A 72089-nucleotide genomic window follows, 5' to 3' on the forward strand; every position below is an offset into this window, starting at 1 on the left:
GCCTATGAGCCCCATACTTCTAGCTGGATAGTAATCTGCCATCCCCGTGGCCCTGGGCTCATGTGCGCGAGGGGACATGGGGGTGGCAGAATCCAGGGACTGGGAGAGATGAAGGCCTCTGGTACTAGGGCTCCTGAGGTTATGCTCAGGAGTTTCTCTTTCCCAGCGAACCTCATCTCTATCCGCCCCTGCTTCCTGTTGCAATGCAAGAGCCTGAGCTTTCAGTTCCTCAGTTAAGGCTGTACTAGACTCTATCAGTCTCTCCTGCATGGCTACCTTTTGCTGGAGCCTATCATTGTGCTGACAGAGAGCCTCATTTTCTCTCTGTGCCTCCTGATTGGTCCTGGAGTACTGAGCCAGTCTTTGCTGCAGGAGGGTTACCTCCTCAGTCCCATCCCTATTGGCCTGCTCCTTTCTTGCCAGAGCCTCCTCTCTAACAAGTTCTGGTGTTCTTTTTGGAGGTCACCCAGTCCCTGGAGGGCTAGCTGATTTTCTTCCATTTTCCTTTTTAAGTGGCAGACTTCCTGGCCTAATGTATCCCTTTCCTGACTAAGAGCCTGCATCTGTGCCGCCAGGTCGTCCCTTTGCCTTTGGAAGACACCAGCTTTCTGGCGCTCCTGATCAAACTCTGCCTGGGTATCCAGTCCTTCAGAATCAATTTATTGCTTTGCTCTTTTTCCCTATCTAGGTGGCTTTGCAGGGTGACTACCTGCTCAGCACATTCCCTATTGAAATCTAATTGTTGCTCCGGCTTTTTCTGGCTCTGCAGTAGGGAGTGCAAACCTTCTTGGTACTCCTTCTGCAAGGCCAGAAATCTGGTATCCTGGTCAGCCTTTTCCTGTTGCAGCATATCCATATCCTCCTTTATTTTAGTGATGTACTGTCTGGTATCATTTTCGGACTCCTGGCTCTTCTGCAGCCTCTGCTCAGATGAGACCAGGTCAGATTGGGCCTTTTCTAACACCATATGTTGCCTATTTGCCAGATCTTGGCCTTCAGCACATTTGTCCTGCATGGCTCCCATACATAGATACAAATATGCCGCTATCCTGGCAATCTTATTGTGTTCCTCTTTTGCCTTAGGGGCCATATATAGTTCACTCAGGGCCACATGTAGGGGACCCTGATCTCTCCAGATATCTGACCCTGTTTCAGTGACCTGTTGCGCGATTGCCTGCAACCAGACTGCCTGGTCCTGATGAGTCCACTCACCTCTCACAAATAGCTTATAAAAGAGGTGCTCTCTCGCTATTTTCATGTCTACCACGGTCGTCATTCTGGAATTTGAGTTCCTTCCTGACTTACAGAAGTTTGTATTTTATTTTGCAAAACAGACCGTTTCCTTTGAGGAGTGCTTTACAGCATAACACAGCATGGTGATCCGACCGGATGTATGTCTCCCGTCAGTTAGCACACTGTATTAATCTGCACAAGTGATGGATCTAACCCAGAATATCCCGGCTCCGAGCCCCCACTTTTGTAAGCGATATTCAATCAACACTACAGCTAAGTCAATGCCTAGTCTGGGATGCTGAGGAAAATCCTTATTGATGTATTTTTATATTCAGTTCAGTACTCTGGATGACCACGCTTGTATAACACCCCCCTCTTAGAATCCCCCTGACCCCACTGAGCCAAGAAGTAGGTTTGTTTTGCAAATTAAAAGGTTTATTTGAAATTTTAAACAATATATATATATATCACACTTCTATAAATTAATATCTGATAGTACACTTAGACATATGATGTTGATCAACAATGGGTAATCTGGCACTAGCACACTTCTTTACAATCAATGAGGAGTTAGTATAGGATGGATAAAGTAGCAAAAACACTTTTATGATTTCAAGGGAAAAGCAATGAGGAATAAATGCAGTACAGAAATACTTGATATGATTTTAGCAAAAGATAAGATAATCACTTTTTCTCTGGAAATTCACCCCCCTCCCCCATGCAATGTAAGAAATGGAAGGAGATGGAAAGGGGAGCACACAGTTCTCAGGAATGCAATCAAATACAATACGAAATTCAGTTCCCCCCCAGCAAGCTTAGAGGAAACAGGTAGGAGTTTGAAACACAGGCCCAAAATGCTTTTTAAATGTTTTTTAAATGTAATGGCAATGGATGGGAAAATGTGCCAACTGATTTTAATTCCCTCTAGATATTCAGGGTGAGTGGGAGATGCGTGTTGGTATTAGTTCAGGCTCACTTTAGCAATGCTCTATGAGTTATTACCAAGTTGCAAACGGATTTTAACAAAAGAAAGAATGGGGCTGCTATTTTGACAAGTGGAGAAATTGAGCCAAAATCGCAAATTGCGGTAAATTTCGCAAGTGCGTGCATCGTGATTCCGGAAAAAGTATAAGGAGTAGGAAGTCGGTTCTAGGCTTGTTGGAAAGCTTTCAGAGGAAAGTTAAATCTCGTTCCTAGCCCAAACAGTTCCAGAGATACGGACGATTAAATAAAGGTAGTTTTTCGGATTTAAAGTAAAACTCAAAATGACAGGTGACAGCTTGCAGCTTCAGAATTGACAGGTGACAGTTGTGCAGCTTTACAAATGACAGATGACACGATTTCTAGGAGGCTGTTCTGCTTAGGTTAAAATAGTTTGGATTAGATTATTTTAACAAAGAGATTGGTCCTGCACAGTTTTATTGTAGGGCTTGGATGCATGGGTAAAAACATCCCACAGGTAATACCGTTTGCATGCACTTTCACCAGTCTGGCAAAGTATGAGTCCTCCGGAACACAGTTGGTAGCGCAATATCCATCCAAGGGCAGCTCGGCTTTGAGCAGCACTAGGAAGAGAGCAACCAAAAAGACCAAGCAAAATAAAAGTGTGCTGAAAGTCATTGGTGGTGTCGGTGCCGGGTGTTGCTGGTCTGCACCTTTAATTGATTTTCCCGGAATCACGCTGTCCCTCACTTGGAGCCCATAAGACTGCTGGTTGAAGCAGACGTGAGCGGAAGTGTGCTGAAAGTGTTTGGCAGTGTTGGCGGCGGGTGTTGCTGCTCTGCACCTTTAATTGATTTTCCCAGAACCATGTTGTCCCTCACTTGGCGCCCATAAGACTGCCTTCTACAGCGGAAACGAGCAGAAGTGTGCTGAAAGGTTTTGGCGCTGTTTGCTAGAGGGCAGCGGCAATTTAAGTGAGTCATCTAGGGATTTTGTGAGTGCGCGGCTGAGTAATCCTTTTGGAACCAGCTGCTGTGGCTAACTGTGGCTGACTGTGGCTGACGGTGGCTGACGCTCTGTTCTCTCTGACAAGCTAATGACTCACTATCCACCACAAACATACTCTACTCTGCTGTGCCCAGTTCCAGTAGTAGTGACAGCTGAGACTCAGTTCTGCTTTGCTGTGCAGGAGACACCCACAGTGAGCTAGATATACATTTATTTGACAGTCTTAGGATATTTCTTTCCTCCGCTGTTTTTATAGTGTGGAACTGAAATGGACTTGGTACTGACCCCATCACAGTGATCCCATTATAGCGGTAAGGCAATATAGCCTGGATTGTTTCGGGAACCCACTGTGGGCATGGACGCTGACGGTTTTGTCCATGCCTAATTGTGGTGGTAATCACAGTCTGTTCTTCTTGACCTGAACTTGGATCAGTTGCATCTCCCTTTTAGTGGGACAATACTGCTTAATCAAGAGTGCATCTACTAACCATATTTTCGAGAATGGCAGAGGGGGACAGACAGACTAATGCAACTACTCAATCTGGCCTCCGTTTCCTGCCTACTGAGACAATTTGAATTTATACTCTTGGTCAAATTGTGTTCCAACGAGGTTGCAAAGTGGCATACTGCATTTGGTGGGTCCACTCTCTGTGTTATCTTGTAGTTTCATACTGCCAAACGACCATCAATAGGTTTATTTCGCCTGGGGGTCTCTTGAGGGCTGCGAGTGTGCTCTACCTCACGCGTGTCTAGTAGCGAACAAAAGGGTATTTTTTTTAATTAGGCTGCTCAGTGTCCATCCCTGTGGTCTAGAGATCTGGGAATCCGGATCTATTGGAACACTTGAAATATCTGCATGTATGCTTCTACTAAGGAATGCAATCTCTGGTCGTGTGAAGGGTTGTCCCAGTTTATTTTATTTCAGTCAAGGGGACAATGTACCTGGCCTGTCTTTTGAATTCTGCACTGGGCGTTTCTCTGGTGTTATCCTTGGTTCAAACATATTAATCTGGATTTTACGATTCATGAATTCATTAATTTTATCCATCATTATCATCTTTTGAGTTTCTGATTCGCGATCAGTTTTAATTCTGATTTTTATATTGAATTTGTGCTTGATTGTTCCCTGTAATCCACCGTCCATATCAGTTTGGCAAACTAAGGCCACTATAGGGTGGCAAGGGAACATAATTGTAAATTTAAGGGGCAATAATCATGGTGAAGCTCAAGGCAAGTACTAGCCTCTTTGCTACCCAGGGATCGAAGAAAGTCAGAAGGGCTGAATATAATTACCTTCTGATGGAGAAAATTGTGGTATTGGAGGTTGCTCCTGCAGTCCCGCTGGGTTCGAAAGGGGGAGGACTTTAAACTCCTACCTACAGAAAGTAATCCGCATAGATGAGGAGATCAGGGTGGCTGAGATGGCAATTATCTCTGCAGGCATACAGGCTACCCTCCGTAAATCCACCCTAGTATGCACACAAGGGACACCAAGTACAGCTCAGTGGCAAGGATTAATTTAAGCCCTATGACGGCCCCACGTTTGCAGCCTGGCCTGGATAGAGTACCCATGGTTCAAACCAGGTCCGGGTTGAACAGCATAATGCTTCCCAGGAGGGTTCAAGTAATACCCCCCTCAAGGCCAATGGAATTATTAGGGAGGGATATCGATGGCCCAAGTAACGATTTACAGTTACCGGCCATTAATTTCTTGATGACATTCAAAATAGATATCATGAATACCTTGTCGATTTTGGACGACCAGGTGAGGTCATTAAGAAATCAGGTTGACACATTGGGCAATAAGGTCAAGCTAAGCACAACCTCTAACCAACCCAGGAAGAGAGCTGACCAGGCAGAAGCCCTGAAAAGAAATGCTGAAATAAATGGGGAACAGGTCAGGGGTAATGGACCCGTGGTTCCCGTCGAGATAACTCTTCTTGTAGGCCATCCTCCACCTAAGCACATGTTCTCCCAGATGTCAGAGCACTACCCAGCCATTTCTCCTGTCCTCGAAACCTTTAAATATCCTACGTGGAGAACAAGTCACAATCAGAAGAACTGTTGTTCAAGAACAGGATACGGTAGATCCAAAGTGATACCCTTTGCAGTTGCCCCCGGAAGCATTACAGTTAGTGGGCGTAATACTAAATGTACCCACTTTAGGAATAGGGTGCATTGAAGATTGTGGGGCTCTGATCAATAAATCAGACCAGTGGGTTAACTCACACATTGAGGGAAATCTTATAGACCCTACATTACTATAATGGCCTGTAGAACATAATGGGTGGGCAGCAAGGATAAGTCAATAGCTGGTGACTGTATGTTGTTGACTTTTAAAAATATACAGGTGATCAAGTATTTGGCTGAGTCCAATCTGGGCACTTCCAGCTATAATCGCAGAGCTTGGTTGGTGCTGTTAGATGTTATCGACCCCCAAGATAGGGAGAAGCGAGGGATTGCATCAAGGGCAATGAGCCGTGTCCATTTAAACAGGCCCATAGCCCCTTCCCAGACCTCGAACCAGGCATCCTAGTCTTCATCTTCATATGGTGTGATTCACAGTAGGAAGGGGAGACTGGACTGGTTGGTAGAGTACCTGAAATCCAGCATTGTCTGGGAACCAATTTGCCTGTCTCTCTGACATGGATGATATCTAAAGATGCCAGTCCATGGGGGTTGCCCATGGGCGTCCACAAGAGGTGGCACTTAACACTTCCCAGGGCACCCCCTGTGTGGAGTCTATGAAAAATATCCTACTAATTTTGTCATGGAATGTGACTGGAATAAAAGCCACATTGTGTATACAGAGTCACAGAGGGTACTCAGCGAGATAGACATTGTGTTACTCCAAGAAACATGGTCCTGGGATGAAATCAGCGTGGATGGTTTTGTCTCATATCAGTGGGTGGCGTAGAAAAATAAGAGAGGTAGAAGCTATGGGGGCTGTGTATCTTGGATAAAACACACTTGGATAGTGTGCAGGTGGTCCTGGTCAACCCTGTGCCAATCATTTTGGTGGTCAAAATGCATAGATCAGGCCAAGTGGACCTTTTAGTAATTAATTTCCACAATAGTACACATAAACAACACGAGAGCAATGGTTTGGCAGACCTATTTGTTGTGGAGCAGATCTCTCAGCACCAGTGCTCACACAGGGGTTCAATGCTATATGTGCAGTAGGTGGCGATCCTACCCTCATGGTCCATGGCGGTTATCCAGCTCATTTACAAGAAGAGATCCTGTGCTTCACCTGGTTCAAACAGACCCATCTCACTCCTCGAATCAATTTTCAAAAATTGTGTAGGGCTATATTGGCCCAACTGGAGGACTGGGTTGCGAGTTTTGGAGTTCTCTCCCATGTCCAGTTAGGATGTAGGCCAGTGCTAGGTACAGCAGAGCAGGCACACAATCTTTACTTAGTACTGGCACATTCACTCTATTTTAGGGAGGAGCCCATATATCTGGCCTTCATGGACCTGAACCTGGCATTTCACTAAGTCAATTGTGCCAAGCTGCTTAGGTCCATGAATTTCCTGGGGGCTTTGGTGGACCTCATGGCGAGGCTACATGGTAATACTTAATCCTCTGTGAGGAGTGTTGTTAATGGGCACTCTACGAGCTCCTATAATGTTGAATTGGGGGTGCGCCAGGGATGTGTGCTGGCGCTCCTCTATTTTCTTATATATAAATGGTCTTTACAAGCACCTACTAAATTCCTCCCCAGATGTTCCAAAGTTGGGTGGCCGGATCCCACCAGTCTTGGTGTATGCAGACGATTCTGTTCTGATGGCCGGTACGCCAAGGGCCCTGCAGGCCCTCATTTTGGAATATGCCGCCTGTATGGAGGGCCTGGACTTGGTGGTAAACGCAGCCAGGTCGGTGGTGATGTCGTGTTGGAGGGAGAGATGAAGGATCAATTTTAGGGCCATGAATTGTAGGACCATTGTTAGCCCCACGGTGGACCACTTCGATTATTTGGGTGTTGTTTTCCATCAACATGGGCGCTAGGGCCCATGTTAATAAACAAGTGCTACAGTTTAAGCAGGCTCTGGGTAGGGTCTCTAAGGCAATGTCTTTGTTTAAATCAAAGCCGATAGATCCTGTGCCACAGTTTCACAAGGGAAAAGCAGCTTTGGTTGCTAAATTCAGGATGGAGTTGTGGGGTTATTCTAATGTTATTGCAATCAAAATCCTGGAGAACCAATTTATGAAAAACCTGTTGCTGCTCCCAACTTCTGCTCCTAATTTTGGAGTCTTGACGGAATTGGGTTGCACATTAATTAGTGACCTGATCTCCCTGGAGCCAGTACTACACTGGCTTAGGCTATGCTGTAATAGCAGGGTGACACTTACCCATGAATTGATTACCTTCCTGATAGTCAAGGACCCGGGTGCTAAGATCATCTGCCTGCATCCCCTGGCATGTGTGTGAGATTAGGCCATTTGCTGTGACTGACACTTTTTAGACCTGTTACCTTGCCCATTTGGCGTTTATCTGCCTGCATGTGTTTGGACTCAATATTTGCATTTAAATGGGGTTTGTTGTACTTACCACCATTGCGTTGGGTCTCAGCTCCGGACTCTGCTGCCCTGACTACCTCGATGACCTCCATGTTCAAGGTGGAGCTGCACATCTCCTCCGAAGGCATGAGGGTCAGGGGTGCTACTCTTATTCCTTCCGTGGCAGCAGATTCCCTCCTATGGGAGGCCAGAATTTTTCAGGCCCCCAGCTGCAAGTTGTTCCATTGCTTGCGCTGTCCTGTGGTGTACGTGGAACAGTTCCCAAGGCTGTGAACTTGTCGGCCACCTCCTGCCAGACGACTGTCTTCCTTCTCTGGCTGGTCCTGCGATTTCCAGCCCCAAAGAGGGCCTAAGAATGCAAGAGCACAATGCCTGAAGGGACAGCCAGCTCTGCAAACCTTTGCTTGCAAAGCCGGACCTCTGGGACTCATGATTTCACACTTCCTTGCATGTCTGCACTCCGAAATGGGCTGGATGGCAACAGGAAGTCGGGGATTTTAAGTGGATTGAGTTTTTAAAGTGGCCACCGGTGAGCTTCCTATTCCTGCAAAGATGCTATTTCCAGCACCAGTAATTCTGGCACTGGTAATTCCAGCGCTGGTGATTTCGGCACTGGTGATTCTAGAAGTTTGGGTGCCGATGTCAGTTTTTTTGTTATATTTCTGCCAGAAATGTCATGCACACCGTATCACCGTTTCCGGCAGGGAGTGTGCGTGCGCCCGATGACCTATAAAGTGGCAGTAGTTGGGCAGTCAGCCTGCGGTAATGGTAAGACCGGCATGCCGGAATTACAAGCACTTTTGCAGGAAACTTGTAATGAGGGGCAATGGCAATGGGCCTCATTCTAACTAAGCCAGTCCGGTAAAAACTGTGCCAGTCAGCCTTCCGGCAGCATTGTTACCGGACTGGCACAGTACAACTCTGTGGGCGAGTCTGCCTACAGAGTTTCATGGAAGCACCGGCACCATTAGTAATGGTGCCGGTGCTTCGGTGGTCGCCATTCCCAAATGGGATTGGGGATTTACAATTACCAGCACCTGACTTCCCAGAACGCCATGGTTTTTCTGGCACGGTTTACGCCAGACTTGTGATAAGGTCGAATGTCTCAGCATTCCTGAGTAAGGTCAGATGGATTATTGTTGAATCCACCTCTCTGAGCATTATGGACTAAATTTACTAGAATATTGACCAGATTACCTGATCAATGGTAATACACACTAGCACCAATATCCAGATCCATGTAGGCCAAACATCAAAATATGGATCACCCAAAGAAAACAAAAGAGCAAAATGAACTTCTGTCAGTACAAGACATAGCAGTCTGGAATTACAGCCTAAGGATCTCAAGAATTAGCTGAATCATAAGACATTCAGGAACCTTCTGGAAGGAGAATATTCTTGATTACAAAACATAATTCCACCATGGTCTTTACTAGTGGAACTCTGCTGAAGACATTGACCCATGAAAACATTTAGACCTTTTTATAAGAATTTGATGAATGTAGTGTGAGGAATTGGATTCTATGCATCTTTCCTCACTTAAATAAGTGTACTATCCCATATGATTGTTCTGCTCTTCCTATCCATTCCCTTATACTCCACCATCTCACACTGAACCTGTTTTGTTTTTCTGCATGCTTGCTTGTCCAAATAAAACCAATACAAAATAGATGCACTCTAGTTGTGCAAGAAGGCATTTATTTCTTATTATGATCAGTATGGTGGTTCAGCTCATGGATTTCACACGATCATAACAGGATGTACAACAACTTTACTTTAATGACCTTGTTGCTTCTCTTTCTTCTCATCCAGACCATTCATTTCTGATTCTCAATCATATAATTTCCCCTTCTTCTCCGGTCCCTGCTTTTCTCTCTCTCCTCGTTCTGCCACCGACTTTGCCAACAATTTCTTTTCTTCAAAATCTCTCTTCTCTGCTCTGCCATCTCTGCATCGTGTCTGGTATCTTTAACTGTCTCTCCTTCTCCTTCTTTGACCATTATGTTCTCATTCCGGCCTCTCTAGGCAACTGATATTTCCCTCTTTCTTTCTGAAGGCCTATCCCACTGCTGCTCCCAGCAATCCCTTTGCCTCCTTTTTAATTCCATTACTTTAACCTACTCTCCTTCCTCCCTTGTTGCTCTATGCAACTCCAGTCTGCATCCCTTTACCTTCCCTTCCTCATTCAAACACACTTCTACGCTCACTAGTCTTAAAAAAGCCTATGCTTGATCCTTCACTCCCCTTTAATTTCCACCCTATCTCACTTCTTCCCTTTCCTTCTAAACTACCTCAGAGGATTGTCTCTTCACAGTTTTCTAGCTTTGTTAACCATTATTCACTCCTTCCTCCGTTGCCAGTCTGGCTTTTAGCCACATCACTCTTCTTGCTGTCTCTGATTCCCTTGTTATCCTCTAACTGTTCTTAATTATCCTCCTGCTTGGTTATTCTCAACTTTTCAGCTGCATTTAATATGGTTGACCACTCAATTCTTCTTTCAGCCCATGGTCTACTTGGTTTTGTGACTGGTTCCATTCCTATCTTTCCAGTCACACTTATTCTGTCTCCGGGGCTGGTCACCTTTCTCCTGCTTTTCCTCTCTCTCATGGAGAGCCCCAAGGTTCTGTCCTACTGTTCTCTTTTTACTACCCCCCTTGCTTCTATTCTGTTCTACTTTTTTATATCATCTTTATGTGGACAATTCACATATTCTCCTCCCTAGTTCCTCCTTTTCTGACTCCATTCACTCGGCACTGCCGGCTTGTCTGCTTGCTATCCAAACTGGGATGCCTTCCCACTATTTACACCGCAATCCCTCTAAAACTGAGGTTCTCCTTTCCCACTTCCATTGTACCTCCGTCCCTCAAACCTCTACTAATACTTTTCCTCCTGTGTTTCTTCCTAGCTCTACTTATGCCGTAGTGTGGCTGCCATTTTTTACACCTCTCTTTTCTTCTTTTCTCATAGTTCTATCATTACAATCTCTTGATCTTGCCACTTTCAGCTCTACAATATCCACGTTGTCTGTTGTTTTCTCACTGTTGATGCCTCTAAGCTCCTTTTCTCATCATTAGTCCTTTCATGCTTGTTTTACTGCTCTAGTATTCTCCTTGGTCTCTCTATCTATCAACCCGCCCCTTTCAATTTGATCTACAATGCATCTGTCTGTGTACCCTTTTCCCACTGGCTCTTTGTTCATGCATTGCGTTAAATGATTTAGCTCCTCCTTACTTTTCCTCTTTAATCTCATTCTATTCTCCTCCAAGTGCCTTTCGTTTTCAGTCTCTTTTTCTTTTAGTGGTTCTGTGACCCCATTGTTCCTCATCTTGTTTTCGCTCCTTTTCTCTACTAGCACCAAAAGACTGGAATTTTCACCTTTTGTCCCTACAATCGCTATTCTCTCTTCCTCTCTTCAAATGGCGGCTTATGGACCATCTTCTCTCTTTTTAATCTGTTCACTGGCATTTTAAATGTACAACCTTTGCTCTTATGTTTATGGAAATGGATGTTGTTGCACTTCTTGTGGTTAATAACTAAATAATTGCTTTTTGCATAAGCACTCAGTGCCATTAGTAGCCGCTAGAGACTGGTAGGTGTGCCATCTAGGACGGGAAAGCCATCAGCATATGCTAACCAATTAATTCCTAGCCCTCCTATTTTAGAACTAATCAGTGCTACATCATGCAGGGCTTCTTCTAGATCAGCTAAATACAAACTGAAAATACAGGGAGCTAAAATGCAACCCTGCTTAATCCTCTTGTTGTAGTGAATGTATCAGTCAAGCTACCAGAGGTATCTAATCTAACTTTTACCATTGTGTTGCCATGAATGTATTCCAAGATGGATAGCAATGAAGGAGGAATATTCAATGTCTTCAGTTTTTGCAAAACAATTGATGATTAACCATGCCAAAGGCTTTAGAGAAATCTACCATCACCACATATAGAGACGAGATAGGGGATTTCTTACAAAACCAAACCTTATCTTTCAGTACTGATAAGATCAAACCATTTATGGGGCCTCATTCCAAGTTGGGCGGTCAGGGATACTGGGCACCGGTAAGGAGACTGGTGCCGGTAATCCCTTACCGCCCAATTCCGAGGTCCTTTAGCGGGAACCGTAAGGAATGTGTGGTCTGACCACACGTCCCTTACGGGTCCCGCTAAGGGACCAGGGCACAAATAACAGGCTTGCTAGTCGCAGGCCTGTTCTTAGCGCCCTCCCCATTCACATTAAGCCCTATGGGGGCTCAAACGGGAATGGGGAATGGTTTGTTCAATGGGGACCTACCAGTCCCTCCAGGGTCGGAATGCGCCGGTATGTCCCCATTGAACAAGACCGGGCTCAGACACATTGTGGGAGGCAGCCATGGTACTAATAGCACCATGGCTACCACCCATCTCGTAATGACCCCCATAGTCTTTGCCGTCCCATTCCTAAACCCAGTCTGGAGGTTTGAGATTATTCCTTTCTCTAGAGCCCAGTCTTCCAATTTGTCTAGAATCAAGTACGCTAAGATGTTAGTATCTGAATCCAATAAAGCAATATATGTATATATTTGTGAACGTGTGTTTGTATGTTTGGGGTTGGCTCTAGCCCCGTAACAGTTGGTGGCCTGAAATGTTGCCACACTTTCTGCATACCAGTCTGTGGTGTATTGGCGATAATGACATTTCACCAAACCCACCCATTCACCCTGCAAAGGGTGAGGCTGGCCCTCTGCTATCAGTATAGGCGGTTCCATGTGATATTTTCGCCGCAAAAATATCGCCATACAAAAATGTTGCCATATTTTTGCTGCGAAAATAACACATGGACCCTGCGGGGGACACCCCCGTAACCCCTGCATCATTTTTTTATGTGCAGGGGACACCACCGCACCTAATATTTTCGACACCAAAAATATCGCCTATGGCCATTCCCAACGACCATATGTATGGCGATATTTTTGGTGGCAAAAATATTACCTGGTACCGTATAGGCGGTTATGGGAGATTGATGATTTTGCAATTGTTGGCTCCGGCCCCACAACAGTTGGTGGGCTGAAATGTTCTCCCGAGGTTGGCATACCAGTCTGAGGTGTACTGGCAATAGTGAAATCTGACCAACCCCAGCCATTCGCCCTGCACAGTGCGGGGTCTGGGTCTGTGCTATCATTATAGGCGATTTCATGAGTTTGCAAATTTTGCGACTTTTCCAAAAATAGGAAGTTAGGACACAAGGTCGGCATACAAGTCTGGGGTGTACTGTCCACAGTACAATTTGACCAACCCCACCCATTCACCCTCCACAGGGGTGGAGCAGGGTCTGGCCCTGTGCTATAAGTATAGGCGATTCTGGTAGATTGCCAAATTTTTTGATTTTTTCAATAATAGAAGGTTATGACAAAATAAAACATACACATGGCTATAGCAGATCCCCACGTGCATGTCAGCTACAGACCCAGGCAATGCCGGGTGGTACCGCTAGTAGGTCTATAAGTGCTTGGATCCTTGCAATTGCTGTTATTATAGATAGGTATTATAATAGATTATTTCCAAGTTTCTGCCATTGTCTCAAGATATCCTTGAAAAGGAGTGTTAGCTGTCTCTGCCAGACATTAGTCCTGGTTACCTGGTCTTTATCTCACTATATTTCACAGAGAAGAAATATCCAAAACATATCAGTCTTTGTCCTGCTCTAGGGCAGTCCAGTACTGAAATGCTAGGCAATTCTCCCCTGAACAATTATTTGCATATTTAAAGTAACTTTGGGTCTCACACTAAATTACTAGGGGAATCCAGATGTGGACCCCTTGCTCACTATTGTTAGATAGGCACAGCTCCACCCTACTGATGAGGTCCTACCAGACCAAAACACGTGTCTGGGTTTGCTGTTGGTACTCTTGTTCAGAGGAGAATTCCCTAGCATTTCGGTGGACATGCCAAAATATCAGAGAAACACCCTCCTGTTGGCATGCTCCTCTGCAGAAGCCACTGACTAATACACCTGGATTATTATCTCTCTGTGTATAGCAAAACACAGTATAATTATTTGTGTTTCTATTATTAAGCAAGAAAACAACATGCGTGCCCATCTGTATGCCCATTTGACTATGGTAAATGCAGTTGAAAAAAGCGATATGAAGGTGCTGGGTATGCCATTCTGGCATTGGCTCTCTTTCCTCCCTCACATCTTGGACCTTGCCAAGAAAGCCCATTTTCAACTCCACCTCCTCAGAGGTATCCTTCCTTTCCTCACTTTTGCCTAGAAGCTCAACATTTCTAGAGCTCTGGTATTCTCTAGGCTTGACTACTGCAACAGCCTCTTCCTTAATCTACTCTCTTCCTCTCTCCGCCCCCTCCAGCTTATTCAGTATAGGGCTGCAAGATTTGTTCTTGGCCTGAAGCCCACGTACCGTATCTCTCCAGCCCTAAAATCCCTCCACTGGCTATCGGTTCCTGCAAGGATCAAATTTAAATCCCTCTGCATCATCCATAAGGCCATCTGGGGCCCATGACCAATCTATCTACAACTTGCTCTCACCAAAAACTTTCCTTCCAGATCCTTACGCTCCTCCGGCTCCAACTCTCTGCGTATCAGGCACTTATATAAGCAGCAAGCCTGTGGCAGATCTCTCACCTCGGCTGGCTCCCTCATATGGAACAGCCTACCCTCCTTTCTGTCTTGAGCCAGATCTTCTTAAATTCTGGAAGCTCCTCAAGACTTTCAACTTCACCTCCTCCTTCCCCCTCTCACTCCCGTGCTAATACCCTACATTCTTTGAGATTGGTGGCCTGGGAATTTATGTGCCCTTCTGGCCCCTGCCTTCCCCCCAATCGCCTTCAGCCTTCCAGATCAGCCCAGCACTTGCTGTCAGGCACCCACGGGCTTGTGTTTTCACAGGCCTGCACTTATGATTGGCAAGTGATCACTCGGTACCAAGCGATCTCTACCAGGCACTTCCTGTTGTGCAGAACTGACTCCTTGGTGCTTCCCTGTGTGGAACTCCCAGCACTTACCCCGCCCCCCTGTCCCTTTGTCTCTCCCTGGCCTTGCACGTTCTGAATGCTGACAAGGCCTAGTAGGACCTCCCCTTCCCTGATCATCTGTGTATTCTTTTGCCTTTGTTCCCATGTCCCCACTCCTTTGCCCTGTGGGCGCTTTGAAACACAATGTATTGATGTATAAGCGCCATCCAAAAGCAAAACAAATAAATAAATGCATACATAAATAAAATCACATTGCTTGAACCCCAACTGATATTTTTTTCGGCTCTAATTATTTTCCCACCAAAATGTAGATGGTGGGCTAGGCTCAGGCAATATTGGAGGTGGGATAGAGGTAAATTAGAGACAGTGTGGGGAGAGGTACAGGAGTCTACCCCACATTCTGTAGTGACAAATGTGTTACAAAAATGTGAGCAAGGAAAATTAAGCAATTAAATTATGCATTAGACATACATCAGCTGGCATACACACACCAAACCATGAATTCCTTAAAAAAGGGTCTGTTTTAAACTTCATCTACCATGTTTCAAGCTGCAGAATTCAAAAAAATCCTTTGACTGGAATCTGCCCTTTGCACGCCATTTCCAGGACCTCTGTGATTTGGACCCAGGATGCCTAGCATACATACTATTCAATCCCCCCGACTGCATTCACAATGCAGGACTGTATTGCTGGAAGAGGACGGGTCATGGACATTGTTGCACCATGGGGGTCTCGAGACACTGAGCAAGTTCCAAATTTAATTTTTAAAGTGAATAAAATTCGGTTTATATTCAGAAGTGACATCGGGGCATCTTGTCAGACATTTGGAACAAGGATTCAGAATTAATAGTGTTTGCCCAACATCACACACATCCACTGCTTTGAACCCCTTACCAGCAACTGTGATTGATTTCTTTCCCATGGAACACAAGACCACAATAAAAGATACATTTTATTAACTTCTGATAAAAACCAGGCTAGAAATAATTGCGCCAAGACATTCTGCTAAAGACAGGGTAGTGCCGAACGGAAGCAAGGTCCCCGTTCCCCTTGCTATCGCATCCCTTGGCGAAACATGTAAATCGCAGAAGTGAAATTGGCCCACGTAGAAAATGACTTTTATTTCTAGTCCTGATAATGCAAATAATCATTATACTTAATGTCAATAAGCTGTCAATGTTCTAAATTCACTGCTGCGCTTGCAATCAGTCTCACCTGTGAGCGATGTTCTCGACAATTGTTTCCGAGAGGTTCATCTGGATGGTACATTTCAGTATATTCCTCAATCGTGTATATAATTCTACTCGCATCTGGTTAGAGCAGGAATTAGGCTTTTAGAGAAATCTGCGGTGGGAAACATATGGCGATCAATAATGTTGTATACACATTACGTACTTACGTTTAAGCCAAGGCCAGGTAGCTCTTCACTCTGATCGCATTTGTCTTCATTGGAGCAAACGTGAACATCTTTTTTACAGCAATGAACATTTGTATCTAACTGGTGGGAATATGCATTTGTTTAACGTTTAGACTGTAGCAATATTTTATTTTAATTTATTGTTTTCGTTTTTTAGTCATCTCCCAGTGTTGCTCTTGTTCTGCATTATGTTTTGGGGTCCCTTTTAACCTCGCCGATTTACGTAAAGAATCAATGCCTATGTCCGCTGACTGGGTGTAATGCTGCCATAAGGACAAACAACTGTGCACATAAATCAACCTGCAGGGGCCAAGATTATCAAAGATTTGCACTGGTGCAAAAAAGTGGAGCAAATTAATTTAGCAACAATTTTGCTGCTCTGATAATCGAGAATGGAGCAAACTGGTTTAGCCCCGATCTGAAAAGTGTTTTCACCAGGGGCAGCTGCTTAACATGAAAAGAAAGGTAGTAGACACCTTTCGTTGTATGCTATGCAGCAAATATAGTGCAAACAACAGCCTAATTAATTGTGTGCACTAGTGCAAACGTGTATAGATAACGTGGATTGTGACAAAAAGTGTTTGCTCCATTTTGCATTATCAAAGCATCTGCTCACTTATTTAGCACCAGTGCAAATCTTTGATAATCTGTGGCCAGATTATCAAAGATTTGCACTTGTGCAGAAAAGTGGAGAAAATGGATTTAGCACCAATTTAGATATTTTGTTAATAGAGAATGATAAAAAAAAAAGTTTAGCCTCAATCAGTATTATCTACATTGTTTTTTCCTGGGGAAAATTGGAGCAGGCTGTTTTATTTATAATGTGCGCTGTCTAGCATACACAGAAAGGTAGTGGACATCCTTTGTTGTATGTTTTTCTGCAAATGTAGTACAAAAAAACAGCCTCTTTCATTTTTGCCCGCGTGCAAACATTTGTAAATAATATGGATTGTGACGAAATCTGTTTGCTCCTTTTATATTATCATTTATTTTATTGATATTGTGCTATAGTCAATTATCTGACTTTTCACAAGATACAAATATAATATAAACATATATATGTATATACATTTTTATTACCACTACAGGAATCCCCTCAGCAGAGAGAAAAGTAGCAAATTACACAGTTCGTTCAGAGCTTTTACAAAGCCACCAATCCCCAGAGCTGTTCTTCATATAGTTTCAAGGTTTTAAGTAATTAATAGGGTTCTAAGAACAGGAAGGTTTCATGTCCCAAGGATAGGTGATACCAAAAGTGTGGGCAATCTAACCAGCTTGGTCGATCCACAAATCTGGAAAACATTTGGATTCTTCGTGCTCTAGAGCCTGTGAACTCTATCAAGATATGATAAAGATTAATTTACACAGCGAGTGCACATCTCATTGACACTTCTCATTGGTCTAATCTGTTGCCTGCTAGCCAAGATTTTGCCATAGGGCAGCACATTCAGATGTAATCTTAATATTGAGTCTCTGCCGCGACTGTCTTGCAATTGCACAAGATAGCGAGGGAGTATTCCCCGATTCTTATCCAAGATTGAAGGATTACCATGGAGTTTTAAACTTCTCATGGCATTGATTGTGAATATCCAATCCATTTCAAATAAGGCCTTTTTATAGAATTTATTATCAATGCATTTGCACACGTGTTAGCACCAGTGCAAATCTTTGATAATCTGGCCTCTGGCCCCTGAAAGGTAAAGGCTGACATGGACTTTTTCATGCATCCTTCTATTGAGTCCATTGCATTGGCAATGAAGCCAAACATGAGCAAGGCTGGTGGAGAACTCTTGAAGCACATCTCACTGTGTGGCCTATACCCAACTTACACAGTGTGACAGTAGACATGTTTGCATGGACACCACCTTGTTTCTCACATTCCACAGTAATTGTCAGACTGGAAGATTTGGAATGGAGAAAGAAAATGTGCTGTTTCGAATGTTATCGGACTATGACACTACGGGAGCTGCTTCCCAGGGGCTGTTTATTCAAATGCAAACATATCCTCTCGCTTTTATCAAGTTGTTCAGAATAATGCAATAGACAATGGAGCCTTTCTCGCATCACATCAATTATTTCTGTCATCCAAATGGTACGCTAGGTTCTGCTCTGTATGCAGCATGTAATACGTGATGTTTAGATACCTTACAACCTCACCAAGTACTGGTGGAATTTGGGAAGTGTGTCGGAGTCCAGCAATGCTAATTTCTGCTCATTGATCGCAATTATCTGGCATTGTTATCCACTCTTCCTTTATTTATAATTTGTTTTGTTAGGGTTGTGTACCGCATCAAATTACCGTAAATATTGATTTACAGTGCGAGGAGCGCAGGGGATTTCAAACAGACAGGAAAACATTAACAGCAGATTTAGATACACTGGAGAATTATCGTATATATCAAGGTTGTCCACCTATGGGCCTTGAGGGCTAGAATCCTGATGGGTTTTTAGGATATCACTCATTAATATTCACGAGGAACAATGTGCATACATTTAGAACCATTGTATGCAAATTTGTCTCATGAATATTATTGAGGGGTATCCTGAAAACCTGGCATGGATCCGGCCATTGAGTATATTGTCACAAGTCATCCGTAATTTAAGGGGGCTGAGAAGGTAAGTCTAAACTGGGACTTAGCAAACTCCTTTTGAATCTGCTCAAGTTTGTTTCCAATTTGAGAGTCTTTAGCCAATACACGTCTTTCGCATTCCACAAACAATGATGTGTACATGGAGGCTTTGATCAGATTTTTGGCACACTTCTAATGAACCCTTTATGTTCTGCATCAGAGTGCTCTGTTGTGTGCTAGGCGACCACTGGCCTAGTTAGTCGTCTCTAAGCGAAGGCAAGGGCCTCTATCGAGGGTGAATATCTTCTAGCACAGAACAGATTCTGAGGGCAAGGGCTCTAATACTGTTAGAGCTTGAGTGGGTGGGGGAAAGTGTAGACTCCCCTGTCCATTTCTCCTTGACTAGGGCGTGTGTGTACATTTCACAAAGAGAAGTTTGGCATGCAGCTGTACAGACAGTTAGTGCTTCCATTCAAAGCTTGCTGTGTGGCTGCAAACAGTGTGACGAACAAAAGAGAAACATGAAATGCAGGCCTTTACTATGATTAGAGCCGGGATTCCACACTTTTTTGATCATCAAAAAAGAAGACAACATGCTCCAGTGAAGCATTCCTACCCTGGGGAGAGGACAGGAACAGGTGCAATCTGTGAACACCTGAGTTATGGGCCAGAGGTAACGCTGCAGGCAAATAACAAAAGCAAGTGATGATAAGACCTGTTACTGCCCTCTCCCAAAGAGGCGTGATGTCAGTATAATATGGAAAAATCATTAAAAAAACAGGAGAGAGAAACAAAAGAACATTGTTGAAGAGGGTGCTCGATCCTTGCTGTGAACCTTGTACTGGTGGTATGTTGGGTAAGGGAGACACTGAGAGATGGAGTAGAATGTTGGGAGAGAAACATTAAACTTTGCAACAGTGGTTAAGGCCCTCTGCTGACCTAATTTTGCCAACATTCCAAAGTTATAAATAAGATGCATTGACCTAGGCGAAGGTTGTAACCAGTGGAGTAACCTTGCTGAAAATGTTGGTGGGGACATGACATGGATGTTGGAGTGCCAAGGCCTCATCTTTCAGGTGCGACTCGGGCAGGAGAGGAGTGTTGCCAATAGCTGCGCTCCGAGAGTGAGAAGCAACACACTGAGATCGCTGCTGACAGTGCTCATAAGCGGATCACCTGTCTCACCAGAGGACTCCACCTATTGGATATTCTCTGGGTTATATGAGATTTCGGAGCTAGTTTGTATTGGATAGCAAATGACCTATCAGGAGACACCATGCCATAGCCTTGGAATATGAATGTAAGGAGCCTGTGTTTCTCTGTTTCTTTCTCTCCCTGAGATATAGAAACACCAGGTATGCTCACTTCCCCTTCCTAATTATGTTTTTTGACAGGTTGCACACTGTCTCAAGCGTCAATCTAACTTGCTCAGATGCTGTTCTTAATTGCCCCTGCTGGGGCATTTGCAAAAACACTCACAAGTGATTTACATGCTTAATCCATGAACTGGCTTTCTAGTGTGTGTTTGACTCAGTGACATCTACTATAGCTCAGCATTAGGTGACATGTAGCTTCAAATCCAGATTTGCATATGTTGGAGCATACTCTCACGCAATTCAACAGGAACACACAGGGTCAGATCGAATTTGGCAACACTGAGTAAAATTCACCTACCTTAAAATCAAAAAGTGTGTTTTTCTTATGTGCAAATACGCAGGGCAGAAGATAATAACATGCAGCAAATCTTCAATCGGCATGTTACATAATGGACAGCTTGTATCAATTCCTTGATCGGTCCACTTAACTGTAATGGCTTTGAGTGGTAGAGCATTAGCACATGCTCTCGTTATTAGCCACCTATCATGCACCCTGTGACACCAGATTAAACAATCTTGTAAAATAGCTTGGAGCATTTATCTGTCAATTCATCCTGATGCATAACATTGCAGTACACCACAGACCAAAATCTCGCAGGGTGAGATGATGAAGATGATGGACATGTGCACCATGGACCACTAAATGTTGCCTCTGAGAATAGCAATTTTTCCCTGAGCACATTATGTGTGTCAATGTGGGGAATTAAATGCAATTCATGCCATGATGTTATTAATTGTAATCATAAGTATCTTTTATATAGCCCTTTTTACCATTACAATGGTCTCAACGGGCTTGTGATGGGAATGCCCTCGGAGACCGCAGTCCAGAGTATGGGAAATTCTCATAGAGGTTTAGAATGTGTGTGTGCATGTGGCCAAGTTTAGGAATGGATGGGCTGACTCAGTTCTGGTAAGCAACCCAAGAGATCTGGCGTGTGAGTGAGTGCTGAGGGCGTCACGAGTGTGTGCAAGAGACGCGTTATGTGTCCAGCTACAGTGAAATTTTGTCCTGGGTTGTAGCTGTATTCCGATGGCAGGTGTTGAGGTAAATCTGGAGTGAGAAGGCTTAAAAACGTTGTGTCCAGCTAGATAAGTGCAATGAACAACACCAACAATCCCCTGATGAACATCACTGTTGCGATCATTAACTACTTTAACCATCCTAACCCCAAAATGCACTCATCAATAACATCATGACACACAATCGCACCCCTTTTAAAAACCAAAAATATCCTCTTAAAATTTCTGTTTACAACATATTAACCAAACCAAATGCACTTTCAAGGTCACTCAAAATATAGTGAAAAAACAAGTGTAAAAAGAAGCAAAATCATATTTACACTGGTTTTGCACTCAGTTTTGCAATATGTGCAAATGCTGCTTTTCATTTACGGTTGACAGAATTCATGTTTATTAGATTACTATGGAATCTGCCTGCTTTTAACAGGTGCAAAAAACAGACAAATTATACTGGAATCTATTGATTTTAAGTTGACATGAATATGTCATCCTGCCTTAAAACCATGATTTGAAGGCAAAGCGGTGCTGCATGGCAGAAAGCATGTATACCTTTCAGAGCCCCCACGCCACCTCCTTCAAATCCGTGGAGCACACATTACGAGGCGTCAACTGCTTATACCTTTGTTTTTATCCCATACCTTTACATCGGGGGAAATAGAAAATGATGCCTTGGGCCTCATTGTGGGTTGTACGACAAAGGTAAAGCAGGCAATATTTTGGAATATATCCCTTTTAACTGCTCCACATCCATGGTTTTGAGTATAAATATTACACAGCCTGCAGTAGTGGCCATGTAGTTATGGTTAAGTTGCTAAACCCATAGGAAAAGCACTTCTTTCGGCAGCTTATACCTTCACTTCCCCTGGAGGAATCATCACCAAACTTTGCATTTTTTCTCCAAGTTGGGTGAGGTTTCATGCAGGGGGGAAAAGTCATAGGGGGGTCCCAACATTTTTTTTCCCTAGACTAAATGGGGAAAAACTTTGTGCACGGCGACAGGCCGAAAGGCTGGATGAATTTTCACCAAATTTGTGTCAGGAGCGGGGGCTTGGGTCAGGAAGTGTGCTTTTTTGTGTTTGGTGGAAATCGGAGCACTACTTTTGATGAAAAGAATTGAAATGTACGTCCCAAACAATTTGTGATATCTGGGTCCGCTCCGCAGACCCATTTCCCTGTTCGCTCCGTGGACTGAAGTCTCATTGGCCTGCAGTACGCCTTGCTGTCAGCGAACATTGGACTCGGCCGGAGTTTGTGGCTGGATGGAAGCATGCTGTGCGTCAAAGGTTTTGGGAAACGCCACCATGGTGTATCGGAGGATAGTGTTGTGGTGTGTGTGGCACGCTCTAAGCCATTGTGTGCATGGTTGGGCCTCTTGTATATATTAGTGTGCACAGTAAAAATGAGTCATATCTTGCTCTGCTCCGGCGTCCCATTTCCCTGTTTGCCGTGCAGTCAAAATGTTGATTGCAACACAGTGGGCCTCATTACACGTTGTGCAGTAACCATGGCGCTATTAGCGCCATGGTTGCCGCCGGTATCTTAACGTGTCCGCCTTGGTGGATGGCGGAATTACCGGCCTACTCCAAGGTGAGCGGGGCCGGTAATTCCCCATTCACCAGGGCACTTCCCCATTCCCATTTTTGCCCCCATAGGGCATAATGGGAATGGGGAAGGTGGTAATTACGGTACCACAAATTGCGGTACCGTAATTAGCACTGAGGTCCCTTTGCGGCACCCTACTTTAACGACTGGTAAAACCAGCCGTTAAGGTCGAGTCCCGCAAAGGGAACTCGTAGTAAGGCGGTAAGGGTTTACCGGTACCGGTGCCCTTACCGGTAAAGGTAAACCCTTACCGCCTAGCGTGTAATGAGGCCCAGCGTGCGGTGACGGGATGTGTGTCAAAAGTGTTCCATGATGGCGGCATGTTGTATTGGAGGACAATGCACCGGCAAAAGGGGCTGAAAAACATAGTGTACGGCATCTGGAGGTGGGAAGAAGGGATGGAAAGGGTGCAGGAGTGAGAAGTGCTTCATGTGATATATCTCATTAGAAGAAGATCATGGTGTGCCAGCGATATCTGTGCATGCTCCTCCAAACACAGTGATATGTTTCTGCATTACGGTAAGTGGAACACTTGTCCTTGCCTCTCTGCTTTATGGTGCGGCGGTTGGGTGGAAGTGCTCGTGCATATGTTGTCTTTGGGGTTTCTGGCACATGCCTACATGGTTGCCTGCATAGCTCTGTTATCTTGTGGTGAGTGTGCCCAAGGCCGATACTGTTGGGTGCATGGTTGAAGGCCGTAGGCCATAGTCCATGCACCCAACAGCCTAGGCCTTCATCATAGCCACCACAACATAATGCAGTGATGCAGTTGTCACTCTGCGTGCATTTGAAGCTGGTAAGAAGCACACAATGGTTGCGGAGGACATTGTACACTTGGTAGAACAACAGAAGTGAACTGCTATGTGTACATTAGCATAAGGTGTTCACCATTGCCCCTGTTGCACAATAGGGAGCCACATGTTACCATTTGTGTTTGCAATGGTTAGGCCCCTATAAGACCCTTGCTTGAGAAAGTGTTTGACCACATTGCCCCATGAAAGGACGTCATCAGCATCAGAAAGTTGCAATATGGACAATGTACAGAGCCACGCACATACCGTTCAGCACAGCCAACCCAACGTCATTGAGCCATGCATGCAAAGATGTGGCCAGGTTGAAAGGTGGCAGGCACAATTGCAGATGGGGAATGCATTACAAATGACATGAGGAGTACAACGTGTGGTGCACTAGGGAGTGCTGTGTGTGTGGTGAGGGCCTAGCGTCTTGGATGCATGGCTGGAAGCCTTACATGAACAGCTATGTGAGTCGCTTGCATCTACTACTCAGATTGTTGCGTTTCGTCTGTGGTTTGTGAGTTGTGCATGCATTGTTGATTGCATGGGTGTGCTCATTGTTTGCACATGGCATATTTTTCAAGTGCATGGCAGGAGCTTATTGAGTGAACAGTTCTGCAGTGTATCCACTGAGTGCTGTGGTGAGAAGGTGTGTGTTTATCAGTGCATAGGGTTCAACTGCATAGTGTATGTGCTTGAGTAGTGTGCATTGCACAGATTACTAACTACTATACTGCTGTCATGATGCCTACCCCCAGGCATCCGGATCGAGTCCATCAGCCCCGGGAGCAGTCATCCAGATACTCATTAAAACCCCAACAGCCCAGTCCTGGCACCTTAGGCGCCAGGCTCATCATAGAAATCAGTCCTGGCGCCATAGACTTTACTTACCTTATGCAGACCATGCTGCAAATGAGTCCAAGCCAACGTGAGGCCTGGATACGACTATTTTATTACAGGGACTATTTTTCACTCGGGTGTGATTCTGGGGAACTTCTTACCTGGGACTACTTTGCAGGCTATTTAAACCACGTCCGAACAGCAGCCCATGCTTTGCGTTATTCTGCATCCAGCAGCGTGACGCTCACTGTGTCTGCAAGTCAGCATCCAGTCTTCTGCCACGTCCGCCTCAAATCCAGAGCTCCTAGACAAAAGGCAAAGAAAGGAGAAGAGGTTAGATCACAGACATTATTTGATTCCTTACCTGATTCCGGACCCAGCACATCTCCGAGCCTGGAAAGGACATTTTTTCAGCATGCGGTGCTTCACCAGCAGCAGCACCGCGTTATACTCACCAGTCCACCGCATCTTTCGACTCGGCGCTGCCTCCATCATTTTATTCGTTGAAACCCAGCACCTGGGGGGAAAACAAAAGGAATAACAAGGTGAGCCGAGAAAACCAACAAGGACAATCTCTGTGCCACCATAGGCTTACCTGCTGTACCAACGGAGGTATTATTCTTTAATTCGCCGCATCTTCCTATGCCGCACCTATAAAGGGAGAGAAAACAGCAAGTTAAACTCATGCAACTTTTATCGGACAGTGTTTGGTAATACAGACTCTTACCTGAACGCCATCAGCTGCCTCCAGGCAATATTCTTTTGGACCCAGCTGCAACCTAACGAGGGAATGGAACAAGAGTGAACATCGGACATATTGAACTCTTTGAACTTTATAGACACTGGAGTCAATATTCCTCTGTAACTCCTCCAGTACCTTCAACCCAGTGAAGTAACTGGTATCTACGCGCCCTGCATGCCATGCAGGATGGAGAGCTCATCATTTAAAACACATAAGGTGAGGTTACCAAAAGGGAATATCGGAGGTGATTAGTGGGGAGAACGAGAACTGTTGGGGGGCCATCACTAAAGTCCACGGGTGGCTAAATCCCTTTCTCCACTTGCAGGAGAATACTTCTACGAGTCCAGCAGACAAGATTAGGCGGCCCAGTCCAGACTGTCATCTCTTCACTACGCATCAAGTTGGTGGAGAGCGCAGCTGTCCGGGTCCGATTGACGCCCCTGTTTGAACCAGGTGAGCGTAACAACTGCACTTTGAAGTATTTTATCATTGGAGTTGGTGGAGTGCTGGGAGGAAAAACAAATGATGGCTACCTGCAATTCATGGTGCTGGGTGCCGCTCTCGGGGAATTTGGATGCTGAAAGCGTGCATCAGTTTGCAGATTTGTTATCTGGAGGTGCTTTCACATGACACAAGACCTGTACTGTGAGCGTGTAAAGGTACGTCTGCAGTGCAGTGCAGAAATTATAGTGTTTGATGCAGAGGCCTTTGATGTGAATGCTACATGCTTGTGTGACTATTGCAGAGTGCCTAATGCAGGAGTATTGCATATATAATAGTGAAAATGGAATAAGGAGAGCATGTGCTTTACTGGGGTGTGGCCCTCACTGTAGCTGTGAAGGTGCAAGTGCTACAATCTGCCCTTTTGAGCATGGTGCCTTTGCAAATGGAACTGTGGGGATTATCCAATAAGTTGTTGAGGGTGTGGGTCACAGGAAAGGGCAGTGATATATTTCCCCAAACCTAGATGCAGTGAGGTTGACAGAGATGGACAGATGTGCTCATCGTGGGAGATACCTTTGTGCAAGATATGCACAGGTATGCCGTGGAAAGAGGCTTTGATACTAACTTTCAGTTGGAAGGAGAGGAGGCATTTTGGGGCACAGTGTATGAGTGGGGTTTCGGTGCCATGGTTCTCCTTTGTAGATGTGTGACCGTGTGGATGGTGTGGTCGTGCATTATGGAGCACTGCATTTGGGGTACATGTCATACTCATGTTTACTCTATCACCTCAAGGAGTTGATGACAGCAGTGATGCAGATTTTTCCCACTGCCAATGTGATTTTCTCCTCTATACCACGAAGAGGTGTATGGGACCATGCAGGAGTAATTTGCCAACAGCCAGAGGTCGGGAGGTGTTCAATAAACAGAAACATGTGTGGCTTTATGTGCAGTGCTGGGATGTTCTGCACCGACTATGACAGCATTACCTCCATTGTCAATGCTGTTTTGTGTGCCACTCTGCAAGCAGCATCGCAGACAAACCTGTAGAACTGTAAGAGAAGCGTTGATGTTCAATCCGTACAAATGTGAGGAGGAGAAGCAAACAGAAAGTCATCGAAAGAGGTAAACAAAACAAAAAAATGGTATGCAAGCATGTACACAACAAAAAAAAGACAAACAAAATAATACAAAAACATTTTGTTTTCTGAGACAGTACTACAGACCCAAACCCCTACCCTGTTTTACATTTATCCCCCTATACCCCACCCTCCTCCCTCCCTAGCACAAAAACTCTGTGGATTATTCTGTACTTTCACACTTCCACGTGCCACATCCAGACATTTTCTGGATGGGAGCCATGGAAAGGAAATTGTGGAGCGAAAGACACTGCTCTATAAGGTTGGTGGATCTGGTGTGTATGCAAACACTGTGCCAGATTGTCTCTTTGCACAAAGAAGTACAGAAGGCTATGGTGGAAGTAAGGGGCAGGCATCATGGGTGCATGCATGAACTGTATGTATTTATTTGCAATTAGTAACATGCAAGCATTGCTGCGTGTGTGCAATATTTTTTATTAATGTGTGCAGTAAGTGGGGCACTGCAGAAAACAAAAAACAACTTTGCAGTGTACACGGTAAGTGGCAGGCATCCTACTGTGTGCATGCATTGTGAGTTTGATATCACATGATGTGCAATTGTATGCTATGGCATTCGTAATGCGCCTACACACACGTCTACCAAAGCGCAACGAGGCAAGGGAGGGGATACAGAGGGGAGACAGAGACAACAACCCTACTAGACCAGGTGTGACTTAGATCACCGAAGTGCATTGGTGGAGGGAGGGGAAAGTACAGTACATGGGAAGAAGAACAAATGACAACAAGTAAAAATAAGGGCCAATTGTGCCAAGTGCACGCATAAGTGCACACAACAGGTGGTGGATGCACTGTTAGGCAGACAGAAAACAGTCCTCCAGTGCAGGGTTTGTTAGGAAGCTAGTGCAAGGGTTTGCCGGGTGGGGGGAGGTGACATGGGCTCGACATCACAGAGTCGCCAGGTAAGTAGTGCAGAATCAGTTTACATAAGGCAGTTAGCCGGGGAGAGGAGCAGAAAGAGCAGACACTAAGAGAAAGGCTTTGAGGTGCTTCCGGAAACCGGCGATGGTTCTCAAGTGTCAAGTAGCCAGGGAGGCTGTTGCAGAGCGAGGGCACAGGCGCAAAAGCACAACTACCACCAACTGGCTTTCGGCAGAAGCACCTGACCCTGAGGGAGTTGGAGGCAGATGAGGGAAGAGATTGTGCACACAAATATATAGGGAGTTACAGTTGAAAGTATTGCGGTCCCAGGGGCCAGAAGGCCTTCTGCATAATGCAGAGTCTTCTCACTTTATTCCTTGCAGCCACTGGGAGCTATTGGCAACATTTTAGTGCAGGAGAGATACCATCCCAAGTTGCACACTCCTCTTCTGGATGCGTTCCAGAAGGCAGAGAGTAGAAGGGGGCAGAGTTTAAAAGGGCCAGTTGCAATAGTGCAGCGTAGACAGAAGAGCGGCTGTGCAGACAGTGATTTTTGGAAAGTTGCTTTTGCTTGGTACCATACATTCAATGCTTCTATTGGTGGCATTTTTTTTATGATGTAATAGGAGGTGGGTTAGGGGGGAAAACATTTTGTAGCATTGTTGGAAGGAAAGCAGAGGTTCCTGTTTCGATATTGCACTGTATGATATGGCTAAATGAGAATGTATCACTGAAGTGCCACTTAATGGTAGGGGATGGGGGAAAAAAAAACAGTATGCTTTTAAAGAGCGTAATGGCCGCTCAGTGGCAGATACCATGCACAGAGGCACTTATAAGACAGTCATATACATAGTGCAGAAAAAGTTTACGTACCTCCGTTTTGTGATGATGGGTGAGCAAGTGGATGAATGTGGATTCATAAATCTTGCAATCTTTTACTGAACTTTCTACTAGACGTATTGTCTAGTGACAGCACACTAGCAGGCTGAATTTGTAACAGTACGTATGAAGTGTTGTGCAGAACTAACAGTGTTAGAGGGTAAGGTCTTGGATGGCATTGGTGGAATCGTGTGTGCCCATTTCCCCATATCCAATGAGGTCGTGCAGGACAAAAGGTAGTGGAAAGGGAAGAAGAACTGCTCCTGCTTTAGTGGGGTGCGGCCCTAGCGGTACTTTGGGCACTGCACGTGCCACAATCTGTGCTTCTTACCTTGCTAGCCAACGGACATGGGACTTTCGGGATTATCCAATCAGGTACTGTGGGGTTCACAGGAAGAGCCAGTCAAATTGCTGTACATTACACTCTGTGTAGTGAGGCTGGCTGACATGGCAAACCGCATTGTGTTGCCTATAGGTGATGCCTTTCTAATAGATCTGCACAAGTATCCCCTGGAAAGAAACTTTGATGACAATTTCGGGTTGGAAGGAATGGTCACATTGTGGAACAGTGTCTACGAGCGCAGTTTCACTGACATGCATGCACTTTGCAAAGACCTGCCCACTTTTGCTAGAGCTGGTGTTATCGTCATCCACTACGGCAGCATGCATATGGGTTACATGTCTTGTTTAGGCTTGTTCCATCGACTGAAGAGGTTGCTAAATCTAGTGACGAGGCGTTTTCCCACTCTCAAGGTGTTTTTCTCATCCATAACACCACAGACAATATGGGACATTGCTCCTGGAAGTTGTTCCAAGCTAGAGGCAGGAAGGTGTTTCATCAACAGAAGCATGTATACTTTTTTGTCCGCTTTTGGGATGTTCTTATGCAACAATGACCTCATTAGTTGTGGAAATGCAGAATTTTTCAAAGCAAATAGCATTTCTTTGTCGCCCATCGGTAATGCTGTTTTGTTTGCCCGTCTACAAGATGCGGTGAAGAGTTTACTGTAACAATGTCCGCACACAAAAAAACAAATTCAAATAAAAAGTGAAAAAAGTGGTCGCTCTAAAAGCATCTAAAAAAAAGAAGCTCTTTTTAGAGCTTCCCCTTACCACAAACTTCCCCTACCATGGTTGCAAGTTATTCCCCATGCCCGTACGCAGCACAAAAGCCACATCCGACAATTTTCAGGATGGTGCCCATGGAAATGGGACTGTGGAACCACAGGAATTGTGCAACAGCATTTCTGGGTGCAGTGTGTACACAGAAGACTGTTGTACAGAACTGATACTGCATATAGAGAGCTCTTCAATGTCATTGGTGGAAGCATGTGGAACTTTTTAAGAGTACACAATGATGGCATGCTGCAAAGAAGGCACTGGAACGGGAAGAAGGAATGTTTCTGCTTCATTGGGACCTGGCCCTCGCCGTCCTTGGGGAAATGCACATGCATCCTTTGCCGCTAGCTACCCATGAGTTTGGGACAATGGGGACTATCACAGCTGCGGGTGTGGGTCACAGCAAGGCCCGTTCATAATTTTCTCCATTACTGTGCATACTCAGCCAGACTGACATGGTTGCTATTAGTTTCAGACGGACAGTAGCACAGCAAATATGGTGCACCATTACATACAGGGCAAACCTATGTGGCCTGCTACTCTGTTCTGAAAAGCTGAAAACAGATTGCACAGCATCTGTGTGGTGGGCCCTTTTTTAGGGTTGCTGTGAACAACTTTCACCCGGAAAGCAAGCCTACATTGTTCCAAAACATACATACATGTGCAATAGCACATTGTGGTGTGTTTGTAAGCGTGCACTTTCCAAAAAACACTCTGTACATTGCTCAACCCTGCACTTTGCCCCTGTTCGAGGGTCCGGCTCCTGTCCCCGAAATAAGGGCCCACGCGCAGCATGAGTGCGGTTGCATGGTGACGTTGCCAATGTTCTCCTTTGGGACGGCTGTCCGCTAGATGCGTTTTGGGCAAAATGCATTGTGCGCATGTGCATGGGTGTCCTAAGCACACCGTTGCGTCTTCTCTACTGACTAAAATTGTGCCACACATGCGCCGACTATTTTGGGAGATGCTGGCTATGTATAGGGTTCAGCAGGTGGGATGTTTATGTGTATAGCTACCTGTAGGGTATGGGTGGATGCCCCAACCTAATTAACGTTCCTTCACATATGCTGCACTGTGGAGATGTTACCAGGACACAGAGGAACAGATTCACATGTGTGTACTTGCACTACACAGAAACGTCCACTGCCACACGCATTGATAGGTGGTGGGCAACATGCGAACATGCAGAACCTGCTGGCGGCGTACGGATGCCTCCATTGTCATTCTTTAAAGGCAGGACACCTGCGGTGTCCGTAGGACACCTACCTTTTTCTTACTTGCGGTCATTGCAACGAAGACTGTGTGCTGCTGAGTCAGAACCCCATTTCAGGTAAAAAAGAATACCACACAAACACTCAGCAACATTCTCATTAGTACTGTTTACTTGTACACATGCATAAACCCCATTTGGAAACGGAAGGGGTAACAGAAGAGGATACTTATTGTGGGGAAATGAGATTTGCACAACTTGGTTGCGAGGGGAGGAAGAGATTATTACTGTAATGTCTCCCATGAAACGGATTTTGAGGGAATGACGGGCTCCAACATGGGGAAGGAGTACATTTGCAGGTGTATCAGTGCCGTTTAATTTTGTCCAAAATACATCCTTGTGGCAACCTTTAATGTGGCACAATTGTTCTCCAATGTGCCCACTTTGACTTCCACGCAGTCCATTTCCCTATGCACAGAGTTTCTTTCGTTTCCTATGCTCATATGCTGCTGTGGAAGGGTTGCCGCTTTTACTGGCTTGCTTTCCTTTCCAATATGTTCTCTTACCGGAAAGAGAATGTGATTGGTGTACATGAAGCAATATATATTACGTCATTTACAGTTCACAGCACTGTGCGTACCAATGGGGTTACTATAGAAAGTCATTGCGTCATGAGGGACATTTTCATCCTGCCACTCTAAGGTGCTTGCCATTGCTGCGTTACAAAAAGACAAGTTATGCTTCTGTACTATTGCATACTGCAGCACCTGTGCAATTATTGGACAAAGTTTAGGCTACTTACTACATTGTAGTGACGTTCAGGTCTTAGTACTTTCCAGTCGTTACTCTGGCTGTTATTTCTTTGTTCCCCTTTACAGTAGCAGTGCAGTAAGATTGGTAAAGGCAGACGTCACTTCTGTTGTTGATGTATTCCGTTATGGTGCACTCCCTATGCCTTAGTCCTGTTTCCTTCATAAGTACACAATTTGCAAACCTACTCTATTTTCCATGGCAATTCTTGCACATGGTGCTGTTTGTTTATGTCTTTGCTTTTGGTGATTGGTACCACTGTGTAAGAGAGCACCTGCCTTCCACAGCAGTCTGGATGCCACACGATGTCTGCAAACAGATACATAGTCCGCGACTGCTGTCCGCATTAACTTGGTGCCAGCAGTTGCACTATGTTGCACAATTCTTGTTTACAATAAGGGTATCCTGCTAAAAACCAATGAAATTCACTGACAAAAAATGTTGTTAAAGGGACGTTATGGTTAAGTTGCGCTACTACAACCCTATCACCTTCACTGAAAAAACTTGATATAGGCATGTTTTGCTTACAGTGCCCTATTAAAAACGTATGCAATTCAGTGAGAAAAAAACATTATTCAAAGGATGGTGTGGTTACGTTGTACTATTAAAAAACAATCACCTTTCCTGAAAACACTGTGCTAAAGCAACGTTCTGGTTACAGTGCCCTACTAAAAACCTATGAAATTCACTAACAAAAACCTTGTTAAAGGGACGTTATAGTTAAGTTGTGCTACAAAAAAACCTATCACCTTTACTGAAAAACTATGCTAAAGGAACATTCTGGTTACATTGCTCTACTAAAAACCAATGCAATTCACTGACAAAAAACGTTGTTAAAGGGACGTTATAAGTTGCACTAGTAAAAACCTATGCAATTCAATGGACAAACGTTGCTACAGGGATGTTACGGTTACAGCTAAAACTGAAAAACCCCAGAAATTAGCCAGTTTTGGTAAGCTAAGAAACTATAACTCGCACCACCACTGTGCACTGCTAGCACTAACACCTATGATATGAAAGATGACATCACAAATGTCATTGATGACATCACTGATGATATCACATGTGCAGTTAGTTGTCATGAAAAGCCTCCACAAGGGATGGTCATTATAATGTTGGCATAACACTATCAGAGTTCATTGGGAGAACTATCATGACATACATAGTTCATTAAGCAATGCATTGCTATAAAGACCATTGCATTACATAGTTATTTTTATTATATTAACCTACTCATGTACAAATGTAGGCATTGTCTGCAGCATGCACCATAGAGGTGCAATATTCAACATCTTGCCATGTTGCATAATAAAATGATGAATGCTTTCGTTTCAGACCTTTGCATACTGTAAACATGTCATAAGCAGCTAACAATGCCTCACTACTTAAGTGTACTACTACACACATAACCACAATGCATACAAATATGAGCATACACAGCAAAAGTAAAGTATGCAAAAAAGCAGAACTATAACCAGAATGTGGTCATAACCTAACTGAATATCTTCCAGCACAGAAATAATTGCTGTGTTTCAGTCTTGCTTCTTCCCCTAAGTATATGTATCAAATTATGTAACTAACCTGTAAAGAAAGTAGTGTAAGACCATATGAGAGGGGTAAGCTCTACAAATATAGAACCTTTTGACTGTTTACTTGCTGACTGTCAGTGAAAAAAAAACGCCTGGCCTAGATCTGTCAGGGAACATAAAGAGGGAGCCAGACATGTTATGTCATCAGTGATGTCATCAATGACATTTGTGATGTCATCTTTCATGTCATGGGTGTTAGTGTTAGTAGTTCACAGTGGGGCGTGAGTTATGGTTGCTTAGCTTACCATAACTGGTGAATTTCTCTGGTTTTTCGGTTTTACCTGTAACCACAACGGCCCTGGAGCAATGTTTGTCCATTGAATTGCATAGGGTTTCACTAGTGCAACTTAACCATAACGTCCCTTTAACAACGTTTTTGTTAGTGAATATTACATGGCCTGCGGTAGCAGCCATGTAGTTATGGTTAAGTTGATAAACCCATAGGAAGAACACTTTTTGGGTGGCTTATAACTTTGCTCCCCCTGGACAAATCCTCACCAAACTTTGCAAAGAAAGTATACTGCCCACTCTGAATTGAAGACATTGATGACATTGTGATGTCATCTTTGATGTCCTGGGTGTTAGTCTTAGCAGTGCTAATGTCAGATTTGTTATGTCATCTTTGATGTCATGGGTGTTATTCTTAGCAGTGCACGGTGGTGGCACGAGTTATGGTTGCTTAGCTTACCATAACTGGCAAATTTCAGGGGGTTGTTGGTTTTACTTGTAACCATAACGTCCCTTTAACAAAGTTTTTTCACTGAATTTGATAGGTTTTTAGTAGCGTAACTTAAATATAGATATACATACTATGAATTTGAGAGATGTTTACTAGGATTCCCTTACTTTATATACATATAACATGCTGAACCCCCTGTCAGTGATTTTGATGTCCGCGGACTGTGCGTATGTCCGCGGACGGATAGGGACATCATCAACAGTACCCAAAAACTCAGGGGGTATCCTAGATTGTTCTATAATGCCATATAAACACTGAACAAGTTCAGAAATCAGCACATAAACACATTATATGTAACAATAAATAAGAAGTGCAACCTATATATGTAAACACAGCAACCGTCCATTTAAATACCATGTGTACTAAAATGGAATATACCAAAACAAAAAAGATATGCTTCCAGCATAATTACCTAACAGAAACTGCACAGCTAGGAGAAACAACAGACCTACACAACAGTAGGAACACAATTTACCAGACACAAGTAAGTAAACTTTGTTTGTCTTATATATTTCTAAACATTCTATATTTGGTACACTAAAAGTAATATTTTTTTTTTTACACAGAAATTTTCAGTACTTTGGTAGGCTTGAAGAAAAGTTCCCACGTGAGGAAATGTCTGAAGACAGTGATACTAATGGTAGACACTTCTCTATATAAAAAGAAATAATATTCATTACTTTATGTGTACTTAAAATATATTTTTTTAACACAACATACAAATATTGAAAATAATACAGCAAAAGAGACATTAGAAAATACTCTACAGCGCATGGAACAAAAAGTTAATATGCTTATGGACAATCTCAATCTTTTGAAACATTTTGTAGAGGACCACAGAAAAAGAAATATATATATATCATTGTCCCACATGCAACTGTTCCCCCTCTCCATATCCCAGTCAACTATCCCCAAACCCTCACCACCAAGAAACACGATATGATGAGACTTCCATCCCTTCATCCCCTCACATCGATCCTCTCCAAACCGCTAAATCCCCTGTATTTCTGTCATTTTCTGTTTCCCCTCTCTTTCATAAATGATATATTTGTATATAATAATAAAATATTATATGTGTTGTTACTTCATTCCTTTGTGTCTTATCTTTTTTTTTAAAAGGCCGTTGGGGTGTCCGCGGACAGCGCGGGTGTTCAGGATGACCACAATTAACTAAAATGGGGGGGCCCTGAGGACACTATACCTGTCTGTACTGTCTGCAAGCAAGATGGAAGTGTCCTTAGAACACACTCAGTGTCCGGAATGTCCGTAATTAACCAAAATGGAGGTGTTCTAAGGACACTATACCTGTTCGTACTGTCCGCAAGCAAGATGAAACTGTTCTTAGAACATAATTGGTTTCCGGAATGTCTGTGATTAATCAAAATGGCGGTGTCCATAGGACACAATACCTGTCTGCACTGTTCCCAAGCAAGATGAAACTATTCTTAGAGCACACTTGGTGTCTGGAATATCCGCAATTAACTATAATGAAGGTGTCCTAAGGACACCATACCTGTCCGTACTGTCTGTAGAACATCTACGCACATGCGCACCACACCCATAAGACCTACGATCATCACGGCTGTCTGTAACTGTCCGTCTCACGTCTGTCGCACTTTTAATTAGTTTTAGGACCCACACACTGTCCGTAGAACACCCGCGCACATGCGCAGGCCTGGTCCTACACATTTGGTGTCCTGTGGAAACCCGTTCCATTCGCGGACGTGTTCACAACATCATCATGTGACCGCAACCACGCTGAGCGTGTGTCCTGATTTGCGGACACTGTCCGGGTCCTCGAACATTTAAAAAGTACTTTTTTAGGCAATCCAAAGTACTTTACAGTAAAAATTCACCATTGCACATGTCCCAGACAATGGGCCTCATTATGAGTTTGGAGGTAGACATGGAGCTATTAGCTCCATGGCTTCCTCCAAACCGGGCTCCTTTTCCGGGTTAATGGAATGGGGCCTTACCGGGTCATTCCGACGTAGGAGGACCAGGTAAGTCCTCCTTGCACGAACCATTTCCCATTCCCATTTGAGCCCCAATAGGGCTCAATGGGAATGGGGATGGAGGTAGCAACGGGCACATTATAAGTGTCCTGTTGTTACCTCCTTCTTCCCCTCGCGGGACCAGGAAAGCATGCCTGGTTTTACCAGGCGTCTGATCCGGGTCCCGCGATGGGAACCCTGTAATCAGCCATGACGGAATGAAGGGGGCCGGTCCCATACCGGCCCCCTTCATTCCGTGAGCGCAAGCCTCGTAATGAGGCCAAATGACTCTGGCTTTCTAAATACTTTTTGGAACTTTTTGAGCCATTTTTGGGTGTTCAATCTGTCCGCGGACAGTGCAGTTGTCTGCGGAGCGTGCACCTGCACCCCTATGAAAGGCCACACCCCAGCGTTCATCGTCATTCTATCTTTCTACTATTGAAGATTGACCTGCTTTTGCTGTTGCTGTTGCATCATCAAACCTGATGGCTTTCATGGCTGCTGTTTTTACAGCTGGTGCTGCTTCTGCCTCAGCACCACCCCCACCCCCTTCACCATCAACACCTCCCCAGGGGCCTGAAGCGGGGAACAGGCGTGAGGATGTAGAGGAGGGGGATGAAAAGAATGAAGAGGATGAGGTAGTGAAAGTCCTTACTAGCAATATTGAGTGTGGCGGTTGTTTACCATTCATGGTGACGTCCCAAAAGCATGTGCGAACAAGGTCACTTGTAACCAGTGCAAAATGATGCTGAGTCGTGGGAGGCCTGGTTCTTACAGCTTTGGTACGACATCCATGAAGCGACACCTAAGGTCGTTCCACGGTGGGGCCGTTCGCAAGGTTGTACCTTGTGATAAATATAGTAGGTTGAGTTCCTCTACAACATCCTCCGTTACCGCTCCTGTCACCACAAGAGATACTCCTGTGGGACAGCGCATCCCTCCAGCTGCCTCACAGGCCATCCATGATGATGTTGACCCTTACCTTTCGAGGGTCACAATATTGTGTATGTAGAGCGACGCAGTACTCTGCAGGGCGGAGAGTCTTCGGAGTGCTTTTGAGGCGATGGTCACAGAGCATGAGAAGGTCTGCCTACTACCTAAATAAGGCACACCCTATATCTTCCTCTCTCGACCTGCCCTTTCTTATCCCGGTGGAGTGTGTCCCTTCCTTACCTTCCTTTCCCCTCCTTTCCTTGTGTCATGTGTAAAAAAAAAAAATATATATAAAACAACAAACCCCCCCAAAAAAAGGCTCTTTTCAGAGCCGCCTTTCACAGTTTAAAAATAGAAGTGGCAAATAAATGGAGCAGGGCTCTGTGCATTTTTTTTTTTAGAAGTCCGCAGACAGTTTGCGGACATCTAAAATGTTGGGGTGCTGCCCTATCAAAACCATTTCACTTTCCTCTGGGAGGAGATAGTGGCTCTGAAATGAGCCTTTTGGTGGTGTTTGTTTGTGATTGAAAAACTTCAAATGGTCAACACCTACTGCAAAATGGATGGCTGTAATTCCAAAAAAGGTTGCAATGCATTTTGTACATTTCTCAGATAAATATAATTGCCAGCATAAGTAAGATGAACTCCATCTCTACGGAAAATGCCTGTTCTATGAAACATAATATTTTCATTGTGAAAGGAGGACATGCCAACATCTCTTAAAAAGCACAAACAGCCTTATTGACATTGCACCTCGCTTTCTCCATTTGTGAACCAAATGAAGAGGAATGCAGCCTCATTTGTCTCTGCGCAATACGAGAAACAATTACTTGAGAATTTGGAAACATGTCCATGACCTTCCCAAATCCTTCTTTCATTGCAAATTGCAAAGAAATTCCAGACAAATGTCCTAATCTGTTCCCTCCACAATGAATTATAATTATGTCTGTTTGATGCTGTGTCTCCAAAGTAGCACAGAGAGGTACCAAGTCCAGCCACCTCATTCCAAACACTTCATGCCAATGCACTTCCACATAAGGGAATGCAAGATCTGCAACTACTCCACAGCGTTCTGCATACATCTCCAACCAATGTATCCATGAGTCTCCCCAAATCCAGATAATCTGTTTTCTGAAACACACTGCCATAGCTCATTTTCAGGCTACCCTCGGCCTCCTCTTCTCCTTCCCTCATCTCTGACTGTCTTTCTGCTATCCAGGAATGGTGTGCCGCCAACGACCTCTGCCTTAATGCCAGTAAGACTGAGATTCTACTCATCGGCACACCCACTCCCTCCTTCCCTGCAGATCTCTGGCCGGCCTCTCTTGGCCCTCTTCCTGCTCCTACCTGCAAGGCAAAAAACCTCGGGGTCATCTTCAACTCCACACTCTCCTTCTCTCCTCACATATCCGACGTCTCTAAGAAGTCACACTACCAGATCCACCTCTTCTGTGGTATCCTTCCTTTCCTCTCCTTCCCCTAGAAGCCCACTGTCTCTAGAGCCCTGGTTCTCTCAAAGCTGGACTACTGTAAAAGCCTCTATCTAAATCTGCCTGCCTCTACTCTCCGCCCTTTGCAACTCATCCAGAACAGGACTGTGAGACTTGTCCTTGGCCTCAAGCCCAGGGACCGTATCTGTCCAGGACTGAAACCACTACACTGGATTCCAGTGACTGCGAGGATCAAGTTCAAAACCCTCTGCATTGTCCACAAGGCCTTCTGGGGCCTTGGGCCAAAATACCTTCAATTCTCTCTTCCTAAATATCTTCCTTCTCGAGCTCTTCGCTCATCCGCCTCCAACTCCCTCATCGTCAGTCGCTTCTCCAAACAACGAGTTGGGGGCAGATCTCTCTCCGCTGCAGGGGCCTCCCTCTGGAACAGCCTTCCTGCCTCCCTGAAACTCGAGGAGAACCATCTCCGGTTCCGGAAGCACCTCAAAACCTTCCTCTTTGCCTCTGCCTTCTCTCCCCCTCTCCCCTGCTAAACTTACTGAAACTGCACTGAATCTGCAACTGGGCCACTCACCGCTCTCGGTTCTTGGCCCAGCCACTCTCCCCTGCACTGCCTCCCTGGCAACCCCCTGCACCGTGGGACTGTGTCTGTATCCCTACAGCCCCCCTTCCAGCACTTTTCTGCACTTATCTCGCACTTGCCACTAGCTGGCCCTTGTTATTTATCCTGTATGCTCTTAACCCTGTATTGCACTCTCCCCTCTCCACCTCCCTTTTGCACTTTCCCTTCCCCTCTACCCTTGCACTTGCACGATCTAAATGACACCTGGCCTAGTAGGATTGTTGTCTGTCTCCCCTTGTTTCCCCCCACCTCATCGCGCCTTGAAACACTTGTGTATAGGCGCGTTACAAATGCCATATCATATCATATAATATCATATCATATCTGTTCTTCTCTGAGAAAAAAGACTTTCTAACAAACTCTCTCCTTACACAACACACCCAGTAAACTTTATTGACCAATCCCTTACTCTACTCATTCTCATTTACATGTCTCTCCACCCCAAAATCTCTGTTTGTAATACGCAGAAAACCGCCATGTCCGCAGACATATCAAAAATCTGAGCATGGTGAATGTAAATTTAAATAGTGTGCCCCATTTTCCCTTTGAGGTTGGCTCTGAAAAGAGCTGTTTTTTTTTTTTGCAGATGCTTGACAGACACCTGTTATTTTGTATTATTTGTTCTTTTTTTTTCTTAGTTTACTCCTAAAATCTTCACATAACCTTCTCCAAAGCAACCCTTACATTCTAGAACAGCATGGCATTTCCCATACAAGATAAAGAAATGCCATCTTCTTTAAAATAAACAGCATTACTGGAATCAATATTCGCATTATTACAGAACAACATACCAGCTCTAAGCATGAAAGCACTCATGCCTCGGTTGATTGCACACCTAGCAATGTTTTGCTGAGGACAAAAAAACAGAAGTATTGTCCCATATTGCCCTAGATACTAATCCAGAAAAAATAAATTTTGCATTTGGAAGAATGTTCATTACTGCTTGAACCAAGTGTTCCAAATTTGGCAATAAAGTAGGGGCACTGACATAGCCCAAATGGAAAGCACCACAGTGCAAAACTACTACATGGGTACTGGTCACCCTTCCCATATCTTCACAAACTTGTACAATTCCCTGTACATTGCAATTGGGCACAGTGCTCCACACCACTTCCACTCCTTTAACATCAAAATTGTTTGCCACATGCCTGCATTGAGCATACTGCTGTAAACCATGCACAAACATATCTCCAAGCACCAACACCCTGACTTTCTCCATCTCTGCCATCTTCACTACACACAGTCTCTTTCAACACCAATCACATGTGGCACAACACCATGCCGAACAAATCCACAACCTCAACACCTGATTGGCTAATCCCTACAGTCCCCTTTCCATGCTAGATTTGCTGGAAAACCCCGAATGTGGCACGCCCTGTCCGCGGACAGCCGTGGTGTCCGTGACCCGTATAACTCTTGGACAGCCCTTCTACCCTTTCCACTTCACTCTCTGTGCCATTCCCTCATTGGATACAGCTAAGCGTTCACACAACCATCCACCAATCACATCCAAGACCTCTACATCTAAATCCATCATCACCTTCAAATGTACTGTTGATCACTCTGAGTACAAGTCTCATATCACTGGAAAGCACCTACTACAAAAACTACTGTACAAGTCTCCAGGATTTCTACTTGCAGCTGCTTGCATATCCACATGCATGAATACAAACCACAGGTATGCATATTTTATGCACAGTACATATACAACTCTTATAAATGCATATAAACAAAGTAACTGCCACTTAACCTGTATAACCTATAAAATGAACTTACTATTATTTTTCCCACCTGCTATAATCAACTGTCACTTCCAAACCTGTCTACTATCTAAATTATTTTTTTACACACACAACTATCTAAAACATTATAATATTAAAAGATGGGAGAAATAACATTATAATTGTAGAAAAACACTTAGGGGCCGATTCATGGAACAAATGTGTGCCGAAAATCTCAGCGCAAGCTGGCGCAAGGTGGCGCAAACGTGAAAAAGCAAGCGCACGTGTGTGATTCAAGGAAGGGCCTGCGCATGTTTTCCACTGGTTGTGGGCCAAATCCGTGCGTGGCGCACATGGGCGCACACATCATTGCAACAACCCAAATGTTGTGCGTGACGTGCACAGGGAAAGCACACAATGTCGGCGCACACACAATGTATAGCAATCAATGGACACATGAATCATGAAACCACCCATCTCTAATGCGGAAATGTGGTCGATAAGACCCCTACTATCCCCACTAGGGGTGGTAACACAAGTAGTACAGCAGCAGACAGGTCACAGATATGACAGTCCAAAGCCCTTGTGAAATAGACTGTAACACCAAAACATCCTTGTGAGCCCATGGATAAGGGAAGCAGGAGTGGTTTATGTGAGTCAGGACCCCAAGCTGCAAACACATACATGAGACAAGCTTGAAGGGCCCAGCTGGAACAGACAGTGGATGCTTTCAAAAGCCACAAAGCACCACACCGTCACATGAAAGCACAATAGACAAGCAATTTTAAACTATATTAACTAATTAAACTAACTATGAAAAACCTACCTTACCTATTTAAACTAATTATCAAATAGAATGTTAGCTAACTAAACTAATATAAAAATAAAAAATTGCCACATACGACCCGGGAGGGGGGCACCCAAAAGGGGGGAGGTACAGGGTGCAGCTCATCACCTACATGCGATGATGTTGAGGAAAATAAAAACCTCCATGGGCTCAACGCCTGCACAGCTAGACCTGTGTGGGAGATATCTCATTGTCTGAGTCAGCATCCTCCTGAAAGGGTAGACGTGGTACAGGAGCCTGACAACCCCTAGGCGCAGCTTGCCCCTCATCAGCAGCAAGTCTGCTGATTCTGTGCAGCGATGACACGTAGGTTAGCATGCAGAACCTCTCGTGATACGCGTGCTGCCTCTTGCTAGGTAACACATGTAACATGGAGTTCTTCCTGCGTGGCCTGGCTGGACAACTGATGCACCTCCCGGCAAGCATGTAGCTCAGCCGAGATGGTACGCTCAAGCTGTGCAAAGCTCTCCTCTGACCGCTCCCTCTGGGATATCAGGAGGACACCCAGAGTGGATTTGAGGGAAGCATACTCCTCCCTCAGGGCCTCCATTTGTGCCTGTGCATGAGCAGCAATTGCTTGCCGCAAAGACAACATTTCATCCCGGCGTGCCCTGTCGGAGGCCGCCATGCCCAGCCTGAGCAAGCGGGCCCTGGACTGTGTTGCCCGCTGCTGGAGAAGCACCTGCCTAGCAGGGGGGAGCATGGATTGGGCCACATGCTCCATGATCACAGCAATGTTTCCATTGTTGCCCCCTGCATTCTGAATTGGCAGTCATGTCTTGCTCCCACTCAGTATACCTTGGTGGCGCATGGCCACCGTGTTGCTGGGCTTGACACCTGCGGTGCCCAAGGCACTGATGACCTTGTTGGGTTGGCACCACCCGCGGCTGCAGGACTACAGCCCCTCGTCTACGTGATGCCCCAGGCACATCAGAAACTGGTGTGGAGGGTGACCCTGTGTCCCGATCCACCACAGGCAGAGGTGCCACCACCATCTGGCCCCTCAGCGCAGGTGTCGCGGACAGAGGAGCATCCACATCAGAACCACTCACCCCAGACGAATGGACCCGATGCACATCCAACTCGACATGTTCGTAAGAGTGATCGTCCGGGCTTGACTCAGTGCCAGCCACAGACAAGATGGTCTGTAACACATGTGGGTTCTCATGGCCTACCACCCCACGACCCCCACTTGTGCTGGGTTGCTGTTGTGATAGCAAACCTGTGTCTGGCATGACAACACCACCATCTGGCTCCATTGCGTCATCACCTGGAAAGTGTAGAAAAATATGTCATTAGTACACATGTCTGAAGCACATAACAAACACAGACATAGACGTCACACTGACAGCAAACAGATGAATCACACATGTCACACACAAATCTGAACCTTGCATGCATGGCTGGTCACTTTGACATAGCATCAAGGACTAGGCTTGCAGAAAGTTGTACCACGGCTGTGAAGTGGTTTGACGCAGTGCAGGACATGCGTACATTATCCACTATCCACATGAGCAAGCACATCATGATGTGTATTAATTGACTTGAAGGCAGTGCAAGGGTAAGTCCAGGCATCACGTGCAATGTGCATGCAATGTGTTGCATGGCTTCAAGAAACCCCCCCAAGTGAAAATTCAGTGATGCATTGCTTGTCAGCGAAAGGGCGACCAGAGACCTGTGCATTGGCAGACAGTGCTGTCTAACATCAATTGCATCATCTCACTCAACTGACAATACACCAGATGATGATGGGCCAGAAAGCAGGACATATGATGGCCCCTCAGTAGTACAGACATGTGTGCAGGAGCCCCTACAGCAGTTGAACAGAGTCAGTGGGCCTGAAACGTGGTGAGGCCTGTGCCCTGCACAGACTGTGACACCCAAAATGTGTGGGGTGCGGGACTGATCCATAGTGGGCATGGAATGGATGATCAAAATCAAACAAATGTACGTCATCCTGGACACATACTACAATGATCATCCAGTCAAGGACACATAGGGGGATGCATGGAATACACATGGAGCATGAACGTGAAATCATGTTCCAGCGGAGCATCTGCCAGCTGCACAGTCCAAGTGATACAAACTACATGAAGTGCAGAGGATGTACACTACTGCATGTGTCTGGCAGGTTGGCTGGTGGAAGTTTGCATTTACACAGGAGTCATGAACAGGCCATTGCAGTACACCAACGTGATGCACACCTCTGCAATGACGAAATTGGGGTACAGGATTGGTGGAGGGACAAGGAAGCATGCCTATGTGGAGTACCCGCATGCATGCAGAGGACACATGCACGCCAGTCATGCAATGACAAATTCCCAGTGCTGAGAGGAAACACACCCCAGGCTACATGCAGAAGGGCCATATAGATGAAACATGGACTGTAGGGGCAGGTGGGTGACTAGCATGTGATTAGGGTGTAAGTGTGTTGGTGAGGACAGTCCCTGTCTGCTCTACATGTCCACTATCCTGCACAGCAGGCACGTATCATACAAGCATTCCATTACTTGCACATGAGAACCATGTAAACAGGAGATGCTGTGGCAGTCAAGCAAAACACATTACACATGCAAAACACACATGTCGTCAACCAACAGGCATCAACACTCACTGGACTGGGCAGCAAAGTCTGGCATCTCTCCCACTCCTTTCGACCAAGTTTGTTGGTATGAACTCTGCAACAAGAGCCTCGTGCGGAGTAAGGTCTTCCTCCTCAGGTGGTGGCCCACCGCCAGTCACCAGAGTCATGTTGTAATTTGAGGCACACTTTGCCTTAGCGCTGCGTTTGAGGTCATTCCAACACTGTTTGCACTCTTGCGCTGTGCGCACCTCATGGCCGAATTCACTCACATCATCCGCAACTTGCTTCCAGTGGTTATTCCGATGGGCAGCCATAGTTTGACAATTCGGCCCCACTAGCATGCCATGGTTGTGTTGCCGTACGTAGTCAATGAGGAAGTCCAGTTCCTGCTTGCAGAAAGGCTTCTTCCTCGACATGCTGGAGGCCGTAGCTGTGTCTGGGGTCCCAGCCTCTACTGCTGGTGCAACCTCCTCCTCTTGGACGCTGGTCCGGACCCTGGCAGGCAAATGCCGCCCTGATCAGTATGGGCAGTGGCGCTGGTGGAATGAGCCGAGGGAGTGGCAGGTGGAACATGGAGTGAAGCCCTGACTTGCGTCAGTGGCTGCTGGGTATCCTGGAATGCACCCAGTGCAGCAACATCCGCTGTGCCAGGGTCATTGACAGGGACTGTCCTGGTTGGTAGACTTGTAACCGGGGTTGTGTTGGCTCCATCTGCCCCTGCACTTGCCAACACCCGGCTGGTCGGGGCAGCAGATGCCATAGCTGCCCCAGGGACACGTGCCTCGGTCAGGGAAGCCCTGTGTGCACCTAAGGTGTGCCTCCTGACCATCTGGAATTCTTCTGTGGACTCTTCATGCGCCAACGCAGACTGAGCTGTCAGACCCTGAGCCTGGGTGGTGGTGTCCACAGCTGCACCTGCAGCTGCCACTACCCTTGGGCCCTTGGCAGTCGTTGAAACTGACTGCCGGGTCACATGGGCGCCAGTGTCAGATGCAAGAACTGCATCTCCTGGAGCCGCAGGGGGTGGTGGCATGACTGAAACAACATGTGGCACAACATCATGCCGAGCTGGCAAACCCCTGCCTCTTCCCCATCTGCAGCCACCCTGGACACCCTGGAGACCCCCTACTCCCTAGTCACAGCAGCCATGTCCCTGACCACGCCCACCATGTGGAGTACGCCCATCTGAGGCGCCTCTCACCTTACGTGGCCTCCGAACCATGGCACAGATGGAGTAGTGCCGGCAGAGATGTAGTGGTGCCAATGGGAGGTGTACACTGCAATTGTCCTGGGCAATTGGGGGTAAGAGGGTGGGATGCAAGATGTTAACAGCACCCCTGCATCTGCAAGGCTGTATGTGACTCTGGTGATTAAGTGACGGGTCACACAATGCTCAGGCACCTCAAAATTGCGTAAAACCGTGCACGCAACCCCTGCAGCCTTTGTGCGTCGAATTAACCTCCCGCAGTAAGCGGTGGCACCCAGGAACATGAAAAGCATGTTCCTGGGTGCCACGCAGGCTACTATGACCTCGAAAACGGGTACGCGATACACAGGGGCACCCGCAGTGGGAAAAATAGCGTGCGTGACTCACCGTCAGACTAGCGTGATACTGAAAAACACGCGTAGCAGACGTGGGGAAACGCCCGTGCGCGTAATATCAAAGACGCACTTGCGTGCTAAGGGCCTTTCCTCCAATTACATGCTGACGTGCACTTTTTTCACATGCCAAATCACTCCGTTTCAAGCTGGCCACACAACAACACACGGAAGACCACGCTCCTGCCCAGAAGGCCATTTTCCTGCCCCCCAGTGCCCTGAGCACGCTCCCACCTGCCATCGGCTGCTTCCTGCCTGCCTGCCTGCTGCCCATGTGCCATGCTGTTTGGTGCCTGCACATCAGCCATCTGCAGGGGTGCGGTTGCTGTGACCACCCATGCTGGAACAGAAGACTCATGACTGCTATACCATCGCTCCACAACCCAGCCCAAGAACCCAGTCGCCCACCCACACCTGCCTCTGGGGTTGCCATGTCGGACACAACACCATCTGGCACCACTGCAACCCCCAGCCAGAGAGGCAGAGGGCTACCAGCTTCAGTGCCAGTGAAGTTGGTATCCCGGTGGAGCGAGTCCTGGGGCAGTATGATGCCCTCTTTGGAAGTTTGTGCGCCAACAATGAAGGACGGAAGAGGACCTGGATGGACATTGTGACAGCCATCAACGAGGAGGGGGTGGCAGTCCATGAATTTCAAGAGATCCGGAAGCGCTGGGAGGACTTCAGGTCCAGGACCCTCAACAAGGCCCGGCGCCTCGTGAAGGCAGCAGATGCAGAGGGGTGCCGGTTCCACCTTACTAACATCCAGATGAGGGTCCTGCAACGCATACACCCAGTGCTCCACCACCAGGTCCTTGAGAGGCAGACCCGTCTGGAGTCGCACAGTAAGTTTACATGCCTACTTATTGGAGGCTGTGCATGTTGAGGTGTAGCAGGAGTGTGCAGGTTTTACATATGCCTGTGTAGGGCCATGTATGCATGTGTATGGACAGGGAAATGAGCCTGCCGCATGTGAGTCCTCTCATGTGTGAGACACATCTATGGTGTAGGTGTTGGTAAGCATTCTTGGCAAATGCACATATTTTTGATTATCTGTGTTTGTACTGTGGCATGGTTGTGCCGTCACACATGGATGCTGCTTCCACCTGCATGTATCAGCACTATGTCCATTTGCATGTGTGTGTATTTGACAAGTGTGCAACTGTGATACACCATGGATGCATGTGTCACTGACATGTAGGAGGCTGATTGCCATGGATGGGGATGTTGTCACAGCGACAGGTGGTGGAGATGTACAGATGCATGTATGTCTGGTGGCGTGTGTGCATGTGTTCTGCACGCCCCATGTTGCATGTGACGTCAGGCTCACCTTCGGCTGCTCATGCTGTTGTTTGTGTATGGATGCTGATGCCTGGTGCAACAATCCTGTTGATGTGCCCATGTGTGTGAGTTGAAATTACATGTGTGTTGGGGAGTGTGATGCCATGTTTTAAGTTTGACACTAATCAACTTTATACAAGGCCAAAGTACCCCTTTGGAGAACTCCCTCTCTCACACGGTCAGGGAGTGACCACAACTGTTTACATATCAGTTTATCAAGGAGACAGTTATACAAAATATAAAATTTGGTAGAAGTTATGCGGACAGCGACCTACTGAAAAAGGAGTACTGAACGGGACATACAGCTATTTAGAAGCTATGACTAAAGTGTTATGGACTTGAATTTTGGAGTCTGCAACTATTTGATGGTGTATTGAGACACCAGCACTACTAATACCATACGAAGAGGAACATTTTTGGAATTTCTATGTGTGGCCCTGGATTGCAAGGTGGAGACTAAGGAAACGTAATTCTTCCCCTGAAGAAAGTTCATGCAATTAGTGCAAGAAAGAACTGAAACATGCCGGGATTGTGTTTTTGTCTGAGTTAGTGTACTCAGTTTTCGGAAAAGTGTTAAAGCCATTCATGTGTTTTTTATGTGTTTATATGTATGTGAAATTTTGTGTTATTTGTATTGCTTTTATATCATGCTGTGTTGTGTTGGGTCATACTCATACAGAACATTTTTATGAGCTTTTTATCATTGTGTAAAACTTTATTAAAACAATCTTTTGATACTGTGCATAAGTAACACGTACTTTGAAGACTAGAGGTACTGTGAGATTTTGTTGTTCATCAGACAATCTGCATAAGATCAGCAAATTTTATATTTTGTATAACTGTCTCCTTGATATGTAAACTGAAGTTTGACACTGCCACTCATGTACAACTGTCATGTGTGTATCAGACCATTGTACAGTGCACTGATGCCTGTGTTCTATCTCTCCCTGTCTGCAGTGTCAACTGATGAAGAGGGCAGAGGCGGTTCTGTGGAGCAAAGCGGCAGGGATCACACCGCCAGCCGGAGACGTAAGGCCCAGCTCCCCTCCCATGTTGTCATCTCGTTGGGGAGTTAGGAGTCTGGTGCCGCGTCCGTGGCTGCAGCTGCCGAGTGTACATCCAAGAGGCGGAGGTGGACACCTCAGCAGCAGAAGGGGCAGCTGAGACTCCACAGGGTCTGATGGAGGAAGATGGCACAGAGTCATCCAGGTTGGTGGGGAGTTTGGTTGCGGAGGAGGCCCTGGAAGGGTCTGGAGGGGGGATTCCACTGGTGCTGGTGGTGTAGTCCAGGGGCAGGGACAGGAGGAAGCACAGACCGCCACGGAGGTGCCTGTGTGTAATCCTGTCCCCGATCTTGTGACTGCATCATACCGCACCAGCGGGGATGCCTACGTCCAGACCTGTTTTCATGGAGGGGAGGAGCGCACAACAACTGGCCTTCCTCTCCCTGCGGACGTGGCAATCCAAGACCGGGTTGAGCCTGTCCTGGCTGGAATAGGGTTGCGTCAACGGGGCATGCAAGCTGACCTGCAGTGTTTTCGTGAAGAAACTGCACGTCATCTCGGATGCCTCTTTGACCACGTTGAACTACTAGGACAGGTCACCAGTGCTGGATTCCTCCATTTGCTGGACCTTCTTCCGACCCCCTCCTCACCTGAACCCCCTATGCGCCAGTCATCCTCTGTGCCATCTTCCGGCCCATGTATCACCTGGGTACCCTGTGGAGCTGCCTCTGACCCAGCAGCCAGACTGGTGGACACATCCCTGCCACAGTCGGGAGTCGGACGTCCAGCAGAGGTGGCCACCCCAACAACTGCACCCCAGCCGGAGGAGGATGTGCAGGCAGCAAGAGGCAGGGCACTGGCACAGCAGCAGCAGGCTCAAGGTGGGAGCGATGATGGCTCGGGACCATCAACATCAGAGGGGCAGGCATCGGCTGGAGGGCAGGAGGACCCCGGAATAGGAATGTCTTCCATGTGGCAGCGGTTGGGCCAGCACATAGATGCGGAGCGGCGGCAAGCGGCAGAGGCACGGCTCACTATGGTCAGGGCGGAGAACTCCATGCACAGGGCGCTGAGGCGGGCCGAGTGCCTCGAGGCAATTCGCAGGGAGTTGGAGGTGGACATGGCATCATCCCTGCGAAACCTCGGGCCATGGAACAGACCCGCCTCCCGGACATAGGCCAGGAGTTCGATGATGCCCTGGCCCGGGAAATCCAAAAGTGAGCCATAGGACTTGCCCACCACCATTGTATATAGTTCGTAGTTTTACGTTTCCTTTATGTTTTTCATTCATTTGGGGCGCTTGGACTATGCCCCTACTTTTTGTATATAGTTCTTTATTAGGTCGTTTTTTTGGTAGGTTTAATTTCATTCGTTGGGCTCATGGACTCTGGATTACTTCTTTGTACATAGTTGGACAGTGAATTTCTCTATTATTATTTTTCTCACCATGGAGCAATGGATTTTACTATTTCTGTTTCCTTTGGATTTGCTTTGGTGGCCATGAGACTTTGGACACATTTTCATTTGGATTTATTTGGATTCAGACTTCATAGTTTTTTGTGTTTTGGACATGCTGCATTTCATCTTTAAAAAAAATATATATATGTTTTCATTTGATTACATTCTTTTTGTGTTTAATACATTTTGGTTTATTACTTTGATGTGTGTTATTCTATCATTGGTTTCATGCATGTCACAATGTAGGTTTTCACAATCACCGGCACCCATTGTGTGTGTGTGACAGACATGTGTTGATGTACATACTTACCTTTTGGGTTGTATCATGTAATGGACATTTTAATGTGGAGTGGATGGGATACTTGGTTGGGTCTTTGCACAGGGGTGGCGTGCAGTGTGATTTGGGGGGCCATAAGGCCCATGATTGTGGATCATGATGACGTGTTGGGGGGACATGAGTCGGGGCCTGCTGGCAGGTGCCCGTCACAGCTGGGTGGGTTGGGGTGCAGGGGGACATGAGTCGGGGCCGGCTGGCAGGTGCCCGTCAATGCTGGGTGGGTGTGGTGCAGGGGGACATGAGTCGGAGCCTGCTGGCAGGTGCGCGTCACAGCTGGGTGGGTGGGGGTGCGGGGCAACATGAGTCGGCGCTCACTGGTGCATCGTGACATGTGGGCTGGCTGGGGGGCATGGGCTGGGTAGATGTGCTGCCTGCGGGGCATGGCCAGATGTGCAGGTAGTCCCCTGTGGTGTGGGCTGCCTGCAGGGCCTGGGGAGGGTGGAGAGGGCACACCTGGGAGGTCCCACACTGCCAAATCACATGTGAAACTTCCCGTGCACCCCCAAGATACACGTACCCCACTCACACAAGGCCTATCGCATGTGATAATCCCCACACACCCCCAGAAAAACACGTACCCCGCTCGCACAGCGAAATCGCGTGTGAAACTTCCCATGCACCCCCAAGATACACGTACCTCGCTCAAACAAGGTTTATCATGTGTGGAACTCCCCGCGCACCCCCAGAAATACACGTACCCCGCTCACCCAGCGAAATCACATGTGAAACTTCCCGCGCACCCCCAAGATACACATACCCTGCTCACACAAGGCCTATCACGTGTGGAACTCACCGCGCACCCCCAGAAATACACATACCCCGCTCGCCCAGCAAATTTGCGTGTGATACTCCCTTCACACCCCAGAAATACAAGTACCCCACTCACCCAGTGAAATCACGTGTGGAACTTCACACGCACCCCCAAGATACACTTACCCTGCTCACACAATGCCTATCGCAAGTGACACTTCCCACGCACCCCCAAGATACACGTACCCCGCTCACACAAGGCCTATCGCATGTGGAACTCCCCGTGCACCCCCAGAAATACACGTACCCCGCTCACCCAGCGAAATCACGTGTGAAACTTCCTGCTCACACCCAAGATACACGTACCCTAATCACAAAAGTCCTATCGCGTGTGGAACTCCCTGCGCACCCCCAGAAATACAAGTACCCCGCTCGGCCAGAAAAATCGCGTGTGATACTCCCTGCACACCCCCAGAAATGCACGTACCCCACTCACCCAGCGAAATCGCGTGGGGAGTTTTACACCTGATTTCGCTGGCGCAAGTGGGGCACGTGTATTCTGAGGGGTGCACAGGGAGTTTTAAATGCGTTTTCATGGTTGGGGGCTGTATGCTGGTCTACAGGCCTTTGCGCCGTGTACTGGATTTGTGCGCTGTTCATGGTACACGTAGCGGGGTTGGGGGCGTAGCTGGCACTGCTGCAGGGTCGCAGCACCACTCTGCGCCACGGCTGGTTTTGGATGTTGGAATCCATGAATACGCTGTGCGCTGAAATGGGTTTTGGCACACGCGGATGGTGCAGATTGCTGCACACGCACACTGTGCGCCAGCCACATGCGCCACTTGTGCACTGATTTCTATGAATTACCCTCTTAATAGTGTATTATAAAATTACACACAGCCAGGATAAGTTCATGCATCTTCATACACTCAAACAGATAGACACTATCTTTGAAAAGCTCACAGCTGAAATAACACCACTCCCTGTACATCACATCCTTCTGCTTTATTACCCACACCTTCACAAACGCATACTTTCTATGCTTTTCTATACAGTTTCTGCCATTTACTTTACAAAAATTGCAAAACAAGTACATCATTATTTCTTCTATCTCCTAACATGCAATAACACAGCCCTAAGAAACCAAGTGATTTTCATATACTTAGTATTCTACTAATTTGCACAGCATGTTGAACTGACATATTGTAAGTAAAATATAAAGGCTGCACATAGTCAAAGGAAACTGCATGCACACACTATGTTCAGTTATCAAACAAGAATACTACTACAAAAACATAAAAATCAACGTCTAAATTAACATTAGTGATATAAACACACAAAATTAGTAACGTCTTTCTTTTACAATTGCAGTGAAGACCACTGTCCTGAAAAGCAGCAGCATCTGAAGTACAAACAACAACTCAGAAGAAACCTGTTCATTCCAAACAAAAACGGTTAGTACAATACTACCATAATATTCTTACTGTTACTGAAACAAACTGTGGGGTTGATTCGTGGAATTTGTGTGCCAAAAAACAGAGATTTGTGCACCATTCTGCCCACAAATTCACATTTGTTAAACAGGGATCTACAGGCACAATGGCACATAAATCCCTGTTTTCGGTGCACAAATGACATAACTCAGCCCCTAGAATGTTAGTATTGCAGAACAAAGAACTGTTTTATTTCTATACTATTAGATTTACTATTAGTGTTTCTCCTCACCACTAGCTTACTTTCTACTGTCATGTGAACCCCAGGATACTAACACACAAATACAAGAATAGCCTTTCCAACTAGTTGTAGCTGTCCAATGCACAATGACACAACACCATATACATCCTTAACATCATACTCAGACACTCCTGCACACAGCACACATACATTGCAGAACAGCCCAACCCATACCTTCTTTTTTTTTCAACAGACCCCAAAGAATGCCTACCAAAAAGCATGTGCGTAGAAAGCAACGAAGAAGTAGAGCAAATGAAAATAAAAGTGTCCAAAATAAGCATCCATCTCTAGCCGAATTTCGACAAAAAGTTGAAATAAAATGGAGTCATTAAGCGAAACAAAACAAGCTTCCAGTACAAAAACTTTCCCTCCTCTTTCAAAATGTAAAATGAAACAGAAAGTGATTAACAAGATTTCAGCTTACACTACTGTTAACACTGTTCCTATAAATCTCGATGTAGTGGCAAGTAAGCATACCAAAAAGTATTTTAGAAAATGTTTTCCGGCAGAGAGTCCTTCAGAATCTTATAAAAACAGGAGAGAAATCATGCAGAAGCCTTAAAACCTACCGTAGAAAATTAATCTTGGAAGCTCTCATAGACAGTGCAATCCTTTTAAAAAAGAAGTTATTTATTTTAGTGTTAAACAGAATGAAACCACTAACAAAACTAACTACTAAATTACAAAAAAAGGCTTCTCAATAAACAGAATGTCAACAGAAATATCTTCTTCAATATCTGTGGAGGTGAATGGGGTGACACCACGAGCACAGAACTATATTTCAATGAAGAAACATACAAACAAAAGCAAACAAACACAATTGCCATAAATAGCAGTGGACGAGGGTATGAAAAAACATAATAATACCATAATGCAACAAGAAATATTGCTTACAAAATTATCCCCAGAAAATTCAGTATCATCTCTCCATTCGACTGAACCAGAACGTCCAGTATACAAATGACTGTGTATATCAAAGTGTAACATTGCCCAAAAATCTTTCAAATCTTTATGCCAGTTCCTCAATCAGTATGTGAAAGGCAAAGACAAAATCAAAATTAAACTACTACAAAATATAGATACCTGTCCAGTGTGCAAATACACAGGAGTACCAGGACATTCATTAGCCTGCATTTCAGGGTCTATTTGCAAAAGCACCTTCCATCATATCAAAATGATATCAACACATCATTCAACTATAAGAAATCTAGTCTATAAACTGTACTATGCTAAAAGTCCTGCCTTAGTGCTAGCCAATTTAAATACCAATCTTCTACATGGTACAGCCAAAGACCTACTCAAAGAAATAGAACATATCCAGAGAAAGTATGTTGGAAGTGAAAACCACTTACAAAATGCAATAACTTTACAACAGACTAGCAACATTTGTACAGATGGCAACCTTCAACTACACACATACAAAAAAGAAATACTAACATTTTAAAGTACATCCGCTGAAGTACCAAACCATGTGTGTGTGTGTTGCCGCAGAACTTTTTATAAAAGTAACATAAAAAATGTAGATGTAACATACAAAAGAGAAGACAATGAAGATTCCAAATGGTTTGAATTAGCTCTGTACCTTATAGCAGAAAACAAATATGAAATAACTAACCCCTTAATACTTTGCACTTACTGCACTACAAAACTTGACACCAACCAAACTCCTTCACGTGCTATCACAAATAACTTGGAATTCTTCCCACTACCAAAACCCCTGCAACAACTCAATTTATTTGAGAGAATCATAATTCAAACAGTGCACCCATTTCAAGCAATAATACACCTTCAACCAAAAACAGCAAAATTCCCTCCCTCTGAATTAGTGAAAGGCATTTGTGGCAACATAGTTTATTTACCATTAGATCTGAAAGAAAATGTGCACACTCTGGGAGTGCAACGTCCAATAGAGCAATCTTTAATTGTCTTTGTAAATGGTGTACCTACAAAAGACAAAAGAATTTGGCAACAACTCGTGGACTTACACAAAGTTAGACAAGCCCTGCAGTATCTCAAAGACAATAATGAATACTACAAACAAATGAATATTGAAGAAAACTTGAGGGAAACCACGGAAATAATTCAAGAGTCACCAGAAATTGGTCGATTTGAACTTCTAGATCCTGCTACAGTATCCAATATTTTAGACCATTATACAATTCATCCATTACACTCTAAAGAAACCATAGATGATGTACTAGAAACGTACCAAATGCAACAAACCAAAGGATCACCAATCAGCATATGGGAAAAAAGTATAGAAGCGTGTGCTTTTCTTCTATTCTTTCCTACTGGGAAAGGAGAAAGGTAGGATAGACCCATTCAGACAACAGCATCAGAATACCACTCATTACGAATGTATTCTGAAGATCCCAGATTTAGACAAAATGTGGAATACATATTCCACCTACTCTTTGAAAGTGAAATAGCAACTCTATGCTACGGAGTTGCACACATGTTGAAATCAGGCACCCACTTTCAAAATATGTCAGCTACACAATTACTACAAAAAGTGCAAAAGAAATATGAGATTATACAATCAAGCATTACAAATATGTTAGCAAACATGCGTGGTCCTAAAGAGTACTGGTTCTGATGTCATGGAGAAGTATGTTGTATGATAAGAAACCTTGGCCTGCCCACTTGGTTTGTTACATTAAGATGTGCAGAATATGCATGGGAAGATCTACATGATTTCCTACGCATATCAAACAAAAACAAAACAAACATAGATATACTAACACCTGGAGAACTTTGCTCTCTAGATCCTGTTAATGTTTCAGGATATTTCCGTCATTGCTTCATTGCTATGCTACACTTTTTTTTGTAATAAAACTGTTCCTCCCCTCAGAGAAGTGCAGCAATTATTTTGGACAAAAGAATACCAAGATAGAGGAACACCACATATCCACATACTTTTATGGATTAAAGATTCGCCTAAATTTGCTCAAGACAGGGATGCCACTGTTTTACAGTTTATCGAAAAATATGCCACTTGTGAAATTCCATCAGAAGCAACAAATAGTGACCTTCATGCACAAATTGTATAATTTCAAAGAGACAAATCTGGGAAATACTATTTTCGCAAATATAAAAACAAAGGGAAATAGTACACCGAATGCTGCTTTGGTTTCCCTAGACCAGTTACAGAAACGGGTGAAGTGAACAACTTCATGTCTTCAGTTACACATAGTGTTAAAGGTAAAACACCTAATAACACATTTTACATAAAAAGAACAGAAGAAGCAAAATATATCAATGATTACAACGCAATCATTGCCCTCTTATGGAATGCAAACATAGACGTGCAGTACATTGCAGACAATTCCACTGCAGTTGCACAATATGTTACAGCCTACTTAACAAAAGCAGAAAAAACAGATCTTCAAGACCTCTGGTATGACCTATCATCGGAGAAAACACTGGCATAAAAATGCTCTCTCATAGAGAATTTGGCTGCTATGAAGCTGCAGATGGTTTAACCGGAACTGCTGTGTATGGACAATCTGAAAAGATAGTATGGCTAAGTCTTGGTCCTGCTAAACCTAGCAAAAGAGTTCTCAAATCATACGACAACATAGAAACAATAGCCAAAAATCATCCTAATAACCAAGACATTTTGGAAAATAATTTACTAGACACATACTACCCAAACAGAAGTAGCACTTTGGAAACCATGTGTCTATACCTCATAGCCCAATACTTCACATACAAAAATAATAAAAAACCTGATGAAAATAAAGGTAGATACAGAGTGACAAATTGTGAAGGCAGCTTAGTGAAACTTACCAAACAAAGCTTAATTAATCATATCAAATTGGCATTAAAAACTCCTCAACATAAAGAACTATATTACATGTCCCTGCTACAACTTTTTAAACCATGGAGAAAAGAAGAAGAGTTACTAGATATCTATGACTCATGTGAAGACACTTTCAAAGCAAATGAAAGCATTATAACCAATGTAAACTTTACACAGTACAAAACAATGTTGCACAATGAACAGCAACACGAAGAAGAACTCTAGGCCCAACATGATAAGGACACTCCCGATAGTAATCAACCTTCTGTAACAGGAAGCCAAGAACCACTGGGACAGCCACTAATAGCAAATGAGGCAGAATTAGCTATGACAAAAGTAGAAAACACTTCTCACTATGAAGAAGATACAGAAGACTTAACTGTACTGCAATCAAAACTGAACAATGAGCAGCGTAGCATTTTTCAAGAAGTAACAAAAGAAATTGCACATGGTGTACAACACGAAAATAAAGAATGTACCTGCCAAAATTACAAACCTATACTGCTATATGTCAGTGGTCAAGCTGGTTCAGGCAAAACATTATTAATCAAAATCATCAGCAAGTTCCTTCAACAATTGACAAACAACAAACTGTCAGCTGCTGTAACTGCCCCCACAGGTTTAGCTGCCTACAACATAGGCGGTGTCACTTTACACCGATTACTACACCTTACAGTAGAACACCAAAACAAATTAGAATGTATCAAACTTTCTACAGAAGCTGCAATGGAACTATGCAGAGTTTTAAAACAAATGAAAATGCTACTAATAGATGAACTGAGCATGGTCTCCAACCTAATGTTGGCTTTGATTCACCTCAGATTACAAGGCGTATTCAAAACAAACTACAAAGAGCTCTTTGGAGGAAAACACATCATTGTTTTCGGAGATCTTCTTCAATTGACACCTGTGAAAGGTGAACCTATTTTTAAAACCTTAGGACACACATTCTGCCGTAAAACTGTTGGCAGCATGGGAAATGTTAAACTTTGGCAACATTTCCAATACAGAGAATTAACAGAAAACATGTGCCAGCCTGCAGACCTCACCTATGCCAACATTTTAAAAGTATAAGAGTTGGTGTACTATCTCAAGAAGCACCAGTAATATTAAAAACCCGGCACATCCATGCACTTTATGGCCATAACTCATGTGCTACTGATGTCATGGAACAATTAGCACACAAAAATGTCAATTGTATGTCCTTGATGCCAACTCTTGCAAGCTGTTCCAAATTCAATGAAACAATGTTGAAAAAAGAAATGCAACCAATAATTGAAATATGCTCCACAGCCAAACTGGACGTACATGATATGACACTACCCATGTGTCAACAAGCCACAACTAGACAAAATAACTTAGAAAACTCTAACTCCAACACAGCTTGTTTGGAGAAAATATTAAAATAATCTTTAAACTGTAGAGTAATGCTTAAACGTAACCTTGACGTGGAGCAAGGACTAGTCAATGGAGCACTTGGTACAGTTGTTGGCTTTCAAACATACCCACGTGACAACAACATTAAGTTTGTCAATATTCTCTTTGACAAACTATCAAAAGTAAAAAGGATAGGATGCTCAACAGCTTGATTACTTGTTTTCAAAAACATGTATGTGCGCAGAGAACAATTTTCTCTAACTCTTGCATATGCATTCACCATTCACAAATCACAAGGTCTTACCCTAGATAAAGCATTGATAGATATTGGGAACACAGTCTTTAAAGAAGGCATGAGCTACGTAGCGCTATCACGCTTACGTACACTCGACGGTCTATTTCGAATCAACTACTAGCACCATGGATGCCTCCAAACCGGGCTCCATTACCGGGTTCCTGCAATGGGGACTTACTAGGTCATTCTAACATAGGAGGACCCGGTAATTCCTCCTTGCAGGAACCATTCGCCATTCCCATTTGAGCCCCTATAGGGCTCAATGGGAATGGGGAGGGAGTTAATAATGGCCACATTACAAGTGGCCCGTTATTACCTCCCGCTTCCCCTCGCGGGACCCGGAAAAGATGTCTAGTTTTACCAGACATCTGATCCGGGTCCCGCAAAGGGAACCATGTAATCGGTGCTGCCGTAATGAAGGGGGCCGGTCCTATACCGGCCCCCTTCATTACTGGAGAACCAGGGTTATAATGAGGCGCATATTGTTCATGGAATAAGACAAGAATTGGACTACTGTGCTGGAATGGTCAAATTCACCATAAACTCACAAGAAGATCCACAAGAACTTCTAATGTACTTACTACAAGTACTGAAACACAAAAACATCCCTATAAATGAAATCTTCCAGATTTCATACATGTGGAAACATACATGCACTCTGTGCAACAATATGGAACAGGAACAAATCCCTAATGAACGCTTTGTGTATGTATCCATACCTAACTGTGAATCCGTTCCATTTCAGCAACTTGTACAAAATGCAAACCATGGTAGATTATGTACTAACTGCAATTCAGATAATGACTCCACCTTACTGATACAAACACAAGGTAAATACGTAATACTAATGCTTCTACGTTAAATGCAGATGGTTCCAAAAACAACTGCAAGCTGACTTGATTCACACATGGTCTGGTATCACTTGGTAAGAAAACCTTCACAACAATAGGTATAATCTACCACTCAGGAGCCACAACCAATGCATATCACTACACTGCATATATAAAAAAGAATTGTGGATGGTTTGAATGTAATGATAGTACCATTACTCTAGAGCAGATATTAGCAGCAAATCTTATAATTGCTTATTTAATCTTCTTAAAACCAAAATTTAATAACTAATCTGTACATAAGCATTAACAAAACTTCAATTAGAACACTATAAACAGTTAGAATACGCCAACAGGTATCTAACTGCCCCAAGATTCTACAACAACTAAACAAATACATCAATACCACTAAATTATAAGAAGAAATAAACAGTTAGAATACGCCAACAGGTACCTAACTGACTCAAGATTTTGCAACAACCAAACAAATAAATCGATACCACTAGTAACTAATCTGTGCATAAACATTAATAAAACTTCAATTAGAAAACTATGAACAGAAACAATGTGCCAACAGGTATCTAACTGCCCCAAAATTCTGCAACAACCAAACAGATAAATCAATACCACTAAATTATAAGAAGAAACAAACAGACTATGCCAACAAGTATCTAACTGCCCCTCAATTTTGCAACAACCAAACAAATAAATCAATACCATTGAAATATAACAAGAAATAAATAGTTAGAATCTGCCAACATTTATCTAACTGCCCCAAGAATCTGCAACAACCCAACAGATAGATTAGCAACTTGAGAATATAAATAAAAAACGATAACCAGTTACAATTCGATAACAGGTATCTAACAATCTGCAACAAGCCAACAGAAAGTTTTTTTTTAGTCCAATATGGATTGTTTTTTCCCCACAGACCCAATGAAGTAGGCAACAAACACAGAAACTGAGCAAATTGCACAGTGCACTGGTTTGTAAACTACTAAATATGAGGGTCGAAATAAAGCAGAAATGTCTATTATGCAATGTAATAAGTCTTTATAAACTACCTGACATGATCTTTTCTTTTATCACAGAAATTGAAAAAGAATATCTTCTCCAGTTACCCAAGTCATGAAAAAGAAATATATCCAATCACAGAAAATCAAACAGTAAGTATATTACAATAAATACAACTCAAAAATACTGCTCCATAAAACAAGCATTGAAGCAAACATCTAACCATACACCACAATACAAAGTGCCTGATTCATGGAATTATTTGCGTTAAAAACACAGATTTGCAAGCCTTTCTGCCCGAAAATCCCTGTTTGAAGTATGGGGCTTTTTAGGCAGAAAGGCACGCAAATCTGCATTTTTCACACAAATAATTCCATGAATCAGGCAGACAATGTTTACTTCCATGGATATGTTATAATGCAGTGCTTGTACCAAACTCTACAATCTCAATGACATCACTTAGCCAAAACTTCACTTACAAACTATACAATCAAACAGTACACAAACTGTACATTTGCAAATATTTTATAGATGTTTGATTACATGGGTGTGATCTATGGGTGTGATATGCTGCAGTGTTTGTGGCCAGGGCCTAGAGTCTTGGGTGCATGGCCTACATTTTAACTGGCTATATGGGCCACTGCATTGCAGTTTTTTTATGTCCCGGACAGCCGCGGTGACTGTGGACATGACAAACACATCAGGGGTGCCTGCCTCCTAAACAAATACAGCATTTTACCAATCTCTTACTCCCCCACTCATCCCACGCACTCTTACACACCAACACACTTGCCAAATTTGTATTTCACCCCGGTTCGTCACCGCTGTCTGCGGATCCAAGATGGCGGGCGTAGCAAAACAATGCGACGCACCTTACGCTTCTTTCCAGCCAATCAGCCAATCAGCAAACACGTCGCATGTCTGCGGATATGGCGCAAGCCGATTAGCCAATGGGTGTCCTGTCCACTTAGCGTACAGGGAAGTGTGTCCGCGGAACGGACATAGATATCACACATTTTTTGTGACCTACATTTTGGTCATTTTAAAAAAAAGCTACTGGATGGATTTTCACCAAATTTACAAAAGCATGCTCCTGCCGCAAATTTGGTGAAAATCCGTCCAGCGGTTTGGACTGTAGGCGTGAGCAAAGTTTTTTCCCCATTCAGTCTATGGGAAAAAAATACATTTTGGAACCCCACTATAACTTTGCCCCCCCTGGACAAATCCTCACCAAAACAATTCAGAGTGGGAAATATACTTTTTTTTGCAAAGTTTGGTGAGGATTCATCCAGGGAGAGTGAAGGTATAAACCACCCAAAAAGTGCTCTTCCTATGGGATTAACAACTTAACCATAGGTAGTGGCTGTGTAATATACAAGAAAAACCTGACAGGTTATACATAGAATTCTGACGTTTCCAATAACCCACACAGAATGACCACAAGCAGTAATTGTGCTTATCCCCCAATGGAGTCCTGTGGGTTTCCAAAATGAGGAATAACTGCAAGCCTAAAACCGGTGGTAAATCGCCATGGTAATTCAGTTTTGTAGTATTAGCACAGCGACACTAGCGCCGCTAGTAGCAGCGAACTGGTGCTGAGGCCTTAATTAGGCTTGTTCTACCTCTTGATTTACCTTCTTAGAACCATCTATTTGCATTGCTGAAATAATGACACCTTCTTGACGTACATAACAAGCATAAAGTGGCTTGACTGTCAGCTGCTACTGGCGCACCAGCAGTGGAGTAACTTTGCTGAAAATGTTGGGGGGGGGACATGACATCTGAAGAAAAGGTGCCCCAGCCAAATGAATGGGGACAAATAGTGTGACATAAAATTACGCCCATGTGCACCAGCTCGCCATTTGCATTCTTTGTTGTGGTGCAGATGTGTAATTTTGCAAAGGCTGCAATGCTTTTCTATTTGCCAGATTCAGTTCTTGCCACTGGCCCTCTGCAAGGACGTAGCATAATCACCCGTGAACAGGCCCCTGTTGTGTTTTCGTGTGCTGGTGTCCAACGATGCGTGCCTGACTGTGGTGAACATTGGAATGGTGCAGGGAGCTGCCTCTGTCTGAGCAGATGTTTTGGAATCCTTTTTTAAATTATTTTATGTATTTAATACTTATCTATAGTGCACAAAATAAACAAGCATCAACACGCTAACATGGACAAATAGAGTCAAACAGGCAAAATCCAATGATCTGACGCACTGTACATGATTTTGGTTGTTTGAAAGTATACACCTCTTACTCATGGTATATGTTTTCCATTGCTCCATGACTATGTTTTCTCCATCATTACTTCGATCATCACCTACCCCTTTCCTCTACTTGTGCCTAAATGCCATCAGTTTTCATAACACCCTGCCAAAGATAACACTTAATGGTATGTATCACTCCTAGTCTGCTATGTCGATGCCTCAAGTCCTGTATATTTCATATACTCTGTTTCAATTATTTATTTCCTATTTCATGTACAAACTACTCTAGGTGCCTTTATGTTCTGAACTTCAGGTACAGGCGATTCACAGGCTCTATGCCACAACTTTACTCATCATGTGTGCTCATTGACATGCTCTGCAGAGATACGTTTTACAAATCTGTGCATTATTCTTGGTCTGATATCCAATCTGCATTTGGCACCCATCGAAATGAATGTACACTCAATTTGATGTTTGAGAGTTTACATGTTATATGACAATTCTCATTCTCTACTCTCTTGCATATATGCTGCCTCTGGCCATCTGTTCTGGTCTGTCCATCTCAGTTACGTTGCTTCTTACACTGCCACCCTCCAATTCAATCATCGTAATTGAAGTGCAGGCAATATGTGATTCAAAGGACACACTGCTACAACCTGTGCATTCATAATGCACTCTTCCAGGATATTTCATGTCATGACATTTTCAATCCGCATGGAGCCACCTCTCCTTTTCTAGGGGTGGTCACTGGTCAGTACTCTTCAGTCATTGTGTCTGACCCCAACCAGAATTAATTGTGCATGACTGAGGAACTGAACGGACTGAATGATATATTGTGTCACATGTCGCTCTGTCTCTCTTGCATCTAGCCTGAATTATATATATATCTCAGGGCCTGTGGTAGCGGCCCTGCAGTTATGGTTAAGTTGCTCAACCCATAGGAAGAGCACTTTTGGGCGGCTTATAACTTGGCCCCCCAGACCAATCCTCACAAAACTTTGTAAAAAGAGTATATGGCCCTGTCACATTGATCATGTGGTTTGTGATGTCATCTTTGATGTCCTGGGTGTTAGACTTAGCAGTGCATGGTGGTGGCGCGAGTTGCTTACGGTTGCATAGCTTACAATAACTGGTGAATTTCTGAGGTTTTTCGGTTTTACTTGTAACCATAACGTCCCTTTAAAAAGATGTTTTCATTTAATTTCATAGTTTTTTATTAGTGCAACTTAACCATAAATTCCCATTAACAAAGTTTTTTCAGTGAATATATACATAAATATATGCATCTGAGCCATCAACCACAATGTCAGCTATACAGATTTGTGAGTCTATTATTGACAGGTGGGGGAGTCTAATGCATCTATTTCCCTTATTGCTTTCAATATCTGTAATAAAGAAAGTACTAACCAGAGACAAATTACAAACCCACAGATCCATCCTGCAGTGTCCTAAACTTCCCACCAAACCGTAACAAATCAGTCCTTTATGAGTTCCCAAAATGTCCTCATTTCTATTGTGAACGGACTCCTGAACACTATGCTCGTTTGGGCCAGAATAGCAAACACATGACTGTTGAGAAGACTATCTTGATCACTTGGAAACACTTGGAAGAACGTGAGTAGAAGGGTCGGCCTGCTCTGAATCCCTCAACCACTGCGAAAGAGCACGATTTGATCAAAGCCATAAATAGAATCCTGACTCTCCATCATAAAATACTAGGAATAATTGACATTCTATGTCAGAGCACAGACGCTTCCCATTATGCAGGTTCAAAGCTTACTCCACAATGCTTGTGAAGCATGCACCATTGACTAGCAATAACACCTATGAAAAGTACTGTCACTACACCAGTCATCTGGCATAGGAATATCCTCTTGCCTGACTCATGACCAAAATGCCTTGGACACCATGACTTTTCTGGCAGAATGAGCCCCCAAAAAGGAATCATCAATAGATGCTCCAAACATGTCCAAGCAGACACACCCACCCAGAGTTGGGTATGAAATGACCTGAAAAGGTCTCCGAAGAGAACGCATCACACTTCAAACCTTATGGAAATTGGCATAACCAGGAAAAACAAAGACCCTGTAGCATCTTAGAGTTCTATGATGATAGTGGAATATCAACTCTTCCAGGGAAAACATATTCACCAACAAATACAGAACGCTCTACCTTCTGAATGATACCAAGCCCATTAGCATGGCCAGCGTAGCATGGAGGGCCTTATAAGTTAGATCTGCATTATGTGCTTTATTCCTGGACATTGACCACCCACAATTGCCATCCAAAAGACACACATATTTGTACGTCCACAAATGTGAAACCTGGAAACCTTTAATCAATCAGAGGATCACCCTCGACTGGGAAGCAATTGACCACAATGTGGCTACCAGAACTCTATGAGATGTAGGTTTGACAACTTCACAGTCATGACATTCATGAAATGTACCACCTATGTTAGTCCTGCATGAAAGGGATCCAAACTCCTCCATATATACACCAAGGAACCCATACCCTCTAAGTTGCCTCATAGTGCTTAAAGATACTGGTTCACAGGGCTGTTGGATAAGCAAGGACGTCCTTGCTGAAATTGCTTCTAGGAACCATTCTCAGAAATTCAAAATATCTTGAATTGAAGGCGTCCCTCCAAAACCAGGGGAGTGACGCTGATGAAGGGGGTCTAACAGAAGCTATCTGAATACTGGAGAAAAGATCTAATTCTCTATGGTCGTTTCCAGAGCAAATCACTCCCACGTTTGTGCTCTCCAAAATGTGCTCACAAGATCCAAGACTATGCCCTGCAAATGAGCCCTATTTGACTTTGAGCATTCTAAGAAAACAGGGGGAATGCATAGTTATAACCCTTCACTCCAACCTGAATGCATATGTCACTTTGAATGATTAGAGATGCGTGCTCCAGTGAGAGACATAAAGGTCCATGCAGAAGAGCCCCCAGAGATTCTGGTGCATGTGAAAATGGGACTGATGGAGCATCCAATCACTTGTTTTGATCCAGCAATGACAGAATGATTGAGCTGCATGATGTTTGAACCTGGAAGATATTCTACCTGCACCTTTATGTGGAAACCTTAGACATAAATCCTAGAAATTCGTGGCCAAATCTAACAGCAGTTAGAATTGGGTCGTCACTGTTCTTTTATGTACCTTAACACCATTCTGTTGTCCAAAAACATAAACACCACACAATGCGAACATTTACCCAAAAAGCACCCGACCTCAAAAGACCTGGCAAGTATTTCTTAACTGTGTATATGTCATATGGACTCCTAAGGTGACCACCCTTTTCCAATCCACTATGTTCCCGACCTGGTCCCCCATCCCCTTGGACTAGGGCTAAGAAAGTAAGATAGTCCTCCTGTTGAATGTCTCTAGTTGGGTTAGCCTGTCCTTGAATCTGTGGAAAAGGGGCCCTTTATGTATCAGCTGCATGTCTGTGAGCAGACTAAAGCACAGAACCCAAGGCTCTCTTAAAGTACCATTGTTAAAGTCTTTAAAGAAGTATCAGAAACCTAATAAAGTATGAAAATAAACTATTCAACACAATAACTACGACAATGAAGTCTTGGTTCATAATCAATATAGAACATGTAGAAAACATTAACGGACATTTAAGGAGTCTGAACACTGTTCGCACATAAATAAAGACAAGACACAAGACATGTACTCAAAAGTCTTCAATAAAGCTAAATAGCTTGCTAATCTGCCATGCACTTAACCATACTGGATCAAAGTGTGTCATGTCCAAGGAGAAAGGCTTGTATAACTCCAAGAAAAACCACAGAAACACCATCCAAGTGCCAAAGAAAGAAAAGAGTAACTCCTAAAACAACTAAATCCAGTCCAAACAAAAGAGTGGAGTTGGTGATGTAGCCTATACTCACATCCCACGTTGAGCTACGCTTGAGTGTCAGCTCATGCACCAAACAGAGTTTCTAGTGTGCAGTGATTTAATACAGTTCGCTATCACCAGAGCATGCAATGCTCGAACTCTTCAGACTACATTTGTTTTAATGGGAAACTAAAACGTTCTAATACACATTTATAGACAACAGAATGCCAACTCGAGTATGGACTGTGAAAAGAGCAACATTGCTACACACGTGGCCCAGTCTTCTTCAGGGTGTAGCCAGAAAGTTGGTTCCATGGGACAGCCTGAAGGGTAATGGCTTGTCATGGAGAAAAATAAAATAAAGGGAACATTGTGTATCCTTATGAGCACACAGGTGTTGCAATATACAAAGAAAACACACGAGAAAAAGTCTGCCATAGGGCATGTTATGCATATCTGGATTCAAGTCAAACTAAGGACAAACAGAGTTGGGGTACATTTAAAAAAAAAAAAAAAACATCCATCCCGTTCCCTGTTGTGTCTGGTGTCCCCTCAATGAGGAGAACCTAAGAATCATAGAAAAAGGAGGTATTTGCAAAAGTGGGCCATGACGCGTTTTTGGAGGTTCTAGAACGTTACACCATCACCACCACCATGGCAGGTTTAAACAGACAGCTGTGTGGACACACATGCACTACACTGACCTTCATGAAAAGATACTTTGGTCGTAGAACAAAGGGGAGATGGAAAAAGGCAGCAACGCCAGTCACACAATGACACGCCTGGACATCCTCAACACTGAAAATATTGTACATAAAAATAGATCAGAACCTCCAAGGGTGAGTTTGGCACATCGTAAATAGATACAAATGTTGCCTTCAGAGAAGTGTTCCAAAGACAAACCCCCCACATGTGTGAGCGCAACCAACGGACATTAGGGGGATACTGTTCCTCAAGATCCAATAGATGCATTTTTGTTCTGGAGCGTGTGGTTTAACACCCCCAAATTAGCAAGTCAAGGGTTTCAAGGCCACTGGGCAGTTCACTTTTGAAAGTGCTGGGAAGCACATGTGTGTGATCATTTCTAAGGGCCAGTTTCTCAGCAGCTCACATGGCTATGAGTCCACTCAAGCCACAACATACCTGATTATCCGATTAAGACACTGAAAAATCATGCCATTGCACACTCTGCATCGAGGAGTCGAATCCTGTCAGTGGGACAGCAGATGCCCTCCAGATGAAGGCACCGGAAGGCCCGCCTCAACTAGTCACAGTAATCACCTAAGAGTGGTCATGCAAAACAAGGTGGCCATCTTGGCCTAGCATGAGCCGTCTTGGGATGCAGTTTCAAAGCAACCTAATGTTACATGAGGCATGTCCTCACCACATAGGCTGAAACCAAGTAAAAAATAGACAATGCACACCCAGACAAGGATAGTGCTTGGGGGCAGCAGAAAAAGGGATCTGTGTGCCACAGCTATGGTCAAGTCCCTCAGAGGGGCAAACAGCATGGTTTAAACTATATTAGACGGCATAGTCAGTGCGTCCATCAGCTGTCTTGACTTTAAACGTGTCCGAATGGACCGGCCAGGGTTTGTTTGTTTGTTTGTTTGTTTGTTTGTTTATTTATTTATTGTGCGTGCCGGACCCTGAGGTGGCAGGGCGCATGTGAAAAGAAGGCTTACAGCTTAGTTACAGAAGTTACAATTTTACAGAGGATGGTAAAAACAATTTTCTTAGGCTCAACAGGACGAGTGTAAGGCAGTACATGTGCAAACGGTATATAGACAACAGGTCATCAAATAGCTGACGTTACATAATGGCAAATCAATATCAGGTACATTACATGCAGGTAAACTAAGTAAGTATGTGGGAAAAATGCGGGTTACATATCATTCTCAGTAATGCATTTTATTGTGTTTTTTCTGAATTTGTAGAACGTTTGGTCAGATCTAAGTGCGAGAGGTAGGGAGTTCCACAATTGAGCTGCCCTAACTGGAAAGCTGAACCCTCCAAAGGTGGACAGTTCAAATCTGGGCACTAGAAGGCAGTTGGGGATGACTGTTCTTGTTGGTCTAATGGAGTTTTTTCTGGTAAATCGTTCTGTTAGGTAATGTGGGGCTTTATTGTTTAAACATTTGTAGATGAGAGAGGCGGATTTAAGGTTCATTTTTTCCTAGGTGGAGCGCCATTTGTGTTTCCGTCTAAATTCAGAAATATGTGCTCTTCTGGGAATGCTTAGGGCAGCCCTAAGTGCATTATTTTGGAGCACTTGTATTCTATTGATGATTTGTTTGTTTGCCCCTATGTAGAGGGCATTACAATAATCTAGTTTTGATAGGATGAGGGCTCTGGATAGGATTAGGCAACTGTCGTCTGATAGTAATTGTTTCCCGGCTCGTATTAATTTACATGTATAGGCCGTGGATGAGGCAAGGTAATTCACCTGTTTGGTGAAGGATAGGGTCGAGTCGAGGAAGAAACCTTGGGTTTTTACTTCTCTAGCGACCTTGATAGTGTTCCCATCGATAATAAATGCCGAGTAATTTGGGTTGAGTTTTGCAATGCGAGCTGCAGTGCCCAGGATGATGAGCTTCCTTTTATCATCGTTCAAACATATGCCATGGTTGGCCATCCATGCTTGAACGATGCTGTAGACTCTGTTCACCAGAGCCAGATCTTCCACATAATCCCCAGTAAGTGGTAGGAGAATCTGGGTATCGTCTGTGTAGTTGGTGTAGGTGATACCCAGATTGTCAAGATCGTCGAAGAGTGGCTTGGTGAAGATGTTGTAGAGTGTTGGCGAGACAAATGATCCCTGGGGCACTCCACAGGTAATGGGTATCGGGTCTGCTGCCGCCGAGGGGGAGAACATCCTCATAGTCCTGTCACTGAGGAATGACTGTATCCAGACTATAGCCTCCCCTGAGAAGTGGGACGCAGAGTCCAAGTGATTACATAGGACTCTATGGTCCACCAGGTCGAAGGCGGCTGAGAGGTCTAGTAGGAGGAGGAGTGCTGATTTTCCTTCGTCTCTGAGTGAGGCTATTTGGGCCTTTAAATCGAGAAGGGCAGTCTCTGTGCAATGTTGAGGTCGGAAACCAGATTGGCGAGCGCCAAGGAGATGGTTTACCTCAAGGAAGTTCTGAATTTGGGTGTATGCTACCTTGTCTAGTATTTTTAGTAAGAATGGCACCGTGGTGATGGGCCTGCAATTAGTGGAAATGTTGGGGTCCACTGTTTGTTTTTTCAGAAGGGGAGTACCCAGGATTCCTTTAGGTTGCGCGGGATGGTGCCAGTGGTAAAGGAGCCATTAATAAGTTTGGTGATGAAGGGAGCTAAATCTCTAGCAGCGTCCTTGATCAGTTGTGCTGGGCATTGGTCGCCTTTGCAGTTGGATGGTTTAAGTGTGAGAATGGTTTTCTCTACCTCGATCACTGAGACCTTGGAGAAGTTGAATTGGGTGGAATCTTTGGGTTTCGATGTGGGAGTTTTGTTCAGTGGAATTTGGGTTTGGGCTGATAGTAAAGCTTTCTTTAGAGCAATTTTCGTTTGGAGGTTAGCCACTTTGTTGGTTTGTACCAACTGAATGTCTGTACACCAAGTGTTGTCTTTAATAGAGTCACCCTGTACTGCAATTGGGGTTTCCAATTCTTTTAGAATGGAGAAGAGCTCCTTCATACTGGAGTTGGATTGGGTAATCCTGTTATTATACGTTTCTTGTTTGGCCAAGATGATATCCTTTATGTATTGTGTTGTGATATTTATTAGATTGGTTTTATTTTCTGCAGTAGGGTTTAGGTTCCATACCATTTCGCATTTTCTTTTCTGTAATCTCAGGTTTTTTAGGTGGGGTGTATACCAAGAGTTAAGATGCTTTTTTGGTTTACTGTTCCTAAGTTTAAGCGGAGCAATGCTGTCGAGAGCAGTGGTCATAGCATTATTGAATTCCTCCACTAGAGAGCCTGGGTCAGTATGGTCTGGTAAGGAATTAAGAATAGTTAGGATATGGGGCAGGATATTGTTCGTTGTGATATTTTTCTTATTTCTAGTTAATGTAGGTGCGGCGAAGGGGGGTTTTGGTGCAGTAGGTCTTTTAGTATTGAGAGTAAAGGAGATTAGGTGGTAGTCAGTCCATATTTGGGGGGAGATGGATGTAATGGAGAGGTTGCAATTGTGACTGGCAATCCAATCGAGAGTTCTCCCTTTAGTATGGGTGGGCATATTCACTTTCTGTGTGAAACCTAGTTCTGTTAGGATGTTGGTTACAGAAGTCGCCTGGTGATCATTGATATTGTTGTGCCCTAGATTAAAATCTCCTAGCACTAGGGTTTGTGAGGAGTTTTTTAGCTTCTCTGAAATAATAGTGGTAATATCTTCATTGAAGGTACTGATAGGGCATGGGGGTCTGTAGAGGAGATGGATATTTATTGTTTGAGAGTTGGTGGTGGGTAGTTTAATGGAGAGAGACTTGCAAGATTTAAGGTTAGGTGTAGAGATGATTCTCATGGAAAATTTGTTTTGGCGATGATCGCTATTCCTCCACCTCGTGCATCTAGTCTGTCAGCTCTAAGGATGGTGTAGTTGTCTGGGACTGCCAGTGTTAGGGCTGGGCCTTCTGCCTCATGGAGCCAGGTTTCAGTAATGGCAATGAAGTCAAGGTCATTTCCCAGGATAGTGCCTGCTATGTCAGTAGCATGAGCGACTAGAGATCTAGCATTGATTATTGCTCCTTTAAGGTCCGGTTCTGGCTGTAGTATAGGGCGCAGGTTAGCGGTGGCAGGTTGGTTGGTAGTGGGCTTATTTCTTTTAGGGTGGGGTTTAATCCTAGGAGGAACATTTGTTTTCAAAGGGGGAGATAGTTTGGGCCGAAGGTGATCTAGTTTAATGTTATATTTATTAACAGGTTCAAATATTTTGGGTAGTCATGCACGGAGTGTGTAGTTTCTCTGTGCTGTGTTACAAGGAGATTTAGAGATTAGTTGCATATGAGGGGTTCCTACGCCCTCTGGGGGCAATATGGGGGGCATGGTGATATAGACAGTAATAATAAATAGAGCTGTCAAGTTAATGATTGTGGACCGATAGATTGGGGTTGGCAAGTAATAAAACATAGTGTTATAGGCCAGTGACACAGGGAGCAGACTCAGCCAGTCGAGCTAGAGCCTACTATTACATGCATCAATCAAATATTGGTCAACAAAGGGCTGAATGCAGCACTCGGTTGTTAGGCAGCATAAGGCTAAATGCAACTATCAAATAATGGGCAAAAAAGGCTAATGCAACATTCAAGTATTAGGCAGCATAGGGGTAAATGCAACTATCTAATATTGGGCAAAAAAGGCTAATGCAACATTCAAGTATTAGGCAGCATAGAGCTAAATGCAACTATCTAATATTGGCCAAAAAAGGCTATTGCAACATTCAAATATTAGGCAGCATAGGGCTAAATGCAACTATCTAACATTGCACAAAAAAGGCTAATGCAACATTCAAGTATTAGGCAGCATAGGGCTAAATGCAACTATCTAACATTGCGCAAAAAAGGCTAATGCAACATTCAAGTATTGGTGACTTGGCCTGGCGTAAACCGTGTATAAAAAACATTACAGCAGTTAGCACTTGATACAGAGGGCAAGGTCTCACTCAAGTGCACTGCCACAAGGCTGTTTACAACCTGGTCATAGTGGTCAATGGACACATGGCCAAGGTAGGTTGTCTATGTATCATTGCCCACAGACCGACCAGTCTGGGTGCTAAAAGTAAGTTTGTATCCCTCAAAAGGGCAACAAAAAAGGTCACATAGCCAAAATAATGGAGCATGGCAGGTTGTACAAAGCCATTGGCCAGATGCCCTGGCAGTAATCCTAAAAGAAATCAGCAGGTTTTCAGAGGAGGGAAATTTACAGAAGGTAAGAGTCCATGGGGTCAGGGTGTAACACGGAGGACTTCAAAATAAACGTCCTCAGTAGATTTCTTCGTTGAACCCCCATAAGTGGGTTTTCAAACAAAAGATGCAGTTTTGCTCCAATCTAAAAAGGTGTTTTTCAGTATCATGATTACAAGCATCTGGTTTGACAAAGCCAACGACCATCCACCTGATGTCAGAGGTCGTGTGGTTGCAAGCCAAGCAGTGTTGCACAAGAGGTGCTGGAGTGGTGCCCTTGCACATTCTTGACCTATGCTTGATAATTCTGACTGATACCTTTCGTGTAGTCATGCATATGCAGGCTTTTTAACATGGGCATAAAATGAAGTATCCTACATTGGTGGAATTACAGTTTGTGTGGTTCTTCAGTTGCCACTTAATGTTGTTGTAATTGACTTCTGAGGTAGTCATGCAAAATTGGCAGGCGCTGCAACTCCCACAACTGAAATGCCGCCCTACAGAGTCAGTGAGAATATTCCATAATTGAGGGATGGTATTCGATCGAGGTGGTAGGCTGGGTAGTTTGACTATGTTTCAATGCCTATTTATCAATGTTTCGATGGAATTTGTGTTGGT

The sequence above is a fragment of the Ambystoma mexicanum genome, chromosome 10 (genome assembly GCF_040938575.1).
Source record: "Ambystoma mexicanum isolate Mex_15411 chromosome 10, UKY_AmexF1_1, whole genome shotgun sequence".
Taxonomy (NCBI): domain Eukaryota; kingdom Metazoa; phylum Chordata; class Amphibia; order Caudata; family Ambystomatidae; genus Ambystoma; species Ambystoma mexicanum.